At 45.5% G+C, this 70,774-nt stretch overlaps 4 protein-coding genes across 8 annotated transcripts in view; 2 read left to right on the top strand and 2 right to left on the bottom strand.

Moving 5' to 3' along the window:
- Window positions 1-16,803, top strand: part of HSD11B1 (hydroxysteroid 11-beta dehydrogenase 1) — a 22,992-nt gene extending 6,189 nt beyond the window's left edge. Inside the window, exons 5-6 of the mRNA XM_066361832.1 lie at window positions 14,652-14,795; window positions 16,201-16,803. Of these exons, the coding sequence (XP_066217929.1) occupies window positions 14,652-14,795; window positions 16,201-16,430 (374 nt within the window). The 3' untranslated portion in view covers window positions 16,431-16,803. The remainder of the gene's footprint in view (window positions 1-14,651; window positions 14,796-16,200) is intronic.
- A 21,241-nt stretch (window positions 16,804-38,044) lies between these two features.
- Window positions 38,045-63,222, top strand: TRAF3IP3 (TRAF3 interacting protein 3). 2 transcript variants are annotated; one of them, XM_066361826.1, is made up of 16 exons: window positions 38,045-38,270; window positions 41,695-42,098; window positions 44,127-44,274; window positions 44,430-44,493; window positions 45,144-45,168; window positions 45,420-45,449; window positions 45,542-45,637; window positions 52,876-52,947; window positions 55,175-55,315; window positions 55,430-55,567; window positions 56,840-56,975; window positions 57,551-57,613; window positions 59,880-59,939; window positions 61,003-61,139; window positions 61,828-61,941; window positions 62,962-63,222. In XM_066361826.1, the coding sequence occupies exons 2-16, from the start codon at window positions 41,754-41,756 to the stop codon at window positions 63,052-63,054; spliced, it is 1,662 nt and encodes a 553-aa protein (XP_066217923.1). In that variant the 5' UTR covers window positions 38,045-38,270; window positions 41,695-41,753; the 3' UTR covers window positions 63,055-63,222. The 2 variants fall into 2 exon arrangements, with proteins under 2 accessions (XP_066217923.1, XP_066217924.1); XM_066361827.1 differs by lacking the exon at window positions 38,045-38,270 and adding an exon at window positions 40,364-40,445.
- Window positions 63,205-65,564, bottom strand: C2H1orf74 (chromosome 2 C1orf74 homolog). 3 transcript variants are annotated; one of them, XM_066361829.1, is made up of 2 exons: window positions 65,285-65,564; window positions 63,205-64,602 (listed from the first exon to the last, which is right to left on the bottom strand). In XM_066361829.1, exon 2 carries the CDS (start codon window positions 64,526-64,528, stop codon window positions 63,719-63,721), a length of 810 nt encoding a protein of 269 aa, XP_066217926.1. In that variant the 5' UTR covers window positions 64,529-64,602; window positions 65,285-65,564; the 3' UTR covers window positions 63,205-63,718. The 3 variants fall into 3 exon arrangements, with proteins under 3 accessions (XP_066217926.1, XP_066217928.1, XP_066217925.1); XM_066361831.1 differs by having other exon boundaries at window positions 65,166-65,295; XM_066361828.1 differs by having other exon boundaries at window positions 63,207-64,602; window positions 65,281-65,563.
- Window positions 65,565-69,243: 3,679 nt separating this feature from the next.
- Window positions 69,244-70,774, bottom strand: part of IRF6 (interferon regulatory factor 6) — an 18,490-nt gene continuing 16,959 nt past the window's right edge. For both annotated transcript variants that reach the window (XM_066361825.1, XM_066361824.1), the window contains one exon: window positions 69,244-69,986. In XM_066361825.1, the coding sequence (XP_066217922.1) occupies window positions 69,762-69,986 (225 nt within the window). In that variant the 3' untranslated portion in view covers window positions 69,244-69,761. The remainder of the gene's footprint in view (window positions 69,987-70,774) is intronic.

Here is a 70,774-nt window from a genome sequence, read left to right as displayed (position 1 = left end):
AAAGCTAATTGGATCCTGCTCTGATGTTGTCTGAAGCTGGCCACCAGGTGTGTTGGTTCTGGGGCCTCTTGGGAGGAACTCTGGTGCAGGCCAATGTCAGACATCACCTGTGACTGGCCCTGGCCAACGTGTTTGGAGGTACAAAGTGATCCACAGTTTGTGGCTGCCTCTGCTAGTCCTGGGTGTGCATGGAAAGGACCTAGCTATGCAACAAAACCAATTTTTACCTGCACTGGGCCCCAGGCAGGTCAGCAGAAGTCCCAAAGCACCCTGAGATTCACTTTCATTCACCTCTACCTGTTGGCTGCCTGTTAGGCTCAGTCACTGAAAGAGCCTCTGATGATACTCAAGTTGCATGAGGTACGTTCTCAGTGAGTCACCAGGAAGAATGAGTGGTATTAGCCAGATTGATGCAGGTTCAAACTTGGTGCCAGTGGTTGGTCTGAGGTCACTCAGCAAATGTCCAGGGCATGCCAAGTCTAGCTGCCACCTGCTGAGTGTTTGCACACCTTTGTGATGGTAATGTGTGTATGGTGGTGGGGGAGGGGGTCTCAGGGAGTTATCAGGGTGAGGTCAGCAGAGTTTATCAGGCCCAAAACAGACCAAAATTTGGCCATATGAAGGGAGGGCTATGCACCATTCAGGCATGCAAAGGAAAAATTTCCCATCCTAGAGCCATGTAACTCAGACTGTCTCAGATTCTGCCCAGACCTCAGCAGGGTGGAGCCAGCAGGAATTCAGAGGATGGGGCTAGCAATCTCCTGTGAGGGGAAGGACCCAGTCAGGTTCATGGCAAAGTGGGGGGGATGGCCCCCACCCCAAAGATACACAATTCAGTCACTGACACTCCCTGAGTTTGCCCAGACCTTTACACCCAGCCCAGGCAGCTGACTCCTCAGCAGGGTACCAACTTTGCAGGATGGGGTGAGAGGGAGTCCAGAGTATGGGGCCATTGCTTTCACCCATTTTGATGCTGTATGGAGGAGGGTGCTCCACCCAAGTAAGATGGTGTCTGCGGTGGGGAGAGTGACTTAGCACAGGGATCCTGGTAGCTGTCCCTTCAGTTCTCTCCCAGAGCCACAAACCCCATTCTCTCCTCACATGACTCTTCTCTCTGCCTTCCTTCTACTAGAGCCCAAGGTGAGTGGCTGTGAATGAGAATTCTGTGCTCTTTAAAAGAATACCTCTGTCTCTAACAGACTTCTACCTCTCCCTGGTAGACAGAATTCCACTGATTTTCACAGCCAGATATTATGTGGGCACCTCTTCCCAGCTCTGGTGCTCTAGGCTGGGAGCCCACTGCCTTCTAATCTTATATGTGTCTTCTCATGAGCAATTGGAGAGACTGCTCATTGTTTATCAACATCAGTGTCTTTTAGAGAAATAGGACCCTTGATTTTCAATTGGACACTATCCACTTTGAATAAAGACCACAAGTGCAGCCAGCTGTGGCAGAAGAGAAACATACAACTTTCAGGTTGTATATATCCTTTTTTCTACATTTTCTCCCACTGGAATTCTGACATGATATTAAGCCATCATGACCTACAGGCAAGGGACGCCCCAGGAATGGTGGTTCTGTGATAATAAGATTCCTAGACTACTTCCTGGGATAGAACTGCCATAGCAGCCTGGACTGTAGACCCCAAGCTATTATTCCATGAGAGAAAAATAAATTTATATTTGTTTAAGCCATTTTAAATTTGGGTTTTGGTTATAGTAGCTCAACTTGTACCTAAACCTGCATGTGGGGCAGGAGGCACTAACTGATGTTATATATACATAGAAACTTGATCAGTAGGTGACAAATATGGTGCTGAATGGTAGATGGATATAAACTATCAGGAAGCTCATAGCGGACATACAGATGGCCATTAGACTTATGAAAAAGATGTTCAGTGTCACCAATCATCAGAGAAATACAAATTAAAACCACAATGACATATCACCTTACATCTGTCAGAATGGCGCTCATCAATATATCAACAAGTGTTGGTGAGGATGTAGTGAAAAGGGAACCTTCATGCATTATTGGTGGGAATGCAGACTGGTACAGCCACTGTGGCAAGTAGTATGGAGTAATCTTTAAAAATTAAAAATGAAACTGCCTTATGACCCAGTGTAAAGCCAGCAGCCGTGGCCAGGGCCACCATCACAGCAGCCTTCTGGCCCATGCAGGTTCGCATTGGATTCGGACAGTCGGTAAAGAAACAGTGGAGCCAAAAGCTGGTGGGCCATAGTCTTTAATCCTAGTTTGCACCCGGCGGGCAAGTAAAAATACACACTGGGCTCCAAAACCCAATCACATTCAGTGCTCACAAAGCTACTGATTTATCCGAGTTTCCTAGAATCAAAGGTTTCTAGCTCACCAGACTTATTCTCCTCAGTTCCCCATCTCCTTCCTTCTCCCAGATACAAACTCTACACAAACTGGCATCTCACTCAGCACTCCGCCATCTTGGCTGCTTTTCCTGGCCTCCTCCACGTGGCCTCCTTCCGCTGCTGGTTCTACTCTCTCTGCTCTCTCATGCTAATCTCAGGAACCAAGAGCCAAGTCCCGTTTTGCCCCCATTTTATAGTGTAGCTTCACAACCTTTAATCCAATATACAAAGTAGGGAAGTCTCCAACCCAAAGTCACCTTCTGAGGCATGATTGGATTGCACCACCCCACATCAAAAAGGGTAGGAAAGGCTTAATCCCAAAACCAAGCCCCAGGCTACAAGGATTCCGCCTGCCTTTAGCCCACCCCAACACACATTAATATCACCTGGGCAACGGCTTCCTCGTGTTATCTTTAACAAAGTGAGCATAATACATTTTATCTGCCCAACAATCCACCCTTATGCTCACTTTACTACCCACAATCTATACCACCGGCATCCCTGTGCAAGGAAATTAGAACATTACACAAATTACAACAGCAAAAATAATAGTTTCAACAATTACAAAGGTACACTTCACCAGTCTCTGAGCACTTTGCCCAAAGCGCAAAATGTCCTCGGGCAGTTTCCTCTTGAGTAAAAAACATGTAGCCCATGGCCCCTAAAAGGACAGCCATGGGGAGCCAGAGCAGCAACCAGTACTCTATCCCACCCATCAAGGGTGGTGGCTCCATACCAATCTCTGAATCCTGCCTTTAGCCCACCCCAACACACATTAATATCACCTGGGCGACGGCTTCCTCGTGTTATCTTTAACAAAGTGAGCATAATACATTTTATCTGCCCAACACCCAGTGATTCCACTTCTGGGAATATATCTGAAGAAACCCAAAACATGAATTCAAAGAATATATGCACCCCTATGTTCATTGCAGCATTACTTACAATAGCTAAGATCTGGAAGCAGCCCAAGTGCCCGTCAGTAGATGAGTGAATAAAAAAGCTGTGGTACATTTATGCAATGGAATACTACTCAGCCATAAAAAAGAAGGAAATCTTACCCTTTGTGACAGCATGAATGGACCTAGAAAGCATTATGCCAAATAAAATAAGCCAGTCAGAGGAAAAGAAGTACCATATGATTTCACTTATATGTGGAATCTAATGAACAAAATAGAAACAGACTCATAGATACAGAGAAAGGGCTGACAGTCAGGGGGAGGGGAGGTTGGGCGGCTGGATGAAAAAGGTGAAGGGATTAAGGAAAAAAAAAACCTCGTAGACACAGACAACAGTGTGATGATTACCAGAGGGGAAGGAGCATGGCGGGAGGCAGAGAGTTAAGGGGGAATAAATGTTGATGGAAGGAGACTTAACTTGGGGTGGGGACACACAATACAGTATACAGATGACATGTTACAGAATTGTACACCTGAAACATATGTAATTTTATTAATCAGCGTTACCCTAAAAGAAGTCAATATTGCAAAGAGGAAGAAAAGGGAACAGGTTTCTCTACTGCACATATCAACTAAGAGGATTTAGAATGTCCATAATAACGTTCTGATGTTTTGCCTAAAGATAAGAATATACAGATGTTAATTTTATCCCTGCCTTCAGCTCTGGCATACCCACTTTTTCCTGAAAGGTAGACCAATGCCTCAATGTATGGGTATGCATTGGGGTGAAAAGTGAGGAGGAAGGGCAAAGTCAAGGTCTAGGATGCAAAGGGGTCTGGGAACTAGAGTAGAAAGAGGCTAGAAATTATTTAGCCCTCATTCAATTGTTCCAATTTTTCTAAGAAAAGATGAATCTTACCCTTAAATCCAATCACCTCAAAAATAATTTTCAGAAACCACAGTTTCCAAGGTGAGCGGAAGTGTTTATGCATGTTAATGTAAGTATTTACATGGAGGGAGGAGCCTGCCGCTGCAGGTTCAGACTGTTTGGAGGAGAATGGGGAGAAGAATGGGGAGATGACGTATGTGTGTAGAGATATGCCATGCATGACCTAGATAAAGACCCAGAGGAAGGATCAATAAACTGGACATAAAAATTCCACTGTCACCTAAATTCAAAAGATTATGTTTAGGCAGAAACTGAAGGATTAAGACAGGGGTCCCCAAACTACAGCCCGCGGGCCACATGCGGCCCCCTGAGGCCATTTATCCGGCCCCCACCGCACTTCTGGAAGGGGCACCTGTTTCATTGGTGGTCAGTGAGAGAAGCATAGTTCCCATTGAAATACTGGTCAGTTTGTTGATTTAAATTTACTTGTTCTTTATTTTAAATATTGTATTTGTTCCCGTTTTGTTTTTTTACTTAAAAATAAGATATGTGCAGTGTGCATAGGGATTTGTTCATAGTTTTTTTTATACTCCGGCCCTCCAACGGTCTGAGGGACAGAGAACTGGCCCCCTATGTAAAAAGTTTGGGGACCCCTGGATTAAGAGAAACTGCTAGACTGATCCTCAAGTTCAGTGTTGTATCTGCCCAGCCCCCTGCCCCAAGAAGGGTGAGAGGAGGTTTGTCACTGCTAAAGACAGTAACAATCTAATGCAGGTTAAGAACAACAACAACAACAACAAAATGCTATTTATGACAACCATTGCTCTACATTTCCCCCTTAAAAGGCTGGGTAGAGCTTAAGCAGTCATGGTTACTGACCCTTGCTATCCCATTGGTTTCGGTCAAGTGCACTTCCTGATGAAAATAGCAAAGTTCTGCCATCATTCATGTTGTTATATTTACTTACGAAGGAGTTTGGAAAGGCTTACAACAAATACGTTCTAATTGAAATATACAAATAGAAAACTAGGTCTTAAGAAAAGAAGAATATAAATATGCCAAAATTAGACTCAACACAGATGCTGTGCTTATGTTTCAAATTAGGCTCTTGAGTTACTCAACAAAAAGACAAAAAGGAGGCTCAGTATGTACATAAGATTATATCCAAAGAAGGAAGCCCTGAGGAAAGCAAATCATTTCTTAAATTTCTCACAAAAGGTTCTAAGTTGAAGGCACAAAGTAATTGAAAGAGCAATGCCCTAACAACTTTTTTAAATGTTTCTGTGGGTATACAATTTATACACATATATCATGAAAATTTGAAAAATGAAAAGAACTGTAAAATGAAATTAAAATAATCTATAATCAAGCCAATATTTTGGATAATTCTCTTCCAGATACATACAGATACAGGTACAGGTACAGATACAGATACAGACATAGCTACAGGTACAGGTACAGCTACAGCTACAGGTACAGGTACAGATATAGGTACAGGTACAGATACAGACACAGGTACAGGTACTGGTACAGGTACAGGTACAGCTAAAGCTACAGGTACAGGTACTGGTACAGGTACAGGTACAGGTATAGATACAGGTACAGGTAAAGGTACTGTACAGATACAGGTGCTGGTACAGGTACAGATACAGATACAGGTACAGCTACAGATATAGGTACAGGTACAGATACAGACACAGGTATAGGTACTGGTACAGGTACAGCTACAGCTACAGGTACAGGTACTGGTACAGGTACAGCTACAGGTATAGATACAGGTCCAGGTAAAGGTACTATACAGATACAGGTGCTGGTACAGGTACAAATATAGGTATTGGAATAGGTACAGCTACAGATATAGATATAGTATAATTTATTCTTATCCTGCTAGATATTTAGGTTACTTTCAATGTTTTGCTATTATAAAAATTCTACAATAAATGTTCTTGTTCATAAATTTATGTCTAAGTTGATAATTATTCCCTTCATAAATTTTAGCACTAGATTTACTGGGCAAAATGATGGGAATGATTTTAAAGCTATTGGAACATAGTTCCAAATGGCTTTAGACAAAATGAAAAATAAGGGACTAGACTTTTTAAATATATTTTTAAAATCCAATTTAAATGATTACTATAAGCATTATGCCCCATTCCACCCTGAGTATATGTGAGTGTTCATCTCCCACCTACTTTGCAGAGTTAACAATTTGCAGCAATTGGCAATTTCGTAGGTAAAAGTAAAAGATGTTTAGTACAGTGATCACTCAGTATTAGCAAGGGATTGGTTCCAGGGCACCACATGTCACTCCAGTGGACCAAAATCCACGGATACTCAAGTCCCTTACATCAAATGGCATAGTATGTGCATATAACCTCTGCACACCCTTCTGTATACTTTTGTGAAAAGCAATGACCGCCTGACCAGGTGGTGGCGCAGTAGATAGAGCGTCAGACTGGGATGCAGAGGACCCAGGTTCAAGACCCCGAGGTTGCCAGCTTGAGTGCAGGCTGATCTGGTTTGAGCAAAGCTCACCAGCTTGGACCCAAGATCGCTGGCTCAAGCAAGGGGTTACTCAGTCTGCTGTAGCCCCACAGTCAAAGTACATATGAGAAAGCCATCAATGGATAACTAAGGTGCCACAACAAAAAACTAATGATTGATGCTTCACATCTCTCTCTGTTCCTATCTGTCTGTCCCTATCTATCCCTCTCTTTGACTCTCACTCTGTCTCTGTAAAAAAAAAAAAAAAAAGTGATGACCACAGGGACTTACTTCATCTTGTACTCTGGACTTCATCCTGTGGGACAAATTGCACTGACCTTGCTGGCTTGCCAAAAAACAAGTTATCGTATTTCCCCATGTATATGACGTACCCTTTCTCGAAAAATTTGGGGTCTGAAAACTGAGTGTGTCTTATACAGTGGTTGTGGCATTTCAAATGCCAAGGATGGATCTGAGGAAGAGGCAATATATGAAGACTGATTTGTCATCAGATACAGATGAGGACAAGCTAATGGATGGGAGTTTTGACAGTGATGAGGAGCTGTATTAATTTTATGGTGAATAAAACTTAAATTTAATAACTTTATGTAATACATTTTTTTTCAAATTTTGGGCCCCATAATTAGGTGTGTCTTATACATGGGGAAATATGGTATTTTCTGAGAAAGAAACTTTCAAAGACTGTACAAAATAGCTGCTTTTTAAGAACTATGCAAAAAAAAAAAAATGTTTCTTTCCCAGTCATGGAAAGAGATGTTCATGAGAAACCACTGACTTGTGAAAGATCAATTTTCCTTCAGTCATAACTCTTGGTAAATGGCTACTGTAACCTGAATGCTAATTCCTGGACAGGACACTTTCTGATTGCTTCCAGAATCTGTTTCTGAATTGCAATTCAAAAACCCAAATAAATGTTTTTCTACCTTTTTCTCTCATCAACACTTTAAATCATCTCTAGATTACCTATAATACCTAATACAATGTAGATGCAATAAATTGTTGTTATAGTGTATTGTTTCGGAAAGAATGACAAGAAAAAAATCTGTACACATTCAGTAAAGATGTACTACCCACAGAGTACATGCCCCAACATAACTTTTTTTTTTTCAAATATTTTCAATCTGGTGTTAGTTGAATCCATCAATACAGAACCCTCAGTCATGGAAGGAAGACTGTAGTTCTTTCATTTGTTTTACTGGTTTTCACAATTGATTTTTGAAAGTCTAGTCCTTCATTTTTTATTTGTCTACAGCAATCTGACAATATGTATCAACAGCCTTAAAAAATGCTCCCATCATTTCACCTAGCAAATGTAATGCTAACGATCTATCAAGGAATAATCCTCAAACCACAAAAAAAATGTACAGAAGCACTTAGGGTTGGATTTTTTTCAATGTGGCTATGAACCTATAAGAAAAGTTAACCGATGCTGAAAACCATCAGCTGACACAGACCTGCAGTCAGGCACCACAGTCAACTGAAAGTCAGAATCCAATTGATGTCTAGAATAGTTGATTCTTAATGTTTTCCATGAAGTTGTCTGGCTCAGGAACTCCCATGTAATTTAAGCAAACAATAAATCCTTTATTTTTAGCAGTATAAAATTAGTCTTGCCCTGTACTCTCTAAGTAAATGTTGAAAACTATTTAGTAAATATTACATTTAAAAGGAGTACCAAATCACTGGCCCACATCGGGCACACATCTGTCTCAGCCCATCCTTGGGGAGCCGGCTGGGTATTGCAGTGGAATTGCAGTGGAGAATCCACCATGAAATAAGGCCCCCAGGCGGTCCCAGAGAGGGCATGGTTATGCCATATCTGCTTCTCTCAGCACTTCTGCTCCTCTCTTCTCTATTAGCCTCTGCTTCATTTGGTGTAGAGTTCAACCAGGCTGCCACAGTCCCTTTCTCAGCATAACTACTCTTAGTATGCCTTTGACTTCTGGCCCATTATCAACTCTCTTGGTCTCACAATCTCCCAACTCCAAATCCTTTCCAAAAACGAGGTATCTAATTGGCTCATCTGTATTTTGTAAATCAATCCTGCAAGTCATTCAGCCTACAGAGGGGCAGTTACTGACTCAGGTCCAATCAGCAAGACCACAGAGAGGGCAAAGTTAAGCTACAAGCAAAGGAGGCAGTGGTAACATGTCTGATTCCTTAAACATTGCTCTGTTGGCACAGGTTGTCAAACGTGAGCAGAATGGGACAGCTTTGAGTCAGGGAGCAGCCATGGCAGCCTGAGTTGGGATACTAAGACTTGACATGAGATGAGAAGGGCATCCAAACAAGAGGCAGCAGCGGTAGCTTGGTTTATACCAGGAGCCTGGTTCACACTAAACCAAGGAGGGTGTCCATGTGACACCAGGCATGGGGTGTCAGAAATAACAGAGGTGGCAAGGGCATCAGCGAGGGGGCCACAATGGGGCAGCTCAATATGGAGTGAAGAGGGGGCCTTGTGGCCTGGTATGGGGTGTCATTGCCCGGTGGGGATGAGGAGGGTGTCCACACAGAGGGCTCGGAAACAAGTGAAGAATGATCATATAGAGGGGGTATTAATCAAATAAATAATGTATGTTGAGGATAAGGCTCTCAATGTCAGTGTTACAAATATGAAGGGGAAGAAAATTAGAATAAGCCCTTTGATTCTGCCCCCAAAAATGCATAGCCTGAATCAATGCATGAAGAAACAACAGAGCAAAGTCAAAACACTAAGGACATTCATCAGCAGTGTGCTGGTAAATGTTTAACAAGTCACCCTCCAGAGGTGAACAATCAAACATTTTTATTTGTAGCATTTCCATGGTATAAGGACTCTCATGATGGCCATTTGAATGTGACCCCAACCTGCCTGCAAAATTCATGAAAATTGAGCAGTCAGCTCTTGTGATCCAGTGTGAGCCAGCTCCAACATGTTACCATGTACAAAACTATTGGCGGTACTCAACAGTGCCAGGGTCACGAGAGTCAAGGAAATCCTGCAGAATGTTCCAGAAGCTAAGGAGTGATGACAACTAAATGCAACCTGTGTTCCTCAATCAGATCCTTTGCTATAAAGGATATTATGAGGACAAGTAGCAAAAGTTGAATGGGGTCTGTGGACTAAATAATCAGTGTTAATGTAGCAGGTTGAATGGTGGTCCTTATAAAGACATGTCGACATCCTAACTCCCTGAACCTGTGACCATGACCTTGTTGCAGAATCACCTCCCACAATTCAAGTTCACATGCCATGGCACCGGTAAAGCTGAAACATGGAAACACCGGTGCTCGGAAATGAAGAAATGTTTATTTTATTTGGCCAAAGCAAGAGGACAGGAGAGCAAGATTTCTCAAATTCATCCCTCTCAAAAAGCAGAAGTAATGAGTTTTTATGCAGCTAGGGAGGGAAGGAAAGGGTGTTTCAGTGACTGAGAGAGAAGTCTGTTTCTTGAGTCATAGATGACGCTTGAATGTCCCAGACTCCTGGGCGTCAGAAGCTGCTCACAGCTACCTTAAAGACATTCTTTCCTTTTGCAAAACAAACTCATAATTTCTCTTTGCAACCATGACGTTATCTCCTCCTGCTCGACAAAGAGACACCACATCAGCAACTTATGAACTACATTTATGAAAACAAAAGGAACTGAGCAGAAAGAGTAGTTAACGTGTGAATCAAGTCTTATTAAGAATTAAATTATTTCATTCTAGCTGCCAAAAATAGTAGAGGTATTAAAATCATAAGGGAAATGCAAATCAAAACTACAGTGAGAGACCACATCACATACCAGTTCAATTGGCTATTATCAACAAGACAAGTAATAACAAGTGTTGGATAGATTGTGGAGAAAAAGAAATAAACCCTCATTCACTGCTCATGGGAATGTAAACTGAGATAGCCACTATTGAAAACAGTATGGACATCCTCAAAAAATTAAGAATAGAGTTACCATATGATCCAGCAACCCCTCTTCGGTTTATCTACCCAAAAATTGTTTAGATATTTACTTGCAAAGATATATGCACCCCTGTGTTTATTGAAGCATTATTCACAGTGGCCAAGACATGGAAACAACCAAAGTGTCTTTCAATAAATGATTGGAATAAGAACATGTGGTACATATATACAATGGGATACAACTTAGCCATAAGAAAAGATAAAATACTGCCATTTGCAAAACATGGATAGACCTTGAGAATATTATGCTAAACAAAGTAAGTCACAGAAAAAGCTAAGAACCACATGATTTCGCTCATATGTGGAATATGAAACTGAAATCTTGGTCATTTCATGTAGCAATATTTTTTCTGATATAACTCCTCAGGCAAGGGAAACAAAAGAAAAAATAAGTAACTGGGACTACATCAAACTAAAAAAGTTTTTGCACAGCAAAGGAAACCATCAACAAAACAAGAAGACACCCTACTGAATGGGAGAAGATATTCACAAATTATACATCCAATTAGAGGTTAATATATAATATATATAAAGAACTCATACAATTTAACCCAAATAACAAACAAATTTAAAAAGGCGTAGAGGACCTGAACAGATGTTTCTCCCAAGAGGATATAACAGGTGGCCAAAAGAAAAATGAAACCATGCTTAATATCACCAGTCATCGGGGGAATGCATATTTAAACCACAATGACATATCTTCTCATACCTGTCAGAATGGCGATCATCAATAAATCAACAAACAAGTGTTAGCAAGGATGTGAAGAAAAGGGAAAAGTCATGTACTGTTGGTGGGATCGCAGATTTGTTTAGGGAAGGTGAGAGTGGAAAGTGATTATTTATTATAGGATTCTTGCAGTTCTTCTCTAACTTTAAAGTTATTTCAAAAGAAAAAGATATCCCCATCCTACTAGTTTGGAGGAGGTGAGGGTGGGTTTTGTGGGCTTTTTCATTGATTTCCCAGAGACACCCTATAGGAGACACCTTCAGTGTCAGCAGTGTGTCCTCTACCTCACACCTTTCAGTTTCAGGGTGTCAACCAGCCTAGCCCTCCTGGCTCAGTCCACCCACCATTCCTGGGCAGGTGATCCCAGGCCAATCCCCCTCCAATTGGTCTCTGGGAATGCCATTCGTTGGACATACTGTATATAATCACACAATGCACTCAGCTTTGCTCTGAAGCTAGGTGAGCGCTTGCCTTTAGACTTTCCTGAGAAGCAGGAGGCAGGGAAACAGAGACAGACTCCCACATGCGCCCTGACAAGGATCCACCGGGCAAGCTCCCTACAGGGCAATGCTCTGCCCATCTGGGCCTGCTGCTCCATTGCTGGGCAACTGAGCTACTGTGAGGCCATGGAGCCATCCCCAGCACCTGGGGCCAAATTGCTGGAACCACAGCTGCAGGAGGGGAGGAGGGGGGAGCAGGGGAAGGGGTGGAGAAGCAGATAGTTGCTTCTCCTGTGTGCCCTGACCGGTAATTCAACCCAGGACTTCCACATGCCAGGCTGATGCTCTGCCACTGAGCCATCCGGCCAGGGATCCCTTTTGACTTTCTAGTGTAAGTCAAATACCCATCCTCAAACTCCAGAGGACACTTGTAAAGGACTCAAATGATCTTCCTGAAGCCCCATTCATGTGACTTAAGGTGAAGGAAATGTAAATGCCTCTGCTGATCCTTGGTTAAGTGAACACATAGGGCACTGACAACTCTCCCTTCTGCAAGCACGCCTGTTTAGGCTGGATGTGGGTGATGAGGTAACGCTGGTGGAACAGGTTTGTGCCCACCCTTCACAGTGAGGGTTCTTAAATCCATGCTTTTGTTCTTGCCTTGGGAGATGTGAGGGTGCTGAGACAACAGGAGGAGCCACTTTCATAGGCCCCACACCTGCACAGACATGCTCTTGCCAAAGTCACTTAGTGAAATTAAGTAACAGGTTTTATCCTACTTACCTCTGCCAGTTTGTGCTGTTTCAACACCACACGCTCCTCCCTCGTCTCTGGCCAAAACTCTTCCCTGGGTTTCACCGCCCCTCCTCAGTTCTCTTCATCTTGTGGTTGGTTTCTTGGGATTCTTTCCATTCTAAGACCTCTTCTCAATGTACTCTCCCTGGCAATTTCATCCATTCCCATCACTTCAATTATCCCTGGATTATGGGTTGTCTCCATACTTATGATGGACCTCAGGTTCTTTAAAGACTGGAGGAAAGAAATGGATTAATCTTGAAATCTGACTTAATCCAGCCAACTGGAGAGTTAGACCAGGGGTAGTCAACCTTTTTATACCTACCGCCCACTTTTGTATCTCTGTTAGTAGTAAAATTTTCTAACTGCCCACTGGTTCCACAGTAATGGTGATTTATAAAGTAGGGAAGTAACTTTACTTCATAAAATTTATAAAGCAGAGTTACAGCAAGTTAAAGCATATAATAATAATTAATTACTAAGTACTTTATGTCAGGTTTTCGCTCAGTTTGGCAGAATAAATCTTTATAAAACAACTTACTATAGTTAAATCTATCTTTTTATTTATATTTTGGTTGCTCCGCTACCGCCCACCATGAAAGCTAGAATGTCCACTAGTGGGTGGTAGGGACCAGGTTGATTACCACTGAGTTAGACCATGAGGGGTCCAGTTAAGATTAACTAGTTAAACAGAGATTTAAGGTGGTACTTACTGCAAGAGACAGCAGATTTCAGCCAAGTTAACTGCCCACCTAAAAAATAAAAATCAATACTCTTAGGAGGACTAGGACAAAATCCAGTAATATTATAATATTAATAATAAAATGCATTACTGTACATACAAGAATAGAAAAAGTGACTGACACTCAGGAGGAAAGGCAATCAATGGGGATCAACTCTAAAAATGACCCCTATTTATAATTAACAGACAAGGGTCTTAAAGTAGCTGTTATAACAATGCTCAGCAAAGAGTCTAAGGTCTCCAGCCACTTCTACTCCCTCCTCTTATAAAGGATATAGAATAGGTTACCATATCAGGAATGTGTCCATATGTCCTTGCAAAAACTGGAGTGAGAATTAACCAAGTTGATGAAAGTTGTTTTTTTTTAAAAAAAAAAAAAAAAAAAAAAAAAGTAGTTTTGGGTAGAAAAGTAAAGACAGGAGTTTTCATTCACCTTGTGAAGAAAGCAAATCAATGATAGCTCACTGTATTGACAGAGGGCTCTTGCCAAACCCTTGGATTCCCAAATATCTTGGGTCAGAGGTGAAAGAGTTAACAACTGTGGCATTACATGGCTCTTTAAAGTCCCTCTTATTTACCATCTATACCAGGGGTCCCCAAACTACGGCCTGTGGGCCACATGCGGCCCCCTGAGGCCATTTATCCGGCCCCCGCCGCACTTCCGGAAGGGGCATCTTTTTCATTGGTGGTCAGCGAGAGGAGCATAGTTCCCATTGAAATACTGGTCAGTTGGTTGATTTAAATTTACTTGTTCTTTATTTTAAATATTGTATTTGTTCCCGTTTTGTTTTTTTTACTTTAAAATAAGATATGTGCAGTGTGCATAGGGATTTGTTCATAGTTTTTTTTATAGTCTGGCCCTCCAATGGTCTGAGGGACAGTGAACTGGCCCCCTGTGTAAAAAGTTTGGGACCCCTGATCTATACTAAGATCTGACCAATCCCTCCCTGCAGCCCTGCTTGGGTCTTTGGACCAGCCCTAGATTAATCAGTAGCCCCAGTGGTAGCAGATAGTCTGGTTGTACATTCTGTGTCACATACCCATGAGAGTCAAATTCCAAGCCCAAATTCATGATTCAGGAGGGGTTTCCTAAAAAAAAAAAAAAAAATTGTATTTTTTAAGAGTCCTTTATATGTATATTAAAGATGGAGAATAATTTTTTTCTTTTATAAATTCAACACAGCATGATACTCTCTATAGGCAGTAGAGAGAAACTACAACTCAACAGGTAGAAGGACTCCATGGGGGGTTACAAAGCCTGCTACAGTTAAAGCAAGGATCAGCTCTGCAGGACTGAAATGGATGATCTTTTTAACCCATTTCTTTATCATTTAGGGAAAATAGCTAATCCACTTATTGCTCCCTACTCTGCAAGCAAGTTTGCTCTCGATGGGTTTTTCTCCTCCATCAGGAAGGAATATTCACTGGCCAAGGTCAATGTGTCAATCACTCTCTGCATCCTCGGCCTCATAAACACAGGTAAGATCAAGCGATAGAAATAAATGGTCTGCAGATGAGTTGTCTGTCTTACCATTTGGGTAAAGAAGGTGCTGAACTCCATGATTCATATGTAATGACCTAAAAGCCAATGAGAGCCCTAGTCCTCATTTAATGAAGCAGTCCCTGAGCACTCTTTGACCTCCGTCTTTCCCTTCTGACCACCAGATATGCTGAGTGACAGCACACTCGTCACCTGATTCTATTCTGAACATCTTATATCCTCTTGGACTCTCAATGGCCATTACTTTCCTATACAAGACATCAAATACAAGTTTGTTTTTCTTAATAACATCCCTGGCAGTATATGAACCTATCGATAGATGAACCCTTTGATGTGCTGCACTGAGAAAGACTCAGCATTGTTTTCATAGTGTTCTTGCCCAAAATGCATAATCTCACTCCAGTTATAGGAGAACAATGGGAAAACCCATGAGAGACCAGGAAAGACTGAAGAACTGTCACAGATTGAAGGGAAAATAAGACTTTAATATGAAGTGAAATCCTGGACAAGATCCTAGAAGACCATAAAAAGGATATTAGTGAAAATACTAAGGTCTTTAGTTTAGTTAGTAATATTGTTCCAATTATATCATACCTATTCTTGATAATTGTGCAATGGTTCTATGTGCTATGATGACAGGAGAAGCAGGGTGAAGGCTATGAGGGAATACTGTGCATAATTTTTATAACTTTTCTGTAAGTCTAAATGCAAGTTTATCCAAAAAATGTGACAGGCACAGTGAGAAAATTTTATTTCAAGAGTAATTGAGTCAACTGAGTGGCAGTTTCAGAACAAGAGCAAGAGAAAGACAAATGCACAGTGAAAGGAGAGATGGATGGAGAGAGAGACGGGAGCCGTGCAAGAAGAACATGAAGTTTGGGGAGAAAGACGCTAACAATAGAGTTTCTTTCTATGTGAAAGTGGTTAGTGTTGATGAGGGAGCAAAGGCCTGGATTCGTGTCCATTCTTCCTTCTGCAAGTCAGTAAATCATTATTGTACAGTGCTCTGTTTTTTCCCACCGACACTTCCTGTTAGGGACTGGGTCACCCTCTGACACCTCTCTGCTCTGCTCCCGCATGTTACTCCCTCACTCCCAACCGAACCACCAAAACAGGAACATGATTCAAACCTCTCAACCAATTAGCTCTAATGCCCCCACAAATTGTCAGTCAGGAAGACAGGGCCTGTATTAAGCCTTCCTTTGCCCAACAGGCCCTAAACATACCCACTCTTCTCCATGTAATCCCTGTAGGGCCCATGGACCTTGCAGAGCAAGCACTGGCAAACAGCCCCTAATGGCTAAGTTGTTGGAGTCAGCAGGTATTTCATCACGTAGGCTCTCCTAGTCTTCAAAAGCCCACTCTTTGCTTGTCATTTAACAGACTCAGCCATGAAGGCAGCAGCTGGGATACTCAACCTAGACCCATCTCCAAAAGAAGACTGCGCCCTGGAGATCATCAAAGGGGGAGCTCTGCGCCAAGAGGAAGTGTATTACATCCAATCAGTCTGGTCCAGACTCCTGCTAAGAAATCTAGGGAGGAACATCCTGGAGTTTCTCAACCTGAGATGGTATAACATGGACAAATTTATAAACAAGGAGGAACTTCTTTAGGGCTGGGCATGGAAAGGGAGCTTGGGACTGTTCTGCCTGATATTTATCTAAGCTCCATCCATGAGGGCATCCCCCCAGAGGGATAAAGGAGACTCCTCAGAGAGTTGCAAGTCACGCCTCACACCTCACAATTTGACGAGTCCTCTAACACACACACAGTGGACATGTAATTGTAATAAATGTCATGAACTGCAGTTGTGTCTATGAGTGTTTTGGGGGGAGGAGGGACAGGGTTGCCTAACCCCTTCATCTTTTTCATTCAGCCCCACAACCCACCTCCCCTCTGACAGCTTTCAGTCTGCTGTCTACCTATGGGTCTGTTCTATTTTGTCAGTTTACTTTGTTTATTAAAGTCCATATATGGGTGAAATCATGTAGTACTTGTTTTTCTCTAGCTGGCTTTGCATAATACTCTCCAGGTCCATTCATGTGTCACAATGGATAAGATTTTCTTCTTTACTTATTTATTTTTTTATTATTAAGAGAAAGGTAGGGAGGCAGAGACAGACTCCTGCATGCATACCAACCAGGATCGACCTGGCAAGCCCCCTACCAGGAGATGTTCTGCCTGTCTGGGCCACTGCTCTGTTGCTTGGCAACTGAGCTATTTTAGCACCTGAGGCAAGGCCATGGAGCCATCCTCAGAGCCCAGGGCCAACTTTGAACCATTCAAGTCATAGCTGTGGAAAGGGAAGAGAGAGAGAGAGATCAATGGTAGAAGCAGATGGTCACTTCTCCTGTGTGCCCTAAATGGGAATCGAACCCGGGACATCCATACACTGGGCCAATGCTACCACTGAGCCAACCAGCCAGGGCCAGATTTCCTGCTTTTTTATGGGAACCTGCAGTTGTGGAATTGATAGTAACCATCGGTATAATTACAAGGTAGTTAGATCAAATTCACCCCCTATATAATAATGTTTAATATTAATTATAATAAAGGTCACATAAACTTTATAAATCATAACTGGTAACTATAAATTCAGTTCATTCAGTACAGTTCCTTTAAAACCATAACCTATACAAGTAAAAGTTATTAATGTTCATTTCTTATTTTGTGGTCTGAATCTTTTTAAGTTGAAGAAATCACCCTACTCTTCATTTAATGGACATAATGTCTTCACTATTTTGTATATTTCAGATACTTTTTCTATTATTTTATATTGCTCCCTTAGGAAAGATACCTGGGATGGAAAATTAGATAATTTTTTTTAAGTGAGAGGAGGGGAGATAGTGACACAGACTCCCGCATGTGCCCCCACTGGGATCCCCTCTCGATAACCCCTGTCTGGGGCCGATGCTCAAAGTCAACTGAGCTTTTTTTAGCACCTGAGGTTGACAGTCCAACCAACCAAGCTATCCTCAGTGCCCAGGGCTAACGCTCAAACCAATCAAGCCACTGGCTGCGAGAAGGGAAAGGGGACAGAAAGGGGTAAGGGACGGAAAGAGAAGCAGATGGTTGCTTCTATTGTGTGCCCTGACTGGAAATTGAACCCAGAATGTCCATATGTGGGGTTGACACTCTATCCACTGAGCCAGCAGGCCAAGGCCAAATTGGATCATTTTAGTAGAGTTTAATAACAAAAGTGTGGGCAAGGTCAAAGGGCAATCACAAGAGATAATATAATATCTCAGGGATAGCTGCATCTGTTTCAAGCCTAGGCCCACCACGGGGACAAGAGGAGAGCACTGTTATGAAAACCCAGAGACAGAAAGAACTGTTTGAAGAGTGCCACACGGCAGGAGCTATGCCATTCCATTAAGGGATGCAACCAGCCAACCAAGGACACTGAGAGAGGGATCTGGGGGAATAGTTAGCCCAGCCTTATTCTCTTCCCTCCCTCTGACTTCTTGCTGATATTTTCTGTTAGCTGAACAGAAGGATGAGGGAGTAGATTGATACAAACCATACAGGTCAGCCTTCCCCATGCACAGAGCAGAGTGGAAAAGGATGGGGAGTCTTCTAGAGTTACAGACAGTATACCCAGCATGAGCCCAACACTCTCAAATGTAAAGCTTTCATGGTTAGGGATTTGAGGGCACAGGACATGGGCCTGGAAGTGCAAAGGAAGTTTCCTTTTCCTACCTCTTAATCTAAATGACTGGACAGCAGAACAGATGGGAGTCCATTGAACCTGCCAACCACATGGCCAGTGAGCTGTATCCTAGAGTGAATATGGATGGACTCTCCTTAGAAAGAGGTCCTCCCCAGGCTATGCTCAGTGCAAGGGAGCAGGAGAGACCTAACTGCACCATGTGTGAGAAAACAGACCAAAACCCTGACTATATAGCTAGCATAATAGCACACATGTGCACAAACACACACACAGTAAATGTGGTCTAATAGATGTCTTGGTTTCTGACCAATCTGACTAACACCCTTAGGCTCCTGTAGAAATGAGGCTCCCTCTATACAAACTTTTGTGATGGGGTGAAATGCAGCGATTCCTTCACTGAACAGTAGGAACAAAGTGAGTCAGGATTTGCTTGGGTAAAGTTTAAACCTCTTGCTAAATGAGCCTTTCCTCAAAACCCAAAGGGGAAGATCTCAGAAACTAGCTCAGTCTGAGAACTGAAGGCGCTGACAGGCTCACAGTTTACTGTCTTCATTAGCACGACATTACAATTTCATTGTCTTATCAGCATGATCTTATTATTCCAAGCAACTTTTGTCCAAGAAAATAAGTATTGCAAATACATTTTAAAATGCTCAACTTTTTCACAGACAGCATGAAATGACTCTTAACCTTTCGCCAGTCTTTGGGAGTCTCACTTCATGAGGCTTAACAATCCCAAACAACTGCATCACGGTCCTCACCCAATCCTAGTCAAGCCACCACACTGAAGACCACTTTCAACTAGATTCCAACACCTCATAAATTTCCCAACTCTGCCCTCCATATTCTTAAAGGCCACTAAGACTCCATTAAGGTGGTTCCCCTTGCCTACCTAGGTAAGGAATAAAGTCAGCCTTACCTTACCAACAAGATCTCTATTTATAGAGATCTTTTCAGGGAGCCAGCATTCCACAAGCACATTCCAAGAGGTGCTCTCAGGGGCTTCACGCAGTTCCTAACCTGGATCCCCTGCCCCTTAGACATCTGCTCCTCTCTCTGAAGGGGTTCCAACAGCCAGAACTAAGCTCCCATTTCATTGGGACCAGCGATACCCTGGCTCTTGTCACTGGACAAATTCCACTTAGAAGAACTTCCCTGCCCAGCTGACTTTATTATGAGCTCAAAATGCATGTACAAGGATGTCATTTTCATACTGAATGTAGAATTTACTTCTCGCCTGACCTGTGGTGGCGCAGTGGATAAAGCGTCTACCTGGAAATGCTGAGATCGCCAGTTCAAAACCCTGGGCTTGCCTGACCTGTGGTGGTGCAGTGGATAAAGCGTCGACCTGGAAATGCTGAGGTTGCCGGTTCGAAACCCTGGGCTTGCCTGGTCAAGGCACATATGGGAGTTGATGCTTCTAGCTCCTCCCCACCTTCTCTCTCTCTCTCTCTCTCTCTGTCTCTCTCTCTCTCTCTCCCTTTCTCTCTCCTCTCTAAAATGAATAAATAAAAATTTAAAAAAAAAACAAAAAACCCTGGGCTTGCCTGGTCAAGGCACATATGGGAGTTGATGCTTCCAGCTCCTCCCCCCTTCTCTCTCTCTGTCTCTCTCTCCTCTCTCTCCCTCTCTGTTTCTCCTCTCTAATAATGAATAAATAAATTAATTAATTAAAAAAAATTTACTTCTCAACCATGCTGACACAAAAATCGAGTATTTCATTGTGGATTCCAAAAGCAATTCCACTCTTCCTGACTGAGCCCTGTCTCACTGTCCTAACATTGCAGAGGGGAGAAGGAAGACTGATTTACATTCATTCACTGTGCCTCAGCTAACTCCAAAGACCTCCCTTGGCCATGTTTCTTTCAACAGGCTTCCCCCTGGCTCCACTTCCTACAGGACTCTGACCCCCAGAGAGCTCAACTGCCGTGTTCCTTCCCCTCCTTCATTTATCAGGCAAAGTGGATTCTGACTCTAACTTGAGGCCATCCAGCATTTATTTTTAAACACAAATATTCTCTTACTGCAAAAATTATTGTACTAACTTTCAGGAAAATAAAATATTCACTAAACATTACATTTATGATTAAGACTAACTCTAACCAAAAAATTAAAAACAACCTTAATGTCTACCTATGGGACATCAATATTATAAAGTCACTGTATCATGATAAAAAAGGATGGTATAGATTTATGTGTCATCTGCAAGGACCTTCAAGGCATACTGTTAAATGTATAAAACAAGTTGGTTACAAATATGTAGAATATAACCGATTTATGTTAAAATTTTATACACATACACATATCTATGTCTTGCCATTGTGTGTGTGTGTGTGTGTGTTTGTGTGTAATAGGGAGGCTAACTTGCATAACTCACTATTCTAAGACCTGATAAAATTAGAAGCTTCCCTCTGAGGAGCAGATTTGTGATTCTTGTAATGGCATCTCTATGGGTTGAAATATGTCCCCAAAAAAACTTATGCAGAAGTCTTATCCACAGAACTTCAGTAAAAAACATTTACTTCATTCATAAACCTGCAGTCTGAGCAGGGCTCAGAGAGAACAGCACATTTCTGCTCTACTCAGCACAGCAAGGTGGCTTGAAGGCCATGACCTGGAATCGATGGAAGGCTTGGTCATTCATGCATCTGGTGCCTGAACTGAAAAGACACGAACAGCTGGGACCTGGAACCACTAGGAGATCCTTGGGCAGCTCTATCTTCCTGTGGCCTCTCCACACGGTCTCTCAAAACAGCAGCCTCAGGGTTTCTGGATTTCTTAAAGGTGGCTCAGGGCTCTAAGGCACGTGTCCCAAGAGGAAGAGCATGGCAGAGGCTGTGTTGCTTTTTATGACCAACCATATGCTGTTGGTTGAAGCAGTTAGAAAAATCCAGCCCAATTCAAAGGAGAAGGAAAAGTAGATCCCACCTCTTGGTAGAGGCATGGCATGTCACATCAGAAGAGGACCATGTGGGATGGGGTACATTCATATAGGTGTAGCCACCTCTGGAATATACCATCCGCCCTAAGTCCCCTACTAGAATGTCGGTCCATGAGGCAGGGCTTTTCTCTGCCTAGCTGCAGTGTATGTCCATGGCGTAGAGCAGTGGTCCCCAACCTTTTTTGGACCACGGACTGGTTTAATGTCAGAAAATATTTTCATGGACCAGCCTTTAGGGTGGGACGGATAAATGTATCACGTGACCGATACAAGTATCAAGAGTGAGTCTTAGACAGATATAACAGAGGGAATCTGGTCATTTTTTTTAAAATAAAACATCGTCAGACTTAAATATAAATAAAATGGAAATAATGTAAGTTATTTATTCTTTCTCTGCGGACCGGTACCAAATGGCCCACGAACCAGTACCGGTCTGAGGCCCGGGGGTTGGGGACCACTGACGTAGAGGAATGCCTGGCCACAGATGCTGAATCAGAGATAGTCATGCCGTGTCTGGAGGCAGGAGATAAAAGTTGTACCAGTCCCAGAATCAGGGGCTTCTGCAGGTGACGTGAATGGAGAAAGAGCCAGGTTTGCAAGAGCCACGGCAAGGGCGGGGTGCCCAGACCAAAGCATGACCAGACCACAGATTTACAGCCAGAGTCAAGTTAAAATTAATTTTGCTTTTAGCCTGAACTTTCAGGGGTCTCCTTAGGCCCAAAGACACACTAAGACTTCAGTCTGCCTGACCAGGTGGTGGCGCAGTGGATAGAGTGTCAGACTAGGATGCAGAGGACCCAGGCTCGACACTCTAGGTCGCCAGCTTGAGCATAGGCTTATCCGGCTTGAGCGTGGGCTCACCAGCTTGAGCGTGGATCACTGGCTTGAGTGTGGGATCATAGATGTGACCCATGGTCGCTGGTTTGAGCCCAAAGGTCGCTGGCTTGACCCCAAAGGTCGCTGGCTTGAAGTCCAACGGTGCTGGCCTGAGCAAGGGGTCACTCGCTCTGCTGTAGCCCCCCCCCCCCCGGGTCAAGGCACATATGAGAAAGCAATCAATGAACAACTAAGGAGCTGCAACAAAGAGCCTCAATGAAGAATTGATGCTTCTAGCATCGGCCTGGCGTGCAGAAGTCCCGGGTTCGATTCCTGGCCAGGGCACATAGGAGAAGCGCCCATTTGCTTCTCCACCTTCCCCCTTCCTCTCTGTCTCTCTCTTCCCTTCCCGCAGCCAAGGCTCCATTGGAGCAAAGATGGACCGGGCGCTGGGGATAGCTCCTTGGCCTCTGCCCCAGGTGCTAGAGTGGCTCTGGTCGTGGCAGAGCGACGCCCCAGAGGGGCAGAGCATCGCCCCCTGGTGGGCGTGCCGGGTGGATCCTGGTCGGGTGCATGCGGGAGTCTGTCTGACTGTCTCTCCCGGTTTCCAGCTTCAGAAAAAAAAAAAAAAAAAAAAAAGAATTGATGCTTCTCATCTCTCCCTTCTTTTTTGTCTGTCCCTATCTGTCCCTCTCTCTGACTCTCTCTGTCTCTGTCACACAAAAAAACAAAAAACAAAAAAAAATTCAGCCTGGGTTCAGTATAAATCAGCGGTGCCTGAAGTCTGCTCACTTTCCACTTATTGGACTGTGTGGGGAAAGTAAGAGAAGCTAGGAAACAATATAGATGTTAATATACTAAATCTTGAGCCTTTCCAAGAGTGTGTTGGTAAGTGGCTCTCCAGAAAAAGAAAAAAGCCCTGATTTGTAATATTTGCTATGTCCATGAAGTAAATCCTCTCATCATGGTCAGTTTCAAGCCACTACCCAACCTCACTGAATGTTTATGAGATGAGGTGTCAGCTCTCTCAGACCGGTACGGCCGGCTCCTGCACACCACCCTGCCTTCCACCGAACACATTCCTGACAGAATTAGCTATTCTTAAAGGCCTGGCTCAATGCCTTTCTCCACTTCCAAGGACTTGAAAGCAACAGGACAGCTTGTTTCTACCATTTCCAGGGAAAGAGGAGTAACAGGGCTCCCAAAGACAGGGAATACACACACCCTTCAACTCTCAAGGTATCAGCATCTTGCTCGAAGTCAACAGACTTAACTGATGTGTCAGCGAGTCCTAACATTGACCTTCGTGTCTGCAAGCACTGATCACCCCTGCAAGTGATAGGAAACCCACTGGCATTGGTTGAAGCACGTAGACATTTCTTTTCCTCCCATCACACAACATCTGGGAAGGCCAGACCAGAGCCTCAGGGAGCCAGGCTCCTCCACCTTTCCACTCCGCTATCCATCCTCCTCCTGGTCGCTGTGCAGTCACAAGACATCTGCTCCACCTTCAGCCCCACGCTGCGTTTCAGGCAAGAAAAACAGGAATGTGCCTGACCTGTGGTGGCGCAGTGGATAAAGCGTCGACCTGGAAATGCTGAGGTCGCCAGTTCGAAACCCTGGGCTTGCCTGGTCAAGGCACATATGGGAGTTGATGCTTCCAGCACCTCCCCCCCTTCTCTCTCTCTGTCTCTCTCCTTTCTCTCTCTCTCCTTTCTAAAATGAATAAATAAAAATTTTTAAAAGAAAAGAAAGAAAAACAGGAACGTGAAGGGCAAAAGATCAACAGCAAGCCAGATGAATCTGACCCTCGACAGAGAGCCAGCTGGGAAGCCCTATCCAGGACGTCTGCTCACATCCCATGGGCTAGAGCTAGACTCATGTCATGTGATTACCCCTCTCCCTTTAAAACAGGGTGAGAAATGGAGCACATTCTCACTCCTCCCCCCAAAAAAAGTGGAATTCTGTTAGGCAACCAGAAGTATTCGTCACAAACATAAATCACAACAGAAACAAAGACACAGAGCAGAAGGACACAATTTCTAAAGACGTCAAGCTCTGAACCATGGTGACAGCAGCCACTCCCACTGACCATCTGCAAGGTTTTAATTAGTCACAGCACCCACCTCACCCCCCATGCTGACGAACATTCTAGGCCTCCCTTTAGGAAGCTATGATTCAGTCTCCTCAGTAAAGAATGCATGAATGGCCCTCGATCGCAGGAAGCAGGGGGCCCTAAGGTGATCTCAGAAGTACTGACTCCCACTGGCACAGGGGACAGTCATCCCAAATGCGGCAGGGCTCCCTCTCAAGGGCAGTCGGGTCCCGCCTCACCACCCAGTCTGTCCACACAGGCTGGACCTTTCACCTCGGTTGGACTACTCTGGGCCAGCATCTCAGACCCAAAGCCTCAAAGATCCTCCAGAACAGTGGTCTCCGGAACTTTTTTCTGAGAGAGGAAGGGAGAGAGAGAGAGAGACGGGAACGTGGAGCTGCTCCTGTGTGTGCCCTGACGGGGGAATCAAACAGGCAACCTGCGTGTTCCAGGATGACAATCCAACCAACCACGCTATCCAGGCAGGGCTTAATTTTTATTGATTTCTAGAAGACAGAGAGAGGAAGGGAGAGAGAGGAGGAAGGAAAGCATTTGTCGTTCCACTCAGTTGTGCATTTTTTGGTTGCTTCCCATGCGTGCCCTGACCAGGGATCAAACCCACAATCTTATTGTTTTGGGACAATGCTCTTTACCAATTGAACTAACCAGCCAGGACCTCCAAAACTTTTGGTCACAGGCCTCACCATTAAAAATGATTAGGGGCCCTGGCCAGGTAGTTCAGTTGATTGGAGTGTCGTCTCAATACGCCAAGGTTGCAGGTACAATCTTCAGTCTCTCTAAAAATAAATGATATTAAAAAAATGATTAGGCGTATGTATTTCTAATAGATATATGGTTACTACTTATATAATATATACATGCAATACATATTTACCAACATAAAACATATGCAAAAATAAAAATCTTAAAAAGACAAGATAAGAATAAACAGAAATTCTAATATTTTCTCCCCACATCCCAGTAGTTCCTCAATATGTCCCCTTTGGAGACCATGGCTCTAAGGTTTTTTAGAGAAAGAAGTCAGTACTGTATATATTATGCTATCAACTATTCTTTGGGACCTAAACTATAAGCCTTCTCAGAGTGAGCTCCCTTGCCCTGCTCAGGGTGCTTACATGTACCTATTCTGGCACTGCCTCCTGTCCAGGGAATTTACCAAGAACCCACATTCTTCTTCACGAGTGCCTAGCCCAGAGCACTGGGACACATATGCTAATCAAATCCCAGAAGCCCCCCTTAATTTCTCAAGAGAGGTATGCAAACCAAACTAATTTGCAGTATCAAGGGAAAAGAAAAATATATACATTGGCCACCCTGATATAGCGCTCATGCTGTCTCACAATGTGTCCAACAACCTGCCTCCATGTCAACATCTCGGCACCCCGAGATCTCTGTCCCACGTGAGAGTCGTCAGCTCATGAAGAATGCCAAGGAAAGGCAGGAGATGCCTTAATACCAAATCCTCCCTCCTCTCAGCAATTCTCAACCTAAGTTCTCTAGTTCTTAGACTGACAAGTTGTCTAGTTAGACTTAGAATGTGTCTGTAGTCTCTCCATTTTAAAGGGGGGAGAAGGATGGGAACAGGGCAAATGTGAAAGCATAAGACAGATTTGAAAAGAGAGAATTTTCAAAATGGTAAGACAGGGTTAAGAACCCCAATGCCCACAGGGGGTAAATCCAGATGCAGAATTAAGGCTGCACAGATCCAGAACACATGGGGTGAGGACATGGGCCTAGAGCAAGGGAAGGCCACAGGGGGAAATGGGTTCTTAAAAAATAGAAAAGTGTAGGTGAAAACTCATTGAGTTGGGGAGGCTGTGGAGATGGGAGTTTCTGGGAAGGAGAGTAAGGGACAGAAGGCACATTGCATGACCTGGAACCACAGGGTGGAAACTGAAGGACAAAGCAAAAGACCCACACCAGTGTGGCCTGAGGCCTGAAGGGCCAGAAAACATGAGAGTGTCGATATGTCTCTCTGTACCTTGTTTGGCTAACCTGGGGCTGTTGTGTTGGTGGAACTCCCTGCTACTGTCCTTGAACAGTCCTGTGGTACCCTAAATTGCAGGTAACAGGTCCTGCCACTCTGAGACTACAGAACAAAGCTGTTCTTTTCTTTTCTCTTTACACTTTTTTTTTTTTTTCTCACATGGGACATTCCTGGAAGCAAAGCTTGTTCTAACCAGACTTTCCTTTTTACAGACTTCCTTTTTGCCGTCACGGGTAGCAGCGCCACCTAGTGGCTAAGGGTGGTGTTGTGCCGCACGTCACCACAATTTCTTTCCCCACTTCGTGCCCACATTCTTTCCGCTCAAAGGCTACCACCAGCTCTTCACAGCAAGCCTGTTTATGAGTCACCGCTTAGGGCGGATGAACAGACATAGTGAAGGCGGGGCCGAGCTCAGTCATCAGGTAGGGCCGCCTGGCCCTAGCAGCCAAGGAAAAGACACCGTTCATTGGCTTGGAGCTGTGGAAAGCTAGAGCTGCTCAATAGCGACAGCTAGTGGTCACCCTCGAAAGCGAGGTGCTCTGAGCCTCACATGGAAAAGTTAAGGCAGGGGTCCCCAAACTACGGCCCGCGGCCGCATGCGGCCCCCTGAGGCCATTTATCCGGCCCCCGCCGCACTTCTGGAAGGGGCACCTCTTTCATTCGTGGTCAGTGAGAGGAGCATAGTTCCCATTGAAATACTGGTCAGTTTGTTGATTTAAATTTACTTGTTCTTTATTTTAAATATTGTATTTGTTCCCGTTTTATTTTTTTACTTTAAAATAAGATATGTGCAGTGTGCATAAGGATTTGTTCATAGTTTTTTTTATAGTCCGGCCCTCCAACGGTCTGAGGGACAGTGAACTGGCCCCCTGTGTAAAAAGTTTGGGGACCCCTGGGTTAAGGATAGGGAAATCAGGCATTCTAGGCTGTGAGTGGAGGCTGGCATACACCTACAGCCATTCTTGGCTACAATGGTAAGTAGAAAATCCAAGCTCTTTAAAGTGATATGCAAGGACCCTGGCTACTTCTCCAGCCACATCTCAGGCCACCTGCCTTGGTTTTGATTCCAGAGAACGTGGAACTGCTTGTATATACTAAAGGCACTTTGCTGTTCCCACCATGCCTTGGTTCTGCCATGTCTTCTGCTCAGACAGCTCTTCACTCTCCCCGTTGTCTGCTGAACTGCTCGTCCTTTCCAATTCAGCTCCACCATGGCCTCCTCCAGGATAAGTTTCTCTCCCTCCACCAGCTGGGATGAGAGCTTTCCCGCCCTGTCCCTCTGTCGTTTTCTATCTGTCTATCATTTGAGGTCACTACTCTCTAAATTTACTGAACACAGATTTTGGAGTGTATAAAGTAACTGATTAATGTTTGAGAAATAAAGAACTCATAAACCCTAAAACTGGGGAAAGCTTTAGAGAAAACAGAGACCCCTGATGACAAACAACTTTGCATTTTAAGGGGGAGGTATAGATGGATCTGCAAGTCATGTCACTGGATTCCACCCCTACTCTTTTCACTACACCCTGTTCTTGCCTTGCTGCAAACACCCAGCAGCTCTGAGCCCTCAGGTTGTGGGGAGAGCCTCTCACCTCTCAGCAGCTCCCCAGATCCCATCATCTCCAGCAACGCCCTAAACCCTAGTTCTATTCCTTCCTGCGCACTTCCTGCAAAACCTCATCAGAACCAAACTCTTCTTCACAAAACTGCTCCAGCATATCCCTTTCTGGGATTTTATCCTAAAGGAAATGGCTTTTTTTTTTTTTTCTTTTTTTTACAGAGACAGAGAGCGAATCAGAGAGAGGGATAGACAGGGACAGACAGACAGGAACAGAGAGAGATGAGAAGCATCAATCATTAGTTTTTCATTGCGCGTTGCAACACCTTAGTTGTTCATTGATTGCTTTCTCATATGTGCCTTGACAGCGGGCCTTCAGCAGACCGAGTGACCCCTTGCTGGAGCCAGTGACCTTGGTTTCAAGCTGGTGGGCTTTTTGCTCAAACCAGATGAGCCCACACTCAAGCTGGGGACCTTGGGGTCTCAAACCTGGGTCCTCTGCATCCCAGTCTGATGCTCTATCCACTGCGCCACTGCCTGGTCAGGCAGGAAATAGCTTTTTTTTTTTTTTTTTTTTAATTTTATTTATTCATTTTTTTAGAGAGGAGAGAGAAAGGGGGAGAGAGAGACAGAGAGGGAGATAGAGGAGAGAGAGAAGGGGGAGGAGCTGGAAGCATCAACTCCCATATGTGCCTTGACCAGGCAGGCCCAGGGTTTCGAACCGGTGACCTCAGCATTTCTAGGTCAACGCTTTATCCACTGCGCCACCACCTGGTCAAGCAGGAAATAGCTTTTTAAAGAAAGAAAAAAACACATAGCTGCATGCAGGAAGATGCTCACTGGCAGCATTGTCTGTAAAAGCTAAAAATTATAAATGGTCAAATCTCCATAAAAATAAAATTAGGCCCTGGCCGGTTGGCTCAGCGGTAGAGCGTCGGCCCAGCGTGCAGGAGTCCCGGGTTCGATTCCCGACCAGGGCACACAGGAGAGGCGCCCATCTGCTTCTCCACCCCTCCCCCTCTCCTTCCTCTCTGTCTCTCTCTTCCCCTCCCACAGCCAAGGCTCCATTGGAGCAAAGATGGCCCAGGCGCTGAGGATGGCTCTGTGGCCTCTGCCTCAGGTGCTAGAATGGCTCTGGACGCAACAGAGCAACGCCCCAGAGGGGCAAAGCATCGCCCCCCCGGTGGGTGTGCTGGGTGGATCCCGGTCGGGCGCATGCGGGAGTCTGACTGCCTCCCCGTTTCCAGCTTCGGAAAAATAAAAATAAAATAAAAATTAAATTAAATTAATTTCTCCATATAATCTCAATAAGAATAGAATTATCAATCACATCTTGCAAAAACTAAAAAGAGCATCACTACATTAAGATGCTTTGATTTTTTTTTTTTTACTTCATTGTATTAGCAAACACTCCCGTAGTACTAGATTCAGGCACTATTCTTCTGTATGAATATTGACAGCATGGACAGCTCTATGAGGTAGGTACTATTATGATTTCCATGGTTTATTTCAGAATATATTTGGTTTGGTCAGGTATAAAGTAGAAGTCATATGACCTACAAGACACTTATTTTGGGAGTACCCTGTGAGATATCTCAAATATTCTTCCATATGGAGTAGTGTGACATATACTTTTTTTAAAAGATTTTATTTATTGATTTTACAGGGGGGGTAGAGCAAGAAGTATCAACTCATAGTTGCTTCACTAGTTGTTCATTGATGTGACCTATATTCTTAAAAGAACCTGACCAGTTGTCTTGAGTTGGGTGAATTTAAAAACTTACTTATTTTAACTTTTGCCATCATTCCATGGCTGGAGAAGTTCTATATGTTTATTACTTTTTTGGAGTGATCATTTTAAATGCATTTTATTCTATGGATAAACTTATGAAATTATATCAGATAAAATGTACTGGTTCGTTGAAACTGTTTGTTCATTTTCATACAGGAGATCCATGTTATCATAACCATTAATAACCACAAGGGCAGATGTTCCAAATTGTGGGTGTTGCTAAAACTATAGTGATAGCGAACATTAATTGGAGTGCCTAATGTTATGTTACGAATCCTAAAATAATCCTGTAGAGTAAGTACTAGCATTATGCCCATCCTAGGAGAGAAACTGAGATGCGGAAAGGTTAAATAATTTACTGTACTGAAACAGGCAGAAAATGGTAAAGGCAGGCTTCCAACCCAGGAAGTCCTGCTTCCAAGTGTCCCTGCTGGTCTACTGTCCTAGGCTGCCTCTCAGGGAAGAATGCTTCAGGGTGAGCAACAGTCCTGGGGAGCACGTGACAGATGTGATATATGATCTGGTTACAAAGTTGTAAGTTTCACAGCTCTGAATTAACTATTACAATTACAGAAAATTATTATAACCCATGTTAACTGATGGTCATTAGCTCAATTCAACGTCAACAGGAATCCCCAATTTGGGGTGTAGTGAAGAAGGAAATTTTATTCAGTGCAAAGCAGCAGATGTAGCACCAGTGTGAAAACAGCACAGCTGCAGATGGCTGTGACCCAGCCCTGGGGGACCCTGGGGCCAAGCCCCTCTCTGGCTCTGCTCTGGTGAGACACCTTCAGTGTTTTCAGCTCAGCCAAGAAGACACAGAGTTCAGTTGTAATGGAAAGGGAAAGTGTGCTCTCTGTGCCAGAGGGAAGCTGGCTTATATGGACAGGAGTCCCCACCCTTGGTCCCTAATTGGTCTGTCATGCAAGCAAGGGCTTGCAAATCCTTGACAGTCTGATTGGTCCAAAAGGCACTGTCCTGATTGGTCAGAATAGAGTTGCTCTGATGGCCAGAGCTACACAGCTCTGATTGGATGGGGAAAGCCTCGGTCCTACCCTATTGGTTAAAATAGGATTCCAGGAACTCCTTTATAAGGTGGATTCAGATGGCAGAAACAGTGCAGGCAAGCAGTTCAGCTAGGGGTAGGCCATTCAGCACAGAGGTAGGCCATCCAGTGCAGGCTTCTCCGTGAAGTGCAGCTTGCATGAGAGGCCCCTATGCAGACATGGCTGCTAGACTCTTGTTTTGTTTTTTTATTTCAGCCAAGTTAGCCACCAGGACCCCTTCTTAGTAGGTGTCTTTTTCTTCTCAGGGTTCACAATGATATTCATTTTTCTTATGTCTATTAAATTGTACTTACCATTTGGTTAATAATTATCTTGAGCAATGCTGGGTAGTCATGGCTACTGTTCAATAATAAGGAAATTATTAAACATTATGAAGGATTATAACCACTAAAAGGTAAAATTATAAAAAAATGTAAAAACAAGAGAAATATTTATAATATACTATCAAGAGTATCATGTGGAAAAACAGACACATAATTGTAGGATTACAATACTTAAAATATGTTGGGTTTTTTTGTTTGTTTTGTTTTGTATTTTTCTGAAGCTGGAAATGGGGAGAGACAGTCAGACAGACTCCCGTATGCACCTGACTGGGATCCACCCGCACGCCCACCAGGGAGCGATGCTCTGCCCACTAGGGGGCGATGCTCTGCCCCTCCGGGGCGTCACTCTGCTGCGACCAGAGCCACTCTAGCGCCTGGGGCAGAGGCCAAGGAGCCATTCCCAGCGCCCGGGCCATCTTTGCTCCAATGGAGCCTTGGCTGCGGGAGGGGAAGAGAGAGACAGAGAGGAAGGGGGGGTGGAGAAGCAAATGGGCGCTTCTCCTGTGTGCCCTGGCCGGGAATCGAACCCGGGACTTCTGCACGCCAGGCCGACGCTCTACCACTGAGCCAACCGGCCAGGGCCTTAAAATATGTTTTAAAAAAAGAAAAAGATATGCACACAGACAAAAACTAGAAGAGAATGTGAAAAATGTCAAACTAATTTAGGTTTGAGTAATAGGATTAAAGTGTTTATTTTTTTAAGATTTTATTTATTGATTTTAGAGAGAGGAGAGAAAGAGAGAGAGAGAAAGGCAGGGGTAGGGGAAAGAGCAAGAAGCATGAACCCATAGTCACTTCTTGTATGTGCTTTGACCAGACAAGCCAAGGGTTTCAAACCTGCAACCTCAGCATTCCAGGTCAATGCTCTATCCACTGCACCACCACAGGTCAGGCTTACAGTGTTTATTTTTCTATTTTAAAAAGTCTTTTAGGCCCTGGCTGCTTGGCTCAGTGGTACAGCGTTGGCCCAGCGTGTCGACGTCCTGGATTCAATGATTCTCAGTCAGGGCACACAGGAGAAGCGCCCATCTGTTTCTCCACCCCTCCCCCTCTCCTTCCTCTCTGTCTCTCTCTTCCCCTCCTGCAGCCAAGGCTCCATTGGAGCAAAGTTGGCCTGGGTGCTGAGGACAGCTCCATGGCCTCCGCCTCAGGTGCTAGAATGGCTCCAGCCACAATGGAGCAATGCCCCAGATGGGCAGAGCATCGCCCCCTGATGGGCATGCCGGGTGGATCCTGGTTGGGCGCATGTAGGAGTCTGTCTGTCTGCCTCCTCACTTCTAACTTCGGAAAAATACAAAAAAAAAAGTCTTTTAATAGTATCACATTACAATTTTTATGAAAATGAATAAAGGAATTGAATGAAAATCTTAATGCTTTCTGACCTATTTCTACATCAAGCTACTATCACTATTAGTCTGCAAAGCAAGCCCTCAAGTGCTCTGCAGCGGCTGACAACAATCTAATACTCCAGCGCTTTGTTGAGATCAGCTTTGGGTCAATTTTACTGCATCAATTTAAACATTCTCTGTTATGGATAATAGACTTGCTGAGTATACAATAGATGGAAAACTTCATGTAGAAATGTGTAAAATGTATAGAAAAGGCTCTGGAGGCTATTTCAGTTTGGAGTGTGAGGCCAGCTGTGAAATAACTGGGACAGTCCAATGGAGGCTGTGGGAAGGAGTTACAGGTTCACCAGGAAGCAAAGCTGCCGGTTCCAGGAAGAGGGTAACACTGTTACATTATCTAATTTTAGTAGAGAGCGAACATGTCTGGAATTAGGATGTTATGGTAAATCTCATTGCTGTTTTGGCTTCAGACAAAGGTAATGAATGGCTCTGCCTGCTGAGACTATCATGAAAAAACAATATATAAAAGAAGTAAAGTAAGAGGAAGCACATTTTAATGAATAGAAGCTTTATATTTTAAATTTTGTGTTAAATGCTGGATTTTAGTGACTCGGTAATTTACATAAATACATTGCTTTAAATAATTAACGCGGGTGTACAGTGATAAACTAGGAGTTTTGAGTCTTATTATTGGACAAGTCACACACACACTGGGGATAGGTGGGGGTGCTTTAAGTGAGTCCTAAAACACAGTAATCTTTAAAGTTTAGAAAGGGGTGTTGCAGTTAGGGGACAAGTCATTATATTTGACTCAGAGATAAGATTTATTTATATTCTGGCAGGTCCAAGGGTTCACAATCTAAAATGAAGGCTAGAGGACAGGAACTAAGTTGCTCTAAAGATTAACACATGGAGCCCTGGCCGGTTGGCTCAGTGGTAGAGTGTCGGCCTGGCGTGCAGAAGTCCCGGGTTCGATTCCCGACCAGGGCACACAGGAGAAGTGCCCATCTGCTTCTCCACCCCCCCCCCCCGCCTCCTTCCTCTCTCTCTCTCTCTTCCCCTCCCACAGCCGAGGCTCCATTGGAGCAAAGATGGCCCGGGCACTGAGGATGGCTCCTTGGCCTCTGCCCCAGGCGCTAGAGTGGCTCTGGTCGCAACAGAGCGACGCCCTGGAGGGGCAGAGCATCGCCCCCTGGTGGGCGTGTGGGCTGTCTCTCCCTGTTTCCAGCTTCAGAAAAATACAAAAAAAAAAGATTAACATATGGTTTTTCCTTTTGGTCCAAACAGGGATGAGTGCCTGGGAGGTCCCCCTTTTTCTGGTCTCCCTTCCTCTTTCCTTTTCTGTCTGTTTTGTAACACACACACACACACACACACACACACACACACACACTCAGTCCTCTGCACCTACCCCAGGCCTGAGGCTCCTGTCAGCTTTCAAGGTCAAAGCTAGTGAGACCACCTTTCTCAGGAGCCTAGGATGAAACTAATTTCTCTTTCTCAATGCCAAGACCCACAACAATGAATTCATAGTTAGTTGTGCCTTAGGGCTTGTCTTTCAGATTCTTAACAGCTATAAAACAGACAAATCTCTTGGTAATATTGATCATCTCTTACAGCATAACTTTGAAGATTTATTATACTAAAAGGTCCTCTGTTTACAATAATGACTTAACGCGACTAAAGAGAGAAGAGGACTGAGAACTCAGTCCTGCCACGCCCGTGAAGTTGCCAGTTCAGAGAGGCAACCTTGCAAACGCAGAAGTTAAGGAAATATTTATCCTCCTCCTGGTAAGTTTAGACTATAGCGCCTCTGAGACTACCTGTGCTTAAGATGTCTGTGTGGACATCTGACTAAATGGTTACCAGCCAGACATGGAAAACTAGCAAAGAGAGTTTGCAAGTCTCTAGTTGGGAAGCCCTTGAACAGGAACAGATTTAATTATGCCCAACCTGAACCATGCTGCAAGACTTGGAGTTCTAAGCTCCCTTCACCACCCACCCCTGCCACCTTCTGCAAAATCTGGGGTGCCGAGGCCATCATGGACTATCCTGTTAAGAGCGTTTGTGGCATTATTCTAGAATGAATAACTTAAATTTGAGGAAGGCATTGATGAGAAAACATTGCAGGGAGTACAGGGGAGGATTCTAAGGCAAAAACAACTCTTATGGGTAAGGGTGCTGTTTCCCAAAAGGTGGATAGGGAGTCATCCAGTAGGACGGGAGGGAAAACAAGATCAGAACTAGCGGCACCCATAAAAGTTTAACTTCTAGAGTTGTCTCTTGGAGTATGGGGAAAAGACATATTAGCCTACAGTTTAAAATTTTTCCTTTCATTTTTGGAATTTCCTCTAGTTACCCCAACCCTACAATAAAACCTGATAATCCAATACATGCTTGTGTGATATTGTGAAAGGTAAAGCAACAGGGTTATAAATCAAAGTGTTACTTACCCTATATTTACTTCTTTATGGGATCCCATAGGAGGTCCAGCATTTAGTGAGGAGACCAGGTCCCAAAGGACTGGAAATGATGAGAAGCACTGAGTGCTGGCCAGTAAATGCCAGGTGACCAGCTGAGACGGATCTGAATCCTCCACTCTAGTAACTCATACTAGAGGAAAGGACCTTGGGTAGAGGCAGGCTGATGATTCAGCTATAGAGCTCTACTTAAGCTTACTTTGGTTCATTGGAGTTTTCTTAAATCCTTTTTATCCAGATTTCCAAAACATTAGCATAGTTACACAAATAACTCTAATATTATTTTTATTTCCACAGTATTATGTTTGTTTTCCATGCCTCATTCATACATTTTTACAGATGCACTTTCTGATTGTTTTAACTGATTTAGCTACCTGGTAGTTTATTTTATTAATTTTGTTTTCTATTATTATTTCTATCTCTCTCCACAAATGCACACAAGAACCAGCTCCTGAATTTATTTATCAATTCTTCTTTGAATTCTACCTTACCGTATTATTTTCTCCTTTTATCTTATTATTATTCTCACTTCCTTTCCTTGATTTTTCTAATCATTTCTTAGAAATTTGCTTGAAAATAAATAGCTGCCTGACCTGTGGAGGTGCAGTGGATAAAACATCCACCTGGAAGGCTGAGGTCACCAGTTAGAAACCCCGGGCTTGCCTGGTCAAGGCACATATGAGAAGCAACTACTATGAGTTGATGCTTCCCACTCCTCCCTGCCACCTTTCTCTCTCTCTCTCTCTCTCCCTCCCTCCCTCTCTCCTCTCTTTAAAAAAAACCAATACAAAATAAAAGAAATAGCTAATTTATTTCTAATCTTCCTTATTTCAGTAATTAAAATATTTAAGGTTACAAATTTTCCTTGGGTCACACCTTGGCCATACCTCAGAGATTTTGTCCTTAATGTTCTCATTAGTATGTGTTCAAGGCACTTTTAACTGCAAGAGTAAACCAGGAGGCCCTGGCCGGTTGGCTCAGTGGTAGAGCATCGGCCTGGCGTGCAGGAGTCCCAGGTTCGATTCCCAGCCAGGGCACACAGGAGAAGCACCCATCTGCTTCTCCACCCCTCCCCCTCTCCTTCCTCTCTGTCTCTCTCTTCCCCTCCTGCAGCCAAGGTTCCATTGGAGCAAAGTTGGTCCGGGCGCTGAGGATGGCTCTGTGGCCTCTGCCTCAGGTGCTAGAATGGCTCTGGTCACAACAGAGCAACGCCCCAGATGGGCAGAGCATCGCCCCCTGGTGGGCATGCCGGGTGGATCCCGGTCGGGCGCATGCGGGAGTCTGTCTGACTGCCTCCCGTTTCCAACTTCAGAAAAATAAATAAATAACTACTTATTCCTGGGGGGAAAAAAAAGAGTAAACCAGGAAAAGTTTTTCCAAAAAGTTGAACTATTTATTTTTCCCCACTTTTGTTATTTATTTCTAATTGTATTGTATGGTCAGAGAATTCTGCCATAATAGATCAACTTCTTTTTAATGTACTGAGGTTTTCTTTATGAGTAATATGGTCAATTTTTTTTATACTTCATGGGCATTTGAAAATAATATATATTCTTTATTTTCAGGGTGTGTGTGTGTGTGTGTGTGTGTTTCTTTTTCTCTCCACATAAATAGATAAGTATTACAACTTTATTAATTGTATTGTTCTCAGAACAAAGTATTAAGAAGTAAGACTCTGATGTCAAGCAAATCTGTGTGACCATGATCATATCATTAACCTCTAGAAACCCCAGTAGTAAAAGTGGGTGTAGGGTCCCATTGCATGCAAAGCCCTAAAAGGGATTTTGATCTTCATACATACTTCTTTCTGATTTTTAATGGAGCCCAAATAGTCCGTAGGAACTCCTATTACAATCTCCTGTCCTTTCTGATGATCTAGTGCCCTAAACTCTCCAAGTCCTCTCATTATTCTATACCAATGAAATTCTCAAATTCTACCATCTTGGGCTCCCCAACCCCTCGATCCTCTATCCTTCCCATCTCCATATGTCAGACTGCACACACAGGACCTTAGGCTATTGTCTCTCATCTTGAGGGAGTGTCACTTGCCTTTGGTTCTAGTGCTTGAGAATCCATCCTCTGCACTTCTCCCTGACTACTCCTGGTCCTTTTTCTCCTTAGAGAATGAGGGAAGTAGGAAGCAATGAAGAAGATTGTGACATACTCCCCATATGTTAATACGTGTTATCATAGCTCTTTAAAGGTCTCACTATGCGCCTCACATGTGTCAAGCCTTGGAATTCACAGGCGCCGTATAAATCACCCACCACGCACTGGGTGCAGTGTTCAGACAAGGTGAATTGCTCAAGGATACCAAGCGACTCAGTTAACTTGCCCCAGTCCAGTTCACTTTCCACTGTCCTCTCCTGAACTTCTTGGGAATTTCCTAAATATACCATTTGTAATAGTTTCTTTGTAATGCCTACAGATTAGTTCCTTTTAGTTTTTCCCCAAAATTTCCTAGTCCATTGACTAGAAAGAATTTTGAAATTATTGGTTGATTGATTTGAGAGGAAGAGGAAAGGAAAGAGAGAGAAACATCAATTTGTTGTCCCACTCTTATATGTGCCCTGAACAGGGATCGAACCCACAACCTTGGTGTATCAGGACAACATTCCAACCAATGGAGCTACCCTGCCCGGGCTAGAAGATATTTTAATAGGACTCTGGCTGTTATTCCTCCTGTCATTACCTAGCCCCCAACTTTTCACACTCCCTCCCCCCACCCCATTGCTTCAGAAAGGAGCAAATTCAAAGCTGGCCTCACTCCAGAATTACAAAAAAGACGCCAATACTTCAGAGGAGCAGAAACTTTACAGCACCAGCACTAGGAAGAGACACCAAAAGGAAAGAGAAGATTGGAAATCTACACTGAGAAAGCATTTCTACCTGGTCGGAAAGACATTTTCCCCCTCATCAATATGGCAAGGGTTGAATCTGACCCAGAAACCATGCTTGTCTACTCCTGGGAAAGAATCTTAACTAGAAATTGTTCAAGAGCTCAGACCAACCCAACAGCAAGAGAAAGTGTGGTCTGGGTGCCCACTGATGGGAGGAGCTCCCGAGCCCGGCCCTGGAAGCCTCACAGGTTCAGGGGCCCACTCAGATTGTGCCAGAGAGGAGGGGAACTGGGGCGAGCAGCACTGTGGCTTTATCTGTTTCCTGTTTCGGCACAGCGTCTGTGCAAAGAGAAACACGGTCCCAAGAAGGGCGATGCTAAGGGGCCCAGAGCCATGGATTGAGAGCTTGTACAATACTCAGCTGCTGTCTTGCCCCATCTGAGACCAGAGCCAAGATCTGCCCAGGAGCAGGAAGGCTTTTCTGAGCTGCTTGGGTTGGAGCCTGGGACTCGAGGTAACTGAAAAGGAGGATGTTTTTGTGTTCAGGCTGGGTCCTCCGACTCTGGGGTGGAACAGAAGACCCTCTGTCATCAGAGCTTCCCTGGGCTGACGGGGGAGATGTAGGAGCGGATGGTGTAGTTTAAGTGTTGGGTGTTGAGTAACCAAGAAAGCACCTGCCCAGAGCCACTGGCCACAGCACAACAGTACAGCTTCCATCGCTCCGCCTCCATCCATTAGATTAAGTGAGGAGTGAGACAAGTGGCAGGGTTCGGGCTACCCAGTGGCAGGGCCATGAATTAAATGAACTTTTACAGTTCTACTTCAAAGCAAGGATCCTCTCCTCCTCCCCCAACAAGAAGCTCCTTCCGGCAGCTTAGGTGTCGGCCCTTTCTCCTCAGCTCACACCGAGAGCTCTGGGCTAGGTCAGACGTGCAGGGAGCCGTTCATAGCACACACAGCCAGGAAGTAGGGGCAGCACTGGGAGCGGCAGGGACCAACCACTCTCCGGCACTGGGCAGCACCCTGACATCTTCCTCTGGCAGTGAAGAGCCCTGTCTCCGGCCTGTCCCGTGTCTCCTGAGCTCTGACGAGGGGCACAATAACAGATGTCAGAAAGCCCAGGCAGTGGCCCTGTGACCTTTTCCTGAACCACACAGGGGCCAGTTCCTTTTTCTTCTGCAGCCCGTCCCTGTCGGTCAGCCACCCCACAAGGTTTTTTGAGTGCAAACAAATCAGAATAGTCAAGATGTGTCAGAAAGCTGGGCATGATTCTACTCAGTGGTCCCCATCGAATCCCCCCGGAGTGCAGGGCTGGGGGTCAAGGGAATGCCCCCTTCCCAGGAGCCGTTCCTCTGGCATCTCCCTGCTTGGGTAACGAGCCCAACATCTGCCCCTCCGGAAGCAGAGTGGGGCAGCGTGCGCCTCTGCGGACTGGTGCGCCCAGCCTGGTGGGGTTCAGAGAGACCTTCCCCAGACCCCATTCTCTCCCCACAGCCCTTTCCTCCACAGCAGGAAGGAAGAGGATTCCCCATAACCAGGGATCCCCTCCTCTCCACAGCCTGCAGATAACCCGGAGCCAAACAGGGTGCAGACCTCGCACCCCACATTTACTGGGGGGGTGCAGGCTGCTGGACACCAATCCTCTGCCCCCACCCCTTCTGTGCCTTTCTGCCAGGCCTAGTTGAGAAGGTGGTGGTGTCCAGACCACAGAGACGTCCTTTCTGCTTCTGGCCCAAACGCACAGGTCAGATGAACCACAGGAGTAAATACATCCCAGAACCAGCATCCCCTTTGTGCAATAAACAGTACCCTTTCGAAGAGAAAAGGGGAAGGGGTGGGGACGAAAGAATGGTCCTGGGAGAGCAAGATCAACTCAGGGCCTTTGTCTTATAATACTGTGTCTTCAGTATCCAAGATCAGCAGGACAGGGGTAATAATAATCATAGCTGGTCTCTGTTATTATTATTAAAAGTTAATATTTGTTGTGTGCTATGTGTCAGATACTTGACGTGCATTTTTTCTTTAATCCTCATAACCTTATGAGATAGGTTCCCATTTTATAAATGAGGAGACCGGGGCTTAGAGATGTTTAATAGTTTGTTCAAAAGTACATAGACAGTAAGTGACAGACCCAGGACATGGAGCCACACAGTCAAGCCCAGAGCCAGGGCTCCCTCTCCTCCCACTCCATGGAGGAACAGCCAGGGGTTGTGGCACAGGATGCCGCGGCATAGACTCTGGACGTGGAGTTCACCACATAATCCCAGTCTCCTCCATGCAGTCACATACAGCTTAGTGTGAATGGGCCTCTCGGGTCCTTATCTAAGTTTTAAAGAAAGTGGCAGGTAGGAAGGCAGGGACCCCTACAAAGTGAGCAGGCAAGCCTACAGGAAGGCAACAGCCAACCAGGGATGAGATGAGAGAACAAGCACGGCCACAGCCTCACAGCTCTGCTTAGGGTCAGCCCTGCCCCAGACCAGAGTACACCCTCCAGGACTCGGGCAATGGAGAGCGTGAGCAGAGAGGAAGCGCGAGTCCTGCAGAGAATTCCACTCGGGGGCACCGAGGCTGCTGCCTGTTGAGGCTCTCTGGCCTGTAAATAAACCCAAGAGGCCAGAGCTGGCAAGGACCTGCTGTTGGTGAAGTGGAGGTACCCTTCTCTGACCTGCCCAGGAACTGGAGCTTCCAGGTGGGGTAGGAAGGTTGTGGGGCCACAAAGAGAAGAGGCAGCCGTGAGGGGAGCCCCTCTTCCAGCCTCAGTCACTCCTGTGGTCAGTGGAGGCCAGGCACAGAAGTTTCAGGGCTCAGGACCCAGCTCAGCAGGTGCAGCCCCACCTCAGCCAAGCTGTCGGAGATTTCCAGGAAAATAAACAGATTTGCAGGAGGTGGGCAAGGGAGGGTAGGAGAGAAAGGGGAGGGCACAGCGAAGAAAGGAGGCTTGGGGGGTTACGTGAGCAGCAGGTAAGATCACGTAAAGGAGCCACACATTGGGACCTCTACACAAAGGCCTGGGGACTTTGGGTTGCTATTTTTGTTTCATTTTTGTTTACAATGGCCTTATTGAGGTATAACGCATGAGGTTGCTGGTTTGGATGGCACAGCCTGTGTCTGGGCTAAGAAAGCAGACTTGACACCATACTTAGCTCCGACAGGAGGTAATTCCCATAAAAATGGAATCCTCAGCTCAGAAAATAGAGCTGGAAGCTCTGAAGTGGGTTTTTCCAGCACTAGGCCTGTGGCAGGTGCTTGGCCAATCCTGACTTGAGTTGATCTGAACCTGAGAGTCAGAGCCTGGGCCTGGACTTGGAGGTGGAATGCCTGCCAAAGGACCAATGTTATGACTGGAGGAATTAGGGTGGGGTTCCCTCCTGAACCAGGCCCAGGCCCAAGGCCATAAGCTAGCTAAGGGCTAAGAATTAGGTGATAGTCTCAGGACTGGCCACACCTTGGAAGGGTCTGGTTATCCCTTTAACCAGATTTCGAGAAGAGTCAACCACCTGTTCTAGTAACTTGGGCCAAGATAACAGTAAAGATGCTGGTTTTCCCTTAAATTTGGGAACCAGGAGCCAATTTAACTGATTCTCTAGAAGTCCCTGGAAAATGAACACATCCCTGCCTTCCAAAAAGTTACAAGCTCATGATGGTTTTTATCAATCAGTTCTCATGATACCTGACTCAGAGGCAGAGTGGGATGTTTGGTCAATGAAGAAGTGGCAGCCAGAAAGACCTTTCCACTTAGCAGAGGAGGAGGCAGAGGCCAGAGAGAGAGAAATTCACATAGACTGGACCCTGGAGTCCTGACTCGCAGTTTAACTCATCACCTCCTCAGTTTTCAGCCCACGTATATGTGCTATTTCTGCCCCCTTGTCCAGGGAGATAGTCATTTTTCTGCCCATCTCCTGACCCCTCCCCTTCCCCTCCCTCTTGGCATTTGGCAGACCCCAGCAGCTATTCCAGGAACTGGAAGCCAAGCACAACAGGTGCTCAGGAGCTCATCATGATCGGCACAGACCCCAGGCCTTCCCCCGGCCTGGCCCGCTGGGCTGAGAGCTACGAGGCCAAGTGTGAGCGTCGGCAGGAGACCCGTGAGAGCCGCCGCTGTCGCCCCAACATGACCACCTGCCGCCAGGTGGGAAAGGCGCTGAGGACCCAGCAGAGGGAACAGTTCCAGAGAGCCCGACAACAGCAGTTCTTCAGGAGAAGGAACCTGGAGGTGGAGGAGAAAGACAAAGCACAGAGCTCCCGAGCCAGGGAGCGAGGTCCCTCCAGGAGGACAGGCCAGGAGACTGACCTCAGGAAGCCCTTGTCGTGGGCCAACAGGACCCTTCCCCCCAGACAGCAGGTGGGCCACGTCCAGGGACACACTGCTCTGTGGAGGGATGGGTGGGCTCAAGGGCACTAAAAAGTGGTTTAAACTGAGTCCCTTCTTCCTCAGTCCTATGGTTAAGGCTCCCTTAGCCACTTACTCATTCAGAGATTTGTGTTGTGTTTTCCTGTGTCTGTTTACCTAGTTTTTGTTTTACACTTGCCTTATAGGAGAGGAAAAAAATTATTTTTAAAACAATTGCATAGCTAATTCCTAGTATCAGTTCAAATTTAGGCGATCTACATATGTCCTACAGCATTCCTTCACCCATCATTCAACAAGTATTTATTAATGCCTATTTATGCCAGGTCCCTGGACCAATCATCTTGATGCCCCTCTCAAAACACACACACACACACACACACACACACACACACACACACACACACACATCTCCTATCTTTCTCTCTTTCTCGTGAGCCACTCAAACTTTATTAAATTCACTCAGCAAAGGCCTCCTCTGGTCCAGAAAGCCTTCCCTCACATCTCCAGGCCACCTCTGCTCTCTGTGGTCCTCATGAAGTTATTAATCCACTAAGATTAAATAACGATTAGAGAGCCCATTAGTCTAGCCTGGGAGGAAGCTATGTTGGCAAAAGAAATGGTATGTCTAAATGACCTCGGCCAGCAAACTATCTGTCTTCCTATCTGCATTGTGAGCTTGCTGACAGCAGAGATGGGTCTACTGTATTCCCTGGAAATGCCTGGCACGGGGCCCTACCCAGAGTCGGTGCTCTGTCAGCACTTCTTAGCCCGTGGATCTGGTGTTCACAATAGAAGGTACTGTTCAGAAAACGATCCTGGAGCCCAGTTGTAAAATAAAACCAGCTGTGTACTTTCTAAGGCATGAAGGATTCTGAATACTTTTGTTGAAAAAAATATGTAGGGAGAAAAAGATTGGGAAACAGAACTATAGAATTATACCTGAGCCTATCAGTTATCTCAAGTTTTACTGATGTTGAGTCAGACTGCATGATTAAACACTACAGGCATTTCTTAGCATTTCAGTGTTATGTTACAAGCATAGAATTTTTGAATGTGTAAGAAGAAAACAAAAGCAGCAGACTAGCCTCACCAGGCAGTGGCGCCGTGGATAGAGCGTCAAACTGGGACGCGGAGGACCCAGGTTCAAAACCCCGAGGTCGGCGGCTCGAGCGCAGGCTCACCAGCTTAAGTACAGGATTGCTGGCTTGAGTATGGGGTCATAAACACGACCCCATGGTTGCTGGCTTGAGTCCAAAGGTCACTGGCTTGAAGCCCAAGGATGCTGGCTTGAGCCCAAGGTCACTGGCTTTAGCAAGGGGTTATTTGTTCTGCTGTAGCCCCGGTCAAGGCACACATGAGAAAGCAATCAATGAACAACTAAGGAGACTAAGGAGCCATAACAGAGAATTGGTGCTTCTCATCTCTCTCCCTTCCTGTCTGTCTGTCCCTATCTGTCCCTCTGTCTGTCTCTGTCACACACATACACACAAAAAGAGCAGACTAAATTGATAACTACTACTACACCCCTCCCTACAACAATTACTATGCAACTCCCTTCTCTTCACACACACCTCAACCATATTCCAGCTGTTACTAAGAGGAAGGAAGCCATCTCTAGAATGCAGAAGGGACCTTAGAATTTATCTGCTCCAAACTCATTACACAGACAGGACAGTGAGTCCTGGAAAAGGCAGGCTCTGGCCCCAGATCCCCTCACTCCCTACTCAGACCAGTTTCCTTTCCTACCACCGTGCTGGCTGTGCAACCAAGGTAGGTCGGGATTCTAGAGAGTGTAACTGGAGACAAGCCCAGCTCCTGATGTCCTAGCCTGAGGAGGACTGTTCCAGTCAGCCAGACAACGGAGGACAAAAGCAAATAGCCTTGCAGCTTTGCAGGCTTGAAGGGGTTACTTTGGTTTTCTGGGTCTGAAACTTGATCATTGGTTCATCTTTCTGCGATCAGCTAGAGACTCTTATTCTAGTGGCTCAAGGCCTCCGGCATCCCCCACTTGCTTTCCAGGTGTCAGGGACCAGCTCGGAGGGCTTTCCCACCCAGCATCATCCTGTCTCAGGCGTCTGGAGGGACCTGGCTGATCACCTCCCCGCCCAGGCTGGGGGCCTTCCACCACAGGACTTTCCCATCAAGAGGCCACCCAGACACCACCGGGGTGAGAGCAGAACCTCCCTCCCTCACCCGGCCCGAAGAGAATCCTGCCACGTCAGTCTAGCACTCTGGCAGTGGAGAGTCCCTGCCCCTCCCCACTTCCCCCACTTCTTCACACCCCCCATCTCATTCTGAGTCACCTTGTCCTCCCTCTCTCAGGCACTCAGACAAAGGCAAAAGAAGCACAGCCAACAATTAAGAATGATGCTAGTCAGCAAACCAAGTGAGTACCTTTCATGTTCCCGATCCCAACTCCCTCAAAGCCCATCCACTCCCCTCCTCTAAGCTTCTATTTAAATACCCTCACTCAGTGTGTAGCGAGAGCACACAATGGATCTCCATGTCCACCTTAATTAAGAAAGAGGAGGCCCTGGCCGGTTGGCTCAGTGGTAGAGCGTCGGCCTAGCATGTGGGAGTCCTGGGTTCAATGCCCAGTCAGGGCACACAGGAGAAGCGCCCATCTGCTTCTCCACCCCTCCCCCTCTCCTTCCTCTCTGTCTCTCTCTTCCTTTCCCGCAACCAAGGCTCCATTGGAGCAAAGTTGGCCTGGGCGCTGAGGACGGCTCCATGGCCTCTGCCTCAGGCGCTAGAATGGCTCCGGCCACAATGGAGCAACACCACAGATGGGCAGAGCATCGCCCCCTGATGGGCATGCTAGATGGATCCCAGTCGGGTGCAAGTGGGAGTCTATCTGACTGCCTCCCTGCTTCTAACTTTGGAAAAATACCAAAAAAAAAAGAAGAAAAAAAGGAAGATCTTCCCCACCCTAATGGCTTTTCAGAAAAGAATAGAAATGCAATCAACCCACTGCCACCCAATGTGCTAGTTTCTTTGACCCATTGTAATTTTTGTTTTTATTTCTTCTCTTCCCAGTTGTGGAGTTGCTGTTCTAGATAAGGTAATAAAATCCTTACCTCGTGGGGTGTTGAGTCAGATGGTGTATAAGACCTCCCAGCTCTGATAGTCTGGAATTTCGTGATGAACTGTGCTAGGATGGAGGGGCAGCTTCCCCCTGGATGAGCGTGGACATGAGGGGCTGGAGGGGCTCTGTCTGAACCAAGGGAGAAAGTTTACTGTCCACGTGTCAACCCTGGCTCTGGTTCAATTCCAGAACTGGTCTTTTTGACTGCCCTCTTTCTTTCTCTCCAGGAAATCATCCAGCTTTCCGAGTACCTCAAAGTAAGTAACACGTGGACTCTCCTCTCCGCTCCTCTGCCCACCCCTCTCTCCTCCTCCAGGTTGATCCTACCCTCTTGCATTTTGCCCCCCAGGAGGCCCTGCAAAGGGAGCTGGTTCTAAAACAGAAAATGGTGATTCTCCAAGACCTGCTGTCCACCCTGATTCGGGCCTCCGACAGTTCTTGGAAGGTAAGGGAAATGAAACCTCTGTTTGAATGAAGCTCGTGGCTTCTAGGTTTGCCCACCTCGTTCTTCTTTCCATACCATCCCAGCAAGGGAAGGGTTTTCCCCTCACCACAGAAGAGGCAGGAGGAACAGAAGCATGCTGAGACCTGGAAGTCAAACAGTAAGGACCTGGAGGTCACAGTTAATATACAGGTCCCAGGATAGCTCAGCTAAATGCAGGGTCATCAACTGAGGGCTTTGCTGCTGCCCACCCAGGGAAGACCCAGAACCAAAAGGGGCAAGAATGTTTAATTTGTTGGAAGAAAACAAGGAAGATCTCAATATAGTTAATATTACTAACTGTGGTAAATGGCAATGATTTTTGTATGTGATTCACACCAATACGAACTCCAAGCCAGCATGCACCTACTGCTCAGCCCAGACATGAATATCAGAGTAGGAAAAGACCTTATAGGAGAGAAAAAAATAATTTTTTAGACTAGAGATCATCTCGTCTTAATTTTCTCATTTTGCCCATGAGGGAACTGAGCATTAGAAAGGTCAAGTTCCAGATCATGTTCTCTGCACCGAGCACTGGAAAAATGAGGTTAATTAGACAGGGTTTCTGCTTTTAGAGAGCTTGCGGTTTTGTCAGGGAGACAGATGCCCAAACAATGCAGAGATATGAGAAATGAAAGAACTGTTTTCAGGATACAGTAGTACATGAGAATGAATGAATGAATAACTCTAGCGAAGATGAACCAAGGAAATATTTATAATTATATAAGTATTTTCCAGGCAAATGTAGAAGAGGGACTATATTCTAGACAGAGGCACAGGCAAAGACCCAGAGGCATGATATAGTCTAGTGCAGTGGGTTGCCAACTTTCTAATCTCAGGAACCCCTTTATACTCTTTAAAAATATATTGAATTCCCCCTAATTTTTTATATTTATCATATTAGAAATTAAAACAGGAATCTTCAAATATGTATTAATTTTACATAACAATAGTAAATCTATTATATTAACCTAAATTTTATATTTTTATGAAAAATAAGTATATATTTTTTTAAATAGTGAGGAGTAACATTGCTTTAAACCTCTACAAATCTTTTTAACATCTGGCCAACCAGAAGAAAGCTACATTCTCATATTTGCCTCTGCATGCAATCTGTCACAATACCTTGTTTTGGTTGAAGCATATGAGAACAGTCTGGCCTCAAACAGATGTGTAGCTAGAAAAGGGAAGGTCTCCCTTGAAAGGGTCTCAGGGATTCCTAGGGGTCCTCTGACCCCACATGACACCCTAGACTAGTGTGTCTAGGGAGCTTCAAGCAGTTTGACGCCATGAGAGCCCAAAGCATCAGGTGCAAAGAAAAGACACACACAGTCATGGGGCTCGTGAACATCCAGAGCAGACTTGTGCTCAGAGAGAGGGCATGGGAGAGCATGGAACCAAACTGAGACATTTGCAGTGATGTCCAGAATGTTTCCTAAGCTCAGCCATCCTGCCTCACATCTGTCACTGTTCCTGGGTTTAGGCCTCTATGTTCAGCACTCCTGATTGTTAAGGACGTTGTTTTCTACGGCAGGCCAGGAGCCTGGGGCAGACAGCTGTGCACAGCAGGTGGTTTCCTGTGCTGAACTACATTGGGTTGTCTCACTCTCATTTGAGAGACATTGATAAGAACCAGCTATGTGCTGGGCCCTGTGCTGCAGGGAGAAATGAGGAGCAGGGTCTTTGCTGCTGAGGAGCTCACGTTCCCGCAGGGAAAGGGAAGGCGCTGTAACAAACATCTCTAATGCAACGTGATAAAGCTCTAACATGGCCTCTACAAAGTGACACGAGGAGAAGAGAAGAGAGCAATTGTTCTCTCTGAGGTGGAACCAAGTAAAGGACAGGGACCACTTTAGCTGGGTTCTGAAAGATGAGCAGGACTTTACCAGCACAGCGTGGGAATGGTGATAGGGAAGAAAAAGCAGAAAGGTTAAGAAATCAGAACGATTACAGGCCTGACACAGCACTGGGCGTAGCAGAGTATGGCTGACATGAACAGATCATATCAGGGTAGTTCCAAAGATAAGACCACAAATGACCTCAGACAGGTCTCTAGAATTAATTATGAGGTTTAAACTTTTTCTGTTGAACATTATATCTCAAATTTTAATAACATACAGACTTCACTTTAGAGGGAAACACAGATGTCTCAGGTCCATGAGATGTGTGCTACCCCTACTTTGGGAAACACTGCTATAGGCAACGAGCAAGGTAGCAATGGAACTCCACTTTATTCAGGTTTCAAGTATCTGGTCCAGCCTTAAAAAGAGCTCAATTAATAGCTCTGGAATTGAATTGAAAGTGAATGATGAAATCGGTGTTTTAAAAGATTCTCTGACTACCGTGAGGACCTTAGCTCCGGGTGTGTGTGGGGGTGGCGAACACTCTTATAATATCCCAGGTAGGACACAATCAGGGTTTGAGTGACAGCAAGCTCGGTGGGAATGGGGAGGAGATGCTAAGAGACTTGCCCAAGGTAGACTCTGAGGGGTGGTTTCAGCCCACATGCCAGCAGGTGAGCAGAAGTCCCCCTGGCTGTGTCTTCTCCCCCCCCCCTCCTTCCACTACTCATGCTCCCCTTCCTCCTGCTCCCCACCAACCCCCTAGCTTCCTGTTTTTAACAAAAATAGTCTCAGATTTTTTTTTTTTTTTTTTTTTTTTTTTTTCATTTTTCTGAAGCTGGAAACAGGGAGAGACAGTCAGACAGACTCCCGCATGCGCCCGACCGGGATCCACCCGGCACGCCCACCATGGGGCAGCGCTCTGCCCACCAGGGGGCGATGCTCTGCCCATCCTGGGCGTCGCCATATTGCGACCAGAGCCACTCTAGCGCCTGGGGCAGAGGCCGAGGAGCCATCCCCAGCGCCCGGGCCATCTTTGCTCCAATGGAGCCTTGGCTGCGGGAGGGGAAGAGAGAGACAGAGAGGAAAGCGCGGCGGAGGGGTGGAGAAGCAAATGGGCGCTTCTCCTGTGTGCCCTGGCCGGGAATCGAACCCGGGTCCTCCGCACGCTAGGCCGACGCTCTACCGCTGAGCCAACCGGCCAGGGCCAGTCTCAGACTTTTCAGTTAAAACTTTCTAGTTACTTTTCCCCAAACACAAGACCATTCAACCTCTACCCCTTCCATGGAAGCCTCCACTTCAATGAAAGGATAGCCCCAGTCTGTGGCATTTGGGAAAACAAATTGGATGTGGACAGAACAGGGACTCTGACATTTAGCCCAGTTCAGGCCTTTATTTTTCCCACTTGGCCTCCACAATTTGAATCTCCAACTTCAAATGGAGAGATGCTCACAGCAAACTCTGTTAGAACCCCAAGGATCAGCTCCCTCCATTGCCTCCAACCTCCAAGTTGACTCTGGGCTTTTTGGATGCAATAGGCCCTAGGACACTACCAGAGTCCTAAGCTGCGTACACCTTTCCGAGGGAGCGGAAATGGTTCAGGCAGGAGAAAAAGCGAGCGCTCAGTATTGGGCAATACAAAAACAGGAGTGGGAAACGGTGGGTTTTTAAGTTCCGCAAAGTAGAAATGAGATCTTGAGATGACAGGGCAGAAGGGGATTGGCTGCCAGTCCTAAGCCACCTCTGCTGAAACAGAGAAGAGCTGGGGACTAGCCATCCGCAGTGAGGTGCTAGAGTTTGTGGAGAACAGAGGCCAGGGGAGGCCAAGCAGAAGCAGGAGCTGAAGCCCTAAGACCGGCACCAGGTGTGTATGGCCTCCATCTTGCTCCCTTTTCCAAATGGGGGTGTTGTGCTTTCTTAAGCCCTGGGATCCAGGGGTGTGATTGCCAAGAAAAGTCCACAGTAGGCCTGTGAAGTGCTTCTCCCCACACACTATACCACGGGGCTTCATGTGGGGGGAGCTGGGACTTAGACCAGGAAACTACATGCCCCATTTGCAACAACTTGGCTGCAACTGTCCTGCCTGCCTTGGGGACTCTGGGAAGGCAGAACTGTCGACAAGAGACTTTTTTAAACCCCAGACTTGGGTGGCCCTCTATCACCCCTCCCCCCCAAAGAGACTATCCTGAATTGTATTATATTGCAAGGTGAATGGGAAAGTAATCTGTGGTGCAGCTAAAATACAGAAACAACTGGAAGAGGTAAAATATTGAATTAAAACCACAGTAAGGAAGAAGAGAGGAGCTACCCAGAAAGGATAGGAGACGGGGGAAATGTAAGAATAGTGCCTTGGGCTGGTCTATTGAACTCAGGGCTTGATTGCAATCTGCACAGTAAGAGCTTAGGCAAAGGAAAACACTCGGGGTCCCTCGGAAGATCTGAAGCAGGGATAGGGGTGTGGAGGGAGTGGATTTCAGGATCTGTGCATTGACAATGAACAGGCTACTCTGGGGAATACAGCCCTGGAACAAGCTATTTCAGAGCCCAGAACAGTGGAAGGCTTTGTCCTTCTCTTTTATCTGTCCTAAAGCCCTGTGGTTAATGTACATGCTAAATCCCAGACTCTCAGCTCTCACACAAGACATTAGGAACAACATTAATAGCAGGAGATACTTTGAAAAATTATTTTTGGCAAAGCCTTTTGCTTCTGCAAGGTGCAGCTGAGTAATACAGGAAGCAGAAAGGGTGGGGGCTCCCCTGCTTAGAAGAATCAGACAAACAAGAGCAAAACAGGAGCTATGAGATACCACTTCCTGCCTACCCCCAGTGCCTTGAAACTCACTGAGGGCATGAAACCTCAAAACAGAGTCCCCTCCTCTTCCCCCAGGCTCTTAGAGACTGGAAAACATTATGAGGGCTGCAAATGAGCCTGACAGAGAGGAGCCACGGCGCCTCAGGCCTGAAGAGAAATGTAATTTCTAGGTCTCATAAGGGTCCCACAGGGCCTGGTTGGAAAAAGCCAGAGAAAGGATATGAAAATCAGTTAATCCTGGCCCTGGCTGGAAGCTCAGTGGATAGAGCATCAGCCCAGCATATGGTTGCCCCGGGTTCAATTCCCAGTCAGAGCACCCAGGAGAAGCAACCATCTGCTTCTCTCCCCCTCCCTCTGCCCCTTCTTTCCCTCTTCCCCTCCCACAGCCAGTGACTGGATTGGTTCAAGCATTGGTCCCAGTCACTGAGGATAGTTCAGTTGGTCTGAGCACATCTGCCTCAGGTTCTAAAAATAGCTCGGTTGATTTGAGCATCAGACCCAGATGCTGTTACCAGGATCCCAATTGGGGTGTGGTGGGCAGATAAAATATATTATGCTCACTTTGTTAAAGATGGTGCTGCCCACATGGAAACCCATCGCCCAGGTGATTACTTGGGATGGGCGTGATTGTATCAATGTGTGTTGGGGGTGGGCTGTGGGCAGGCAGGATCCTTGTAGCCTGGGGCTTGGTTTTAGGACTAAGCCTTTCCCACCCTTTTTGATGTGGGGTGGACTTTATATCAGAGACTTCCCTGTTTTGTATATTGGATTAAAGGTTTTGATTTCTACACTATAAAATGGGGGCAGAACGGGAGCTTGGTCTCTTGGTTCCTGAGATTAGCATTAGAAAGCAGAGAGCAGAGAAAGGCCATGTGGCAGAGGCCAGGAGAAGCAGCCAAAATGGCAGAGTGCTGAAGGAAAAGCCAGTTTGTGCAGAGTTTGTGCAGGCAGAAGGAAGGAAATGGGGATCAGAGGTGAATAAGGCTGGTGAGCTAGAAACCTTTGATTCTAGGAAACTCAGATAAGTCAGTAGCTTTGTGAGCACTGAATGTGAGTGGGTTTTGGAGCTCACTGTGTGTTTTTACTTGCCCACCAGGTGCAAGCTAGGATTAAAGATGATGGCCCATCAGCTTTTGGCTCCGTTATTTCTTTACCGACTGTCCGAATCCAATGCAAACCTGCATGGGCCAGGCTGCTGTGATAGTGGCCCTGACTACTGGCTTAACAGGGTGCATGCGGGAGTCTGTCTTATCTCCCCTCCTCTCACTTAAAAGAGAAAGAAAGTCAGCTACTTCTAAAGAGACCATGGCCTTTGCTCCCCTCCCCCCTACCCCGATACACACAACCTTAAATCAAACTCAGGGCTAGAAGAACAAAACCTCTACCAGGGAAAAGGGACCAGTCTACAGGTGGAGGGAAGAAGAAAGCAACAGGGAAGTTGTTAGCTACTCAGCTGAAATACTGAAAAGCGTTGAAATAGATAATGGCCCCTTCTGCCTACCTTTCTCTGTCCACACCCCTGAGATTAGCATTCCTCTTGCAATGTCCATAATGCCATGAGACAGATCCAGCTTATGAATAAATAGAATGTGGCTTTCTGGAAAGCCCTCTTACCACCCCCGCCACACACACACCCTGCATTAATATCTCTCCTCCATTTCTTGCATTCTTAAAGAATTTCTCATTTTGAGTGTGGGGAAGGGTGGCATGTGGCAGGGAGGGGAGCGTATTAGTTTGCTAGGGCTGCTATAACCAAGTACCAAAGGCTTAAGCTTTATTTTCTCATAATTCTGGAGTCTGGAAGTCTGAGATCAACGTGCTAACAGGGTTGGGTTTTCCCTAAGGCATCTCTCCTTGGCTTGCAGAGGGCTGTCTTCTCCCGATGTCTCCACATGGTCTTCCCTCTGTGTATCCTGTGCTAATCTCTTCTTAAGAGGACACCAGTCACATTGGAATAGGGCCAACCCTGATTACCTATTTTAAATTAATTACTTCTTTAAAGACCCCCATCTCCAAATACAGTCACATTGAGATACTGGGGGCTATGATGTCAACATATGAATGGTGGGGAAGGAGGGCCACGACAGGGCATAAGGGAGAAAATGTGTATTTTCCTTGAAGGGAGACCCTTTTAATCTCACTGGCCTGTACCTTAGAAGTGAAGGTCCATGTACAAGACTGAAAGAAGGTGAGGGGTACAGAAGGGCCCAGACAGACAGGGGCAAGAGGTCATGAGAAGAAAAGGACAGCTTGGAAACTTTTTTCAAGTGGACCCCTGCTAGGATACCCTGAGCCACTTGATAGAGAACCTCAAGGTACAGAGAAGGCTTTGGGGGTCAGTCTGATTCTTCCTTCTCCTATTCCAGAAAAGAGGAAAAGATCCTCTTCTCCCCGAACACCCTTTGTCATCTTTCCTCCTCCTTACTTCTTGAAAGAGTTCAGTTCCCCCAACATTGAGCACAGACCATGTTCTAGGTAGGCTGAGAATACAGAAAACATTTTGTACGCTATATTTTGGCCCAAACTCTAACTCATCCCGTTTGTTCCAGGGACAGCTTAATGAAGACAAATTGAAGGGCAAACTGAGATCCTTAGAAAACCAGCTATACACCTGTACTCAGGTAAGCTTCTGGAGAACACCTCCAGCCCAGGAATCTAGAATTAAAAGAGAATGCTTGAACTTCAGTCTTACTCTCTGGAAATGGCACCTGATAGAGATTAATTAATGACACTCCTACTCACTCCGTTCTGGCTTTGCCATTTTTACTCTGATCCCCAGTTTACTGTATGTCCATACTCTTCTCCATCCTGCTCTCCTTTCTCCCAGTGTCCTTCCCTTTGCACCCTGGGAAGGAATCCTTGCACAAAGCACTTTGCCAGCTCCAGGGCAGCCCTGAGAATGCTTGGACCTGTAGGGAGAATCCCTTGGTGAAGATTCATACCACACAGAGACATGCATAGGTCTCAGTCTTTGAACAGATGAATTGAATGTTATAATTCAATTTTGCAAAATTCTTTTCATTCCATTGGCAATTTTTAGCTCGTAGCAACCTGTGGAAGAAAGCAGAACTGTGACTCTTGGCTTCCCTGTGACTTTGTTATACAGCTTCAGTAATCTTTCGATGAGCCTGATCTTAGATTACAAGAGTTAGAAAGAAATCAGCTTTCACACTTGAGAAATAATGTGTTTGCTGGGTGGAGACATGCCAAATAAGAGGATGATGTGGGGCAGGAAGACTGGTCCTATCTGGACTTAGGGAGACAAGGCGGACCTGGCCACCCGGTTGGAGTCTTACAGAAGAGTTTATATAGTCTATAGATTTGCTGATCCACAACTTATATTTTTAAGTAGCATCTCCTTTGTCAGACTCTTATGAACTAAAAGATGCCAACCAAGCTCATAAGAGACTGACATATAATCCAGAACACCAATGAATTCATTTTCAATGGAGGGTAAAGCTGGCCAGCGACCAGCACTGATAAATCCAATAACTGGGACATACCCATGTATGATCTCAACCAGTAATTCCTGGATATGCTTTCTAATGAAAATGCCAAGAACACAAGACCCATTCACATTTAAATCCAATTTTCAGATGATTCCAAAGCTAAATGGGAATGATTTCATATTGATCCCTAACACTGCATTATCTAAATTACTGCTTACCTAATGGGTAATCCAAACTTGACAGAAAAAGCTGTCTGTGTTCTCCCAAATCACAGGGCATATTGAACTTACAAAATTGCTCTTCTTTTTCTTGACCCTCAAGGAATGCAAATTAATGCAAATGTATTGATTTAAAAACATTAATTGAATTGCTAGGGATTGCTCAGATCCCTGAAGCTATAAATGTTTTTGGTTTTTTTTAAATGCTTCCTGCCCCTGCCTTGAAGTTTACAGTCCCCCTAGGGAGACAGATCAATCGATAGAGTGGAAAGATACATGAACACTAAGGAAAGCTACCTAATTTGTATGAGTTGGGGACTGAGGGGTTGTTGTCAGAACCTTGGGCTGAATATTGAGCATGAGTAGAAGTTAACCAGGTGAAAGGGGTGATAAGGATGCTCTAGGCAAAATCAGCTCTAGAGACAAAGAGAGAGGCCAAAAAGCACAGTGCTTAGGGACTCTGCAGCAGGCCGGCCTGGGTGGAGGCAGCACAGAATGAAAGTCCTGGCTTATAAATAGGAGCCACGCCATGGTGTTTGGCCCTGATCCTTAGGACACCGAGAACCCACTAGAGACTGAAGTAGGTTGTAACATGATCAGATTTGCATTTTAGAAAGAATCCTGTAGCTGCAAGGACTGAAAGTTTGAAAGGAGACAAGTCTTAAAGATAGGGAGACGACTGCATTAATCCATATAATAGTATTGGCAGAGTCTGAACCAAGGGAATGGCAGTAGGAGAGAAAGGAGACAGGTGTGAGCTGTAAAGGAGGCTGACTTGACAAGGACCGATGACCAACTGAATACTGGAAGAAAGAGAAATCAAGGTGATCCCTGGTTCAGGGTTTGGGAGACTGGGTGGGTGATGATGCTGATCACTGAGAAGCCCAAGCGCAGATTTAGAAAGATGACTTCCCTTTGGAGATGTTGGGTTTCTAGCATCTGTGGAAGGCCTGAAGGACAATTTCCAGCACGCCAACGGCCCTGTTTATTATCCCCAGTCCCCTCTCACATCACCTGAAGGACTTCCCCTGCCCACCTCGAGCCTGGAAGGAAAGCACCACCAGATTGCTGGTATCTCTGCCCTGTGGGCAAGGAGCAAATTCTTCTCATTTCTGCATCCCAGCTCAGGATTTGCACACAGCAGCTCACTGTGTATTTGTTGAATTGCATCAAATTTACAGAAATATTCCCCTTGGGGAATGAAAAAGGTACTAATGGAGATGGAAGACCAGAAAAACAGCTATGAGCAGAAAGCCAAGGAGTCACTGCAGAAAGTACTGGAGGAGAAAATGAGCGCAGAGCAGCAACTGCAGAGCACACAGGTGCGGAACGCAGCCTAGCACTTGCCACCGGGGACCCAGGGCAGCTCTGCAAGCCAGCTGCACAACTCCAGGGGACCCCAAGGAACCACCTTCTTCTCCCTTGATCTCCCTCAGCGGTCCCTGGCCCAGGCTGAGCAGAAGTGTGAAGAGTGGAGGAGCCAGTACGAGGCACTGAAGGAGGACTGGAGGATGCTGGGGGCCCAGCACACAGAGCTAGAGAGCCAGCTCCATGTGCTTCAGTCCAAACTCCAGGTACTGGCCCTGGGGGGGGGGGGGGAGTGGGCGTGGGGGTGGGGGTGGGAGGTGGGGAGAAGAGGCAGGGTTTAGGGAAAGGAGGGTTGGTGATGCAGGGATGAGAAAAGCTAGCTGCTCCTGGGTTGGGGGCCCCAAAGGCAGCTGAGAGCATCTGGCTTTCAGTTCCTCACTCACGGCCCACTTTGTACCAGGCTCAGTTTTGGCTCTGAAATCTAATTTTGAGTTTGGCAAGGACAGCAGCACTGCCCATGCAAATGAACTAACTGTTCATTGGAATGACACAATCCAAATGCAAAGGGCTGGACTATTCATTCATCAGCCTACTGTCATATTCCAGCCCTCATTCTGCACCCCATCCCAGTACAGCATCAACTTCAGAATGCCCACTACTGGCACCGAACAAAGGTCATTCATTTACTTATAGTTTTGAGTCAGCCACATCCTTGGCATTCTCAAGGATTCCATCATTACTGATCTGCATTACCTTGGAGAAGTCAACTAACCTCCTAAGCCTCAGTTTCCTCATCTCTAAAATGAGGATAATAATAGTAGCTATATCATAGGATTGCTATGAGGGTTAAGTGATGTGGTCCATGCAGAACACTGAGCACAATGCTTGGTACATACAAGCCCTCAATAAATGTTAACTGCTCTTTTCATAATTTTTTCTTACTTGGTTTGGAATTTTGAGGACTCATCTCAAGTTTATCTTTCTAATTTCACTGAAGCAGGGATCTGAATACAGTTCATTTGATGAGTGTGTCTTATCAAAGGAGTGAGCCTAGCTGGCCAGTGTACTGCATCCATATCTCAGTCACCTACACAGCAACTCTTATAAAGGTTTTTTTCTTTTTAACCTTCCTTGTGATAATGACACTACCAAAAAAAAATTGATAGTGCTGGAATGAAAACTAAAGCAAGGGAAGACCTAGAAAAGTGACAATTTGGTGTTCCTTCATTTGGGCACTAACCCAAATGAGTCCCTTGTGAGTATCAAAAATATAATGCAAATATATATATATTTATATTATATATATATTTATATTATATATATATTTATATTATATATATAGATAATGCATTGTCAATAATAAGAGGGATAGAGCAAAGGAAAAAAATTTCATTCCCCCATTTTTCTACTTCCCTAGTATGTACTCCTATCTCTAAAATTCTACAATCTTTTACACTTTTCCTCTTCTATGGGATCTGCCCCCACCCTTCCTCCGAGCACTGCCCTGCCTCAGTGCCCGCCCCTCTTCCTCGGTGCAGGGAGCAGACAGTAGAGACTTTCAGATGAACCAGGCTCTGCGACTTCTGGAGAATGAGCACCAGGAACTGCAGGCCAAGATCGAATGCCTACAGGGCGACAGAGACCTGTGCAGCTTGGATACCGAGCACCTACAAGGTACCCTTCTCCCTGGGGGCTCTGGCTGAGTGAGCCCAGAGGAAGTAGGAGGGGAGAAAGGCTTCCTTTAGACTTTCACTTGTTTCTCCAGTTGGCTTTAAGGTTTCATTTTACCTTAGGGAAGGGCAGGGTTGCTTTAATCATCCAAGACTGAAAATTCATTTTGAGGCACTAGAGAATCTTGCAGGATCAGCAATCTTTTCCAGCCCATCCCTCTGAGCCAGATCACAGTTGCTCCCGTATCAGTCCCATGTGTCAAGGCTGCATTCCTAACGTGCAAGGGAAAGGTCAGTTGAAAGGTTTCCACCACAGCCTCTGCAGTCAGCTGAGAGAGGACCAAACTGCCTGCAAATACAACACTTAATTTAACTCCACTTGTTACTGCAGATGACATCCAGGTGCTCTGGTTCTGGGTTACCTCTCCAGACCTGGGACAAGTAGAAGAATGAAGCAGCTTCCTCTTGACACATCAGAGGCCATGGACAAGGCAGTGCCTATTACAAATTACCATCCTCAGGTGTAGAGTTCATTAACCTTGGGTCCTTTTACTTTGTTTTGCATTATTTCATTTTTAGATCAACTAAAGAGGTCGGAAGAGGAGAAACTCGCCCTGGTGGCCAAAGTACAGCAATTGCAGAGTAAGTTCCCTTTCCAGATTCTAAGAGTAGCACAGGTGGCTTTTTGGTGTTCCTGGAGCGCCTGCCCCATGCAAGGCATCCAGAGGTGAGATTGGGGGCCCAGTCTCCAGCATCTCCTCTACCTTTGTACATTCTCAGACCCTCTGCTTATGAAGTGAGGTCATTTATATAGCTCTTTACCAGTCGTATGTTAGCCTGTCCTTTTTTCTGTCTTTTCTACTTTTCTCCTCCCATGCCAATGACAGCCACTTGCATTTCCCCCAGATCTACAGATTTCTTTAAAGATTTTATTTATTGACTTTAAAGAGAAGGGAGAGAGAGAGAGAGAGAGAGAGAGAGAGAGAGAAGGGGGGAAGGAACAGGAAGCATCAACTTGTAGTAATGGGGGGGGGCAGGAAGCATCAACTTGTAGTAGTTGCTTCTCATATGTGCCTTGACCAGGTAAGCTTGGGGTTTCGAACCAGTGACCTCAGCGTTCCATGTTGACACTGTATCTACTGCACCACCACAGGTCAGGCCAGAACTACAGATTTTTAAAGTGTTGAGTTTCCTATGGTAGCTCTTATTTTGTATATTCTTATTACATACATGAATATATCAGATAGACCTTTGTCACTAGGAATGGTTCAGAAAATAAGCTCATACTACATATGCCCCAGTCCTCTTCAAAACTACATACGTAGACAATTTCTGAGAAGCTGGAGAACCTGATTGAATTAATGGCTCAGTTGGTTGCCCACCACCTTAACCTCTGACACCCGATGCAGAAGTTTCATGCACACAACAATGAATATTAAGAGAACAAGGCAATCACAGGGGAAAGGGGAAAAAATACCAGCAGAAGCTGTGCCCCTGCAGAGCAAGTGCTGAGTGGGCAAGAGATCACTTGAGCCCTGGCCCGACAGCTCAGTTGTTTAAAGCATCATCCCACAATGCAAAGGTTGCAGGTTCGATCCCTGGTCAGGACACATACAGAAACAGATCAATGTTTCTCTCTCCCTTTCTTTCTCTCTAAAATCAATAAAAAAAGAGAAGTCACTTAAAAATCATACCTTTATTTATTGAATACATATTTAATGAGGCCGTACCAAGCCAGGCACTGTAGCTTTACACACTGAGGCTACAGTAATGAACACAACTGACACAGTTCCTTCCCTCATAATGCTTACATTCTATGTAAGTTCCATAGTAAAGTATGGAATTTCTACAAACAAATAAGTACATGCCAGGCAGTGATAACTGCTATGGAGAAAAATCAAGCTGGGTAAAGGAAAACATTGCTATTTTACGCAGGGTCATCTGGGAAAGCCTTTCTCCTAAGGTAGTATTTAAGCAGAGTCTTAAAGGAAACATGGTAGGACTAGATATAAGGATGGTATAATCATAACACAGTATCACAGACTGGCTGACTTAAAGAACAGGAGTTTATTTTCTCACAGTTCTAGAGGCTACAAGTCCAAGATCAAGGTGTCAGCAAGGTTGGCTCCTTGTGAGGGTTCTGAGGGAAGGATCTGTCCTGGCTACTTTCCTTTGGCTTGTCGATGGCCATCTTCTCCATGTGGCTCTTCACAAGTCTTCCATCTAGGCATGTCTGTGTCCAAAAGTCCCCTTCTTATAAGGATACCAGTTATATTAGATTAGGGTGACCCCAATGTCCTATTTTAACTTGATTACCTCTGTAAAATACCTAACTTCAGCCCTGGCCGGTTGGCTCAGCGGTAGAGCGTCGGCCTAGCGTGCGGAGGACCCGGGTTCGATTCCCGGCCAGGGCACACAGGAGAAGCGCCCATTTGCTTCTCCACCCCTCCGCCATGCCTTCCTCTCTGTCTCTCTCTTCCCCTTCCGCAGCCAAGGCTCCATTGGAGCAAAGACGGCCCGGGCGCTGGGGATGGCTCCTTGGCCTCTGCCCCAGGCACTGGAATGGCTCTGGTCGCAACATGGCGACACCCAGGATGGGCAGAGCGTCGCCCCATGGTGGGTGTGCCGGGTGGATCCCGGTCGGGCGCATGCGGGAGTCTGTCTGACTGTCTCTCCCTGTTTCCAGCTTCAGAAAAATGCAAAAAAAAAAAAAATACCTAACTTCAAATAGGTCATATTCTGAGGTACTGGAGTTGAGACTTTAACATATGAATTTGAGGGGAACACAGTTCAACCAATAATAGATGGGAATATCTTTAATAATTAAGGTTCTGAGCAAAATTCTCAAAAGACACACTCTTTACAGCAAATATGCTAGCACAGACAATCGTCTCATGTTTTCCAACAGGTCTGCTTCAGAATCAATCCTTACAGCTTCAAGAACAGGAGAAACTCTTAACAAAGAAAGGTCAGCAAATTTACTTCCACAAATTTTAAGACATTGCTCTTTCCTCGCTAGCCTAAAGGCAGGGAGATGGGCTGAATGACCTCTGGAGGCCCATCTGGTTCTGGGAGTCTGTTAGGTCAGAGAGCTGGGGGAGCTTTTTTAGGACTGATCACTGGCTCTGAGAACACTCTTACTAGTTAGCCTCCTATTCTGAGAGGTATGTAAACTGTGTAAAAAGATTTCTACTCCCCCTGAGGACATACATGTGTGTTGAACATTTCAATAAATTGGTTTTGAAATCAGGATTTCATGTCAATTTTTATATCCAACTTCCCAAGTTTAAACCATTGTTGTATGCAAGTTACCTCTCAACCCTCAGGAGCCTGCTGCCTTAGCTTCCTGTGAAGAATTCATCATGTGTACAGAGGGGCAAAGCTCCTCACTTACCCACTACACATGGCCTTTTGTTCTCTCGTCACCATCACTGGGTAAAATATAAGGCAAAACTTATTATGCCCACAGAGCAAAATGAAGGTCTTTAGTCACACAAATTAAAGACACAGCTAAGACAACAATCTGGAATTTCTGACTCCTAGTTCTGCTTGCTCTTCACAAGACTAAGATTGCCAGGTGGCTGAAAATCCATATTTAACCACGTGAAGATGAATTCTAGGACATGACTACCTTCTCGTGACTGAAATGAGGACAGAGGGAAAAGGGGTTTTATATCGTAGCATCCAGCAAACCTATCAGACTAATTAGAAAGGATGTGACCCTAACCAAAGAAAGTAAATTAACAGGTATCTAAAGGTAGCTGGCATTAGACAGGACTAGATATAAAAAAAAGTAAGATGCCAACCTCGCCCCGAATGGGGTTCAAATGCCAGCTCCCTTTCCAGGCTGAGCACAGTCCCACTGGGCGTTCTTTCAAGTCAGAGAATTCCATTCCAGAGTCTAACCAAAGACAGGCCCTCCTTTTTTCCCTTCCCTCCCTTCCCCTCACTCCCAGGGGTTCTCTCAGTGACAGGGCCCTTCCTCAGAGGTGTGGGCCTCACTGTCACTGAGAATCTGGCTGCTTTTTTAGATCAGGCTTTGTCTGTCTGGAGTTCAAAGCCCTCCCATAACGAAGTGGAGCCTGAGGGTACAGGGAAGGAGAAAGACTGGGATTTCAGAGACCAGCTGCAAAAGAAGACTTTGCAGCTCCAGGCCAAGGAAAAGGAGGTGAGACGGTGACCTTAGATAGTGAGGGGCTCAATCCACATTGGTAGGGAAACTGCCACAAGGCAGCCGAGGCAGGAGGCAGCCGTGGAGCAGGGATTTCAACATCTGCATTGCAACTGGATGCCTACAGGAATTCATTTGCCTGTAAAAAATGTGTCTGCTTTAGGGTTATCTTGTCCATCTTTTTCCTTCCCTATTTAAACAAATCCTTACTCATTGTATTAGTTACCTTTCGGAAAGTACCTAAACTCAAACACACTTAATAAACATTAACTCCTCAAGCTTTGCCCTACATTGAGTATGTTAAAACTTCATAGTCTTTCAAGTAACAAAACTATCTGCAAATTCACAAACACATTCATTCCCTCAGCTGCTGGCAGAGACTTGTACTATGATTACTTCCAAGTCTTCTGAGTTCTAAGAACTTCATTTTTTGGTGTCTCCATTTACAAAGCAGTTGCACACTGTCACATGAAAGCATTTACATAATATGTAATATGCATTATAATTAATCATGTAAATTAACACATTCTGGACAAACTAGGTGAGACAGTTGAAAGGCAAACTGAAATCTCTGAGAAAGGCTGGGAGGGGAGGAAGGTGGTACAAATTCCAAGTGAATGAAAGGGTAACTTACAGGGGGCCCTCTCCCCTACCTGGTGATGACCGGCGGTATTCTCCCCCTCAGTGCAGAGAACTTCATTCAGAGTTAGACAACCTCAGTGATGAGTATCTCTCCTGCCTGCGGAAGCTGCAGCACTGTCGAGAAGAGCTGAACCAGAGCCAGCAGCTGCCTCCCAGAGTAAGAGTGGCGATCCTCCCATAGAGCCCTAGATGATGGTGGGACTATTTCCCCTTGTAGCCAAATCTTGCAGATAAAATTGATCATCAGCCCAAGCCAACATCTGAGCAGCCTGTCCCATTCGGCTTGGTTTATAACGACAGTTCAGCCCCCATGGAAAGAAACACTGGCTTATGCACCCAAGATTAATTTTCATCAAACTCCTTTTTTTCTTTTTCTTTTTTTACAAGCTGTTTTTTATTTATTTATTTATTTATTTATTTTACAGAGACAGAGTGAGAATCAGAGAGAGGGATAGATAGGGACAGACAGACAGGAACAGAGAGAGATGAGAAGCCTCAATCATCAGTTTTTTGTTGTGCCACTTTAGTTGTTCATTGATTGCTTTCTCATATGTACCTTGACCGTGGGGCTATAGCAGACCGAGTAACCCATTGCTCAGCCAGCGACCTTGGGTCCAAGCTGGTGAGCTTTGCTCAAACCAGATGAGCCTGTGCTCAAGCTGGCGACCTCAGGGTCTCAAACCTGGGTCCTCTGCATTGCAGTCCGACACTCTATCCAATGTGCCACCGCCTGGTCAGGCTTCATGGAACTCTTAAGCCCAAAGGAGAATGATTTCTTATTACCTAGAGTATGGAATGGTGTTGTTTAACCTGTTGAGTATAGTAGTGGCAAGAACAGAATGAGAAGAGGAAAAGTACCAAGGAATATAAACAAGAGAATAATATAATGTTGCTGTGTGATTTGCCACTTTTGGTTGGTTGTATCAGTATTTAAGTATCTGGCCCCCGCTGGCTGTAGTTCCCTGGACCAATGATCCTGGCTTATGGGCCAGTGACCACCAGTAAAATGGTTTTATCCTAAGGGAAGTAACAAAGCGATAAAGTGATGTAAAAGCCTTCCCTCCTCCACCAACCCAAGATTTTCCAAGGGCTAGAATGGGAGGAAAAAAAATAGTTTTGCCTACATCTTCTCCAATCAACCCATGGCTTCTTTCTATTTTTCTCCCTCCCTCCTCAGAGGTGGTATGGCCGATGGCTATCAGTGCTGATAGTGATGACTGCTATAGCACTGGCCGTGTTCCTGGCCAACAAAGACAGCCTAATGATCTGAAAAATTTGTGACAGCTGACTTGGGTGAAAATCAGAAGCATGAAACAAGAAAAAACTGAGGTTTGGTTAAAGTGTGGGTTTTTCTAAATCACCTGAGATTTCTGACTTTATTATTTTTTTAACCTACTGTAAAATAAACAAACTACATGACAGTCTCTATTCCCCAGAATTCTGTTTATTTCTGAATGACTTATCACAACACAAATATAAGACACTTGAACATCCCGGTCCACTTTCCTTAGTCCAATTCAATTGGAGGTACATAAACGTTCAGTAAAGCCCAGTCTTGCTACTTTCTGGTGGACGCTGCCCAAGTATTTGCAACGCTACCATACCATACCACATATAGTATACAAGGGTACACCACTTGTCCTCCACCTCCTTTCTTCTTCTCTACAATCTCTTCCTCCTATCTTCTACACAGTGAAAAAGGAATAGACATTTAGCTAAGTCAAGAGGACTCCCTGGTATAGAAATGGCAAACATGTACCAGTGTTGCCCCCACCACCATCTGTTCCCGAGTCCATCACAGATGTGGTCAGTTGACTACAGCATTCTTCCCTACTGTTCTCAAGATGCTCGGAATTGGCACTTGAGATGATTCCCATTTGTGACCCCAGACTTAGAGCTGAATATTTACTGAGTACTTTCTACATGGAAGAGAGTTAGAGGGCCACAACTGGCAGTGTGACTATCTCAGAGGAGATATTCAGGTCAGCAAAGTCATCCTGAGTCCTACATCGAGCTCTAAGGTCCTTCTCCCAAGTGTTTAGGATGTCCCTCAAGGCTGGCAACAAGCTCTCTGGGACACTAAAGGAATAGAGCAATACTGGAGGTTGACTAAGTAGCCATGAGATCTGGGCAGTGAACACCCGTAGTGGGGTCAGGGCTAAGCAGTTGTCATCTCCCTGGTTCAGGTGAAAGGTATAAGGAACAGGATAGCCCAGGAGGATCCCAAACACAGTACAGAGATTCCAGTCTGAGGAATGGAGCCTGCTGCAGGACACTGCCAGGGGTGGGTCCCTCTGCAACCCCTGCAAATGAGTAATGATCTCACCTATGAGGGACTTCAAGTCCTGAAGCTGGTCCAGGGAGCAGATAGAAGGGTGAGGTTGGGAGCTGGAAACATCCACAAAGACTATAGTACCAAGCAGCACCTGCTCCAGGTACTGACACACATGCTCAGGTCTGACAATCAGGCTGTTACCATCAATCTCAAGGATGTGAAGACCCTCGGTCAGGAAGCCCAGGCCCAGCAGCTCCTGCAGATAGCTCTGGAGCTCTGATGCCCCTGCACTGTTGCAATCATACAGCAGAGTTGGCTTCAGTCCCCGGGCCACAGCCAGTACCTCTCCGGCTAGGTGGAGGCACACAGCTCGGGGTGGACCCCGTCTCTTTCCCATGCCCAGGGTCTGCTGAGCAGCTGCCACCAGCAACTGAGGACTCGGTGTTGACATGAGATCTGTAAGCAACATCAAGCATGGCCTTCTTAACTAGCCACAGTTCCCTCCCCTGGGACACATCGCTGAACTCCACACACTTGAAGAGCCTAAAAACAAAGCAGGACCAAGGAATTATTAACACCAGGAAGTGGCATACCAGAAAACCTGCCAACAGTCCTCCCCTAAGTCTTATAGCGTCTTCCAAAGGTCATTTTGTCCCTCCCTCTGCTTTGGAATGCTAACCCAGGCCAGATGGGGTCCGCAATGCTGCCTGGTTTCTATGGTTGACTTAGTTAATCTCCCTCAGTACCAAATAACGCCCATAACTTCCTGGCCTTACAGCTAGATTTACAGTCTCTCCAGCTTCTACTCGAATTTGTATCTTTTGTAAATTACGTTCTGTGATTCAAACAGTAAAGTGTTTGGGGCAGAGAAGAGGAAAGACAATCTCCGACAAAACGCAGTGCTAGGTTCCAGATGCATGCTCTCCACTGCCCATTTCCCCTTCTCTTCCCGCCAGAATAGTTCTGAGAACAGAAATTTGATTAAACTAATATACACCAGAATGTGAGCTGACAACCATCTCACCCTGCGACATAAAAGTAAACAAGTGAGAGGTATTAAAATTGTAGGAGGGTTGCATTTTAACTTCTGTTGGGCCCGCCCTCACCTTCTGGCCAACATCCACGGACCCTGAGCCGATGGGCTCGCTTCAACCCCCACTCCGTTTCCTGAGCAAATTATCGTGATGTATTAAACCAGGCAGACATCTCTCTCCCACACACCTACGTTCTTCCCCACTTCCGCTGCAGGTTCGCGGACTCAGGAACTTCTTTTTCCAGTCCCTACACAAGTGGCGACGGCTCACACTCCTCCGCCACACTGAAAGTTCCGGCCACTCGGCTTCCGGTCCGCGGAGCTGGTCGATAGCGCATGCCCACCGCGACTCCTCCCCCTCCTACCGCTTTCCATGACGTCATCCAGCCCGCTCGCGCGCCTTGCGTTAGAACCCCTGGCGGTGAAGCCGCCTAGCTGCGCGCTGTGTGTGTGGGCTCCGGCGGCCGGCGTTTCCGGACAGACCCAAGCGGGCCCGACCTTCTGCCGAGGAACCGGCGGGGGCGGAAGTGAGCCAAAGGGGGCGGGACCTGGCGAACTGACAGTCCGCTGCCACCCTTACTTGTCATCGGACAGCTGTCTCATCTGACCAGGAAGTCAGAAACAATACACACGGCTCAAAAACACTTTCATTTGTGTCTGGAGAAATGCGACTTCCCCTCCAAATGACATTTATCTCAAGACGAGCGACGTGTTTTGGAGAATTTCCACGCCTATGGGGAGTGCTACAAAGTTTTGGTTTGGTTTTCTTTTTTTCAACTTTGACCCACCTAAATTCTACATTTGAGTGGCTCAGCTCTGAGAGGGGGTGGAGAGGTGCTCTCCTGGCCCAGGCTGTCACCTCTAAGCAGGGTGTGGAGGGCAGGAGTCCTCACCGTGAACAGCTGTGTGCTAGGCGTGCTTCTAGGCGCTGCAGGTTTCAGCGCCCAAAACAGAAACACCCCACCCTCGTGGCGCTCAAGTTCTAGGAATTCCATTTTATGACTTCACATGAGAAAAGAGACACAGAAAGGCAGAGACTTTTCAATTAGGTCTTAAGAAGAAAAAGTGTCATTTCACTGAACACCTCTTTACCAGAGATATGAGCCATACAACCAAGGAAAAGAATATGAGAAAACTCGTTAGATTGGCCAAAGGAGGGACGCACAGGCCTGATGAGTTTTATAAGTTTATTTATGAATCTGCAAACAGGCATAGACCAATCGCATCAGCAGCAAGCTGCAGGCACGGGATGTCTGATATAAGGACTAACTGCAGGCATTTGCCGATGTATTGGTGCACCTGGACGTGTTCAGATTAGCATATCCTGGTTTCTGGCCTTGGTCACAGACTGGCTCCCATTCCCAACCCTCAGGCCCCTCCAGAAGGCCCTTCCCAGAACCTTCCCAGGGTGGGGGAGTTGCTTAAGAGGAGGGGGAGTTCAGGGGATGGAGATGCTTAATGAAGAAGCTTCCCCATGGGAGGTTGAGGGAGGGGAATTTGAGTTTAAAGAAGCCCTGGACCCAAACCTAACAACTCTTATCTGAGAATATGGCCCAAATTTATTGATAACATGGGCAGGGCAGAGGCTAAGGGAACTGCAGGTACCTACACTGGAGGTTTCACTCCTGTCCTGGTTCTACCTTGGTGGTGTCGTCAGATGGTGAAGAGAAAACTGGGTAAAGAGGGGGCCAACCTAGAAGGACCAGCTTGTAGGGGACTCCTAACACTGGTCCTTAGTTTAGAGGGAGTCAGAAGCAGAGACTAGATACTAATTTTAGAATGTTTTCCTTCCCCGTATTTATTTTACTGTGGTGGTTACCAATAAATCCCAAATTGAAAAACTTGCTTAGTTCATTCTTTTATTCTAACAATAAATATTTGAAAACATACTGTTATCAGACAATATGCTAAGGGTTGGCAGCAAAGTCCAAAACAAACAGTCCCTACCTTCAGTAAGTTTGTAGTCAAGCAAGACACAGATGCTGAGCAATTACAAAGGAATTGATTACTCTGAAAGAGAAAGTAGAGGGTGCTATGGGGACATTGATCAAAGTCCTGATTATATGCAAAGGGACCAACCAATGTTGGTAGGAGAGTGGACAGTGAAGAAAAAGAAGAGCTATTGATACCATCTAACTCCCCAGTCTTCAGCAAGGTGAAGGCAAGGAACTAGAAGGCACCATGGGAGTGAGATACTAGACTGAAACTCTAAATAAGAAGGGACACCGGGTTATTTACCCATCAGGACCAGAGAAGGAACACTAAGGGACATCAGTGGAGAGCCCTGCATGCAGTCTCCCAGCATTCTGAAAAGGATTAAAAGGGGGTGTGTGTGAAAATAAATAATTTTTTAATGGGGAGGGAGAAACTGGGCTCTAGCATTCCTCTTACGTGTGTATTTTTCATTACAGTTACATACTAGAAGTTTGATGCTTCTTGGAACTTCAGAACACTATTTTCAACACCCTTGGCCAACTCATGTAATCTGGGCCCCCATCCAGATAGACACACTGGCTGTCAGTATCTCACAGAATAAGGGAAAGGGGCCAGCCCAGATCCAACAGTTGCCCTCCCGATTTATCTACAGTGGGTTCTTTGTAATTTTGAGCTATACAGACAAAGACAGTGGCAGCCAAACATTAAGACCAAACCCCTCACTTTACCCACTCAACAAAATAACCAGCCTGACCAGGCAGTGGCGCAGTGGATAGGGAGTCGGACTGGGATGCGGAGGACCCAGGTTCGAGACCCTGAGGTCGCCACTTGAGTGCAGACTCATCTGCTTTGGGCAAAGCTCACCAGCTTGGACCCAGGGTCACTGGCTTGAACAAGAGGTCACTCGATCTGCTGTAGCTCCATAGTCAAGGCACATATGAGAAAGCAATCAATGAACAACTAAGGTGTCGGCAACGAAAAACTGATGATTGATGCTTCTCATCTCTCTCCCTTCCATCTGTCCCTATCCCTCTCTCTGACTCTTTGTCTCTGTAAAAAAAAATAAATAACCAAAATATACAAAGTTTCTATACTTTGCATGTTTCTTGGTCGCTCTCTAGAAGCCCAACTTCTGCTCACAGCTAAGCATCTCACCTTTATCCAGATTTCTCTTTGCCATATTTTAGTAAGCACAGATCCTACTAGGATCCTTAGAGACCCTAAAACCAGGGCTTAAGCATGCTAAATAAATCCCACTGCCACCCTGTGATTAAGGTGAGGCTATGGTTTTTTAAATACAGCTAGCCCAACTTTTCAGCTATCTCAAATCCTGAAGCAAATAAGAGATGGCTGGGTTTAAGGGTAGCAGACTAGACATGGGCTTTCTAAATATGACCCGACACCAATAACCATCAGTATTCAAGAGGATTGGGGCTGCCACCAGGGATTAGCATATTGTTTTCAATTTAGGTTAAAGTTCAAATCGTGTATGATTTTGTCCTTTAAAAAAAAAGTCAAAAGTGTCAAAGGCCAAGCAAAAGTTAATAGATAAGACCAGTTTGTAGCACCTATTAGATTCAAAGTTCTACACTTTTATTATTGACACCCAGTTACCACGTCTGGGGAGATGAGCAGGTCTGTGCTAGGAAACACTGCCCAGCGCTTAGATGAGCAGGTCTGTGCTAGGAAACACTGCCCAGCGCTTCTTCACCTTGCCCTTAACACACTCAACACTCCATTTCTTCCAAATGCAAATGACCCAAATGACAGGAAGACTGTAAAGTTCTCCAAACAGAAAGGAACTATCCCTTTTATACTAAGAGTTTTCCTAGATGCCCTGCTCATCCCCAGGTGTTCCTGAGGAAAAAGAAAAAGGGAGCTCCATCCTCTCTGAAGGCTGCCACCGACTCATCCACTCTTATCTCCCCTCCCGCCCCACGCACACACAGACACACAGTGAGATCTGAATGGTGGCAAGGTAAACACCAGACAACCAATTCTTCCACAGGATCTCTGGGCCTTCTATGTCAACAGCTTCCCTTTAGAAGCTCAATTTATGAGCGTTTACTCCACAGGTCGGGTGACTTTCAGACTTTGGCACCTATTTCTATTTAGATACCAAGTTTGGTTCCTAAGCAACGAGCTGGCTCCCCTCCCTCTCACTTCCCCCATCAGGGAGCCGGCTTACTATACTAGCAGAACAGGTCAAACAGAGATCAATCCTGGACAAATCAGTGCTTGAGGGAACTTTAATGCAAGCAAGAAAAAAAAAAAGTGGGACAAACACAATGCAGAAGGGTTCTGTTCCAGGCAGTTCTGTCTTGTACAAGGAGAATGAAGTCATCGAGTTAGAGTTTTAAAGCTGGCATTATTTCAGGCATCATTCCAACCCCTTCACTTTATAGCGATGAATCTGAAGCCCGGAGGTTAAATGACTTGGTTCAAGGTCGCACATTGCAAGCAAAGCTGTAGTTAGAACCCTGGTGTCCAAACTCCCAGTCCAAATCTACTACCTACTACATTATACTATCATTGGGATGTTTACAAAAAGAAAGGGAAAGTATGAAGGGGTGATTTTACCATAAATTAAATCAACTTTAAGAGCCATATTTGGAGAGTCAAACTACTATGTTGTTATAAAGAAAAGAAGTTTAAAAAGCTAGTTAAATCTGAATAATAAAAAATATCCATATGTACAATATTTTAAAAAAGAGAAGGAGGGTAGCATTCATGATTACTGAGCCGGCAAGGCAGGGGGCAGCTGCATGTTCGGGCTAGGCTGCATAGGCTGCCAGCTCTCCTGGGTTTGGAGGATGCGATACAGCTGCTTCAGCTGAGCAACAATGTTATCTTTGATGTCTGGAGTTGAAATCTGCAGGCGGACACTGCCACTGTCAAAGGATCGTGTGAAATCGCCAGAAAACATCTCGTAGATCATCCGAGCCACCACCGGAATAACCTGTTCAGGACACAGAACACACAGGTATCTGCTGAGGAAAAAGTATTTTTAAATAGCAGGAGGGACCCAAGATTGAAGGAAGGACCAGAGAGACCCTGGGGAAGACCCCATCTAGATAGGATATGCCTTCATCTCACTGAACCATCCTACCAGGGTTCACTCTAAAAGTGGGTTCAAAAAAGTTGATAAGAAGTCTAGATATAGCATCATATCACATACCTAAACAAATAACTGCTTATTTAGCAAGACTCTTACCCAAATTTCATCTATTGCCTATCTTGTTGCACAAATCCAGGGGCCAAACCCACACGGTCTTGTTTCTACTTCCTAGAATAAGGTTATGTTCTTAAAAGTAATTCAAAGGCCTGACCAGGCGGTGGCGCAGTGGATAGAGCATCAGACTAGGATGCAGAGGACCCAGGTTCAAGACCCTGAGGTCGCCAGCTTGGGTGCGGGCTCATCTGGTTTGAGCAAAGCTCACCAGCTTGAGCCCAAGGTCGCTGGGTCAAGCAAGGGGTTACTCGGTCTGCTGAAGGCCCGCGGTCAAGGCACATATGAGAAAGCAATCAGTAAACAACTAAGGTGTCGCAACGAAAAACTGATGATTGATGCTTCTCATCTCTCCGTTCCTGTCTGTCTGTCCCTATCTATCCCTCTCTCTGACTCTCTCTCTGTCTCTGTAAAAAAATAAAATAAAAATTCAAAGGTTTTTGTAAAAGAGCTGGAAAGACTCATATCCTGTTAGGTTTCAGCAAGACTCTACTGTCAGTAAGAGAATGAAAGATAAG

Source organism: Saccopteryx leptura, chromosome 2, assembly GCF_036850995.1.
Source record: "Saccopteryx leptura isolate mSacLep1 chromosome 2, mSacLep1_pri_phased_curated, whole genome shotgun sequence".
Classification (NCBI taxonomy): Eukaryota; Metazoa; Chordata; class Mammalia; order Chiroptera; family Emballonuridae; genus Saccopteryx; species Saccopteryx leptura.
The sequence above is the reverse complement of the archived record's forward strand: the minus strand, read 5'-3'. Positions and strand labels throughout refer to the sequence as shown.

Bases quoted from the DNA above. Each gene is read 5' to 3' on its own strand.
- TRAF3IP3 (XM_066361826.1), top strand. From the start codon at position 41,754: ATGATCGGCACAGACCCCAGGCCTTCCCCCGGCCTGGCCCGCTGGGCT. The intron at 45,450-45,541 runs GTAAGTAACACG...TTTGCCCCCCAG, and splicing joins AGCTTTCCGAGTACCTCAAA to GAGGCCCTGCAAAGGGAGCT. The intron at 57,614-59,879 runs GTAAGTTCCCTT...GTTTTCCAACAG, and splicing joins CAAAGTACAGCAATTGCAGA to GTCTGCTTCAGAATCAATCC.
- C2H1orf74 (XM_066361829.1), bottom strand. From the start codon at position 64,528: ATGTTGCTTACAGATCTCATGTCAACACCGAGTCCTCAGTTGCTGGTG.